Source organism: Dromiciops gliroides, chromosome 2, assembly GCF_019393635.1.
Source record: "Dromiciops gliroides isolate mDroGli1 chromosome 2, mDroGli1.pri, whole genome shotgun sequence".
Classification (NCBI taxonomy): Eukaryota; Metazoa; Chordata; class Mammalia; order Microbiotheria; family Microbiotheriidae; genus Dromiciops; species Dromiciops gliroides.
In genome coordinates this window covers 276,159,540-276,220,487 of record NC_057862.1, presented here as the reverse complement: position 1 = coordinate 276,220,487, position 60,948 = coordinate 276,159,540, and the positions used below count along the sequence as shown (strand labels likewise).

General features: G+C 38.4%; 1 protein-coding gene and 1 pseudogene across 1 annotated transcript; one reads left to right on the top strand and one right to left on the bottom strand.

Moving 5' to 3' along the window:
- Positions 1–12,757: 12,757 nt before the first annotated feature.
- On the bottom strand, positions 12,758–13,537 carry LOC122738721 (annotated as a pseudogene).
- Positions 13,538–40,748: 27,211 nt separating this feature from the next.
- On the top strand, positions 40,749–41,861 carry LOC122738759 (neuropeptide Y receptor type 6-like). Its single transcript, XM_043980684.1, has one exon. The coding sequence runs from the start codon at positions 40,749–40,751 to the stop codon at positions 41,859–41,861; it is 1,113 nt and encodes a 370-aa protein (XP_043836619.1).
- The last annotated feature ends 19,087 nt before the right edge of the window (positions 41,862–60,948 follow it).

Sequence of the window (60,948 nt, the reverse complement as noted above, 5' to 3'; positions counted from 1 at the left end):
TTCCCCATACCATATATCCAGGAATGGTTATAGATACAATAAGGTGGTTTTTTGTTTGTTTTTTCATTCAATCATTCATTCATTCATCCAGCCATCCAGCCATTTATTTATTTATCCACCCAATCATTTATTTGTTTGAAATCATAAAAGTATTTTATTATTTCCAGTTACGTGTAAAGATAGTTTTCAACATTTGTCTCCATAAGATTTCTAGTTTCAAACCTTGCTCTCTCCCTCCCCTCCAAAATAGAAAGCAATCTGATATAAGTTATATATGTACAATCACGTTAAACATATATCTGCATTAGTCATGCTGTGAAAGAAGAATCAGAACAAAAGGGAAAAACCTCCAAAAAAAAAAAAAGTAGAAACAGCATGGTCCAACCTACATTCAGATTCCACAGTTCTTTTTTCTGGATGTGGAGAGCACTTTCCATCATGAGTCCTCTGGAACTATCTTGGATCATTGTATTGCTGAGAAGAGTTAAATCTATCACAGTTGATCACCACACAATGCTATACAATAAGTTTTAAAGAAGTAAACTGCACACTTTTTGAAAAAGATGACCAAAGCTTAATTCTGCCATCTTGAGATTAAAACACATTTTTGAGTGAAATTGCTGCAATAGAAGCAAACATAATTTTTTTAAAAAATGTAAGCAGTCTCTAACACAATTGCAATATATCTTGTTCTGCTAAGAGTTATCTTGAGAAGAACAAAAAATGTCATAGGGTTGGAGAGGTAAATTTATTTTTTAAGTATGTATCCTTATAAAGAGAGTTATATGTGATCTTTTTTTTTTTTTTTTAGTGAGGCAGTTGGGGTTAAGTGACTTGCCCAGGGTCACACAGCTAGTAAGTGTTAAGTGTCTGAGGCCGGATTTGAACTCAGGTACTCCTGATTCCAGGGCCAGTGCTTTATCCACTGTGCCACCTAGCTGCCCCTATATGTGACCTTTTAATGTATAAACCAATATGCCTTTTATCAGAATAAATTTTGTGGAAACTCAGTTCCTGGTATGTACAAGAAAGATTTGGGAAACTAGTTCTTGCCTGATATAAGGGGAGTGCTTCAGTTAAGAATTAGTAATTGTGAGAAAGTAATTATTAATATCGGATTTCTTGGGGGGACCCAGAGATCAGATTCAGCCCTTTCTTCTCTCCTCTCCACTCCAGAAAGTTCAGCTCTTGTCTGGGACAAGCCCAAGGGAACAAAAGAAATGGAGATTGATTCTTTTGTCTAGCTCAGGATCTGTTCTGCTCTGATTGATCTGATTTGATCATGAACTGATGGGACCACACTAGGTACTGGACTTCACCTTTGCCCTTCAGAGAGGGTCTTTTACATAAGGTCTTTCCTTATGTCATCAGTAGAGTTCATTTTAATTTAGACCACCCTCAAGTCATGTGAACCAATGGAATTGAATGGCACTAACCAATTAGCTTTGATCAATATATAATGACTGTCTCTATCAAAAGAGGATAAAACTCTTGGCCTCACCAGGGTCACCCTTTATCTGCTCTCTTGGCTCTGAATGGTTTCTCTTGGTGCATGCTCTTCCTCTTACAACAATGTAGGCCTGAAGATCTGAGACCATGAGAAATTAGGGAGACTCAGGTCAATACTTTACTGATATAAAATATTAATTAATAATAAATGCTTACTGCCAAAACTAGTATAATAGCCATTACTATATAAATGGCAATAACAACAATTAATTTATAAAATGCAGTAGTAGCAAATAATTTTAAACAACACATAATGGAACCAAGAAGAGCCTCATTGTACCTTTTCAACTTAGTGACACAACCAGTTCAGGTTGTGATTCTCCTGTGTTCTCCTTAGCCCTGCAAGCATCCATTCTGTCAGTTCGCTCAGGGAATTCAGATTATAGAAGACTCATAAAAGATGCACTATTAAATAAGAATTCCAATTCCATAGTCTATACTCAGAACTATAATTTCCAGATAGACTATACATAGCACTCATATAAAGATTTCCATAATGGATGGAAAAAAATCACTGAACTAGGCTCTAGAAGACCTGGGTTCAATTAATAGCAGTTCCTATGGCTCCTCCCCTCCCCCAACACACACACATTATTTCACAGAAAAAAATTGAGACTATTTACTGAGAAATCTCTGTTCCTTCCTCTTCAAGAATCTGAATGAATTTAATGTTTTTATCAATGCCCTGGATAAAGGTATAAATGGCATGCTAATCAGATTATCTGACACAAAGCTGGGAGCTGTAAATAACTCACTGAATGATTGTTAGTGTTCTATCCTCCACATCACCTAGCTTCACAACCTTTGGGCCATTTAAGATTTTTATTTGTTTTTTCACCCCACATATACAGTCAGTTGCCTAATCTTATTGTTTCTACCTCTACAACATTTATCTTATATGTTCCCTTTTCTTAACTCATGTAGTTACCTCCCTACTCCAGGACGTCACCTCACCTGAAAATTGCAATGATTCTAGTTGTCTCCTTGCCTTGTCTTTTCCCACTACAATCTATCCTCCAGAAATTGTTAAAGTGATATTTCTTAAAAGGCAGAACTGATCATTTTTACCTCCCCTAATAAATTCTAATGCGTCACTTTTGCTCTATCCCTAGAACCAATATAAACTCTTCTTTGCCATTTAATGCTATTTATAGATGGTGAAGAGAAGTCAGAAAGTGGCCTGAGCTCTCTCAAATTTCTCTCAGGTACAACATTAAATTAAGCTACAGAACCTACAAAAAAATGGAGTAAAACAATCTTCCAGCTTAAGATAACCAATATAAAGAATTAATTGTTATTTGAGGTTTTTATGCCTTGGTGCGCACTGGCCTGGGGCTCCACAAACCGTATGGTGCTCCACCCACTGGTTGTAGCCATTGCCATGGCGCTGGCATCTCACATCATCACCACTTGCTGACACCTACCTGGGCCTGGCAAAATTATAATGATTGGAAGCCCAGTGAGGGCAGTCATGTGACTGTCAGAGCGGCCAGCCAATTGGCTGGGGGCTGTGTGGAGTTTTCTGGGAATGGGGAGATGAATTTGCCATTCTAGCTGGAAGCTGAAAGGCGACAGGAGCTCTGCTGTGTACTCTCAGCTGGTTCCTGGGCTGTGGTATTTTTTCAGGTTGTATAATTTCCCTTTCCCCATTTTATTTCCTTTCCCTTGATCCTACTGATCCTGTTTGTGTTTTTTTTTTTTTTAAGTTCATTCTTGTTAAAATAAATCCTGTTCTGTTTTGAGGGAAGCTACCGGTCTTCTTCCTTGCCCCAATATTGTGGCAAGCTGCTTAGCTAACACTCCCCAATTCAAAATTGGTCCCGACACCTATAAGGTCTTCAGGAAAGGTCTATCTCATGTGGGTAAAAGTGGAGCTCAGCTCAGCACAGGGGATGTCTGGGCAAGCCAGAAGAAGGCTCTTAGCCACAACACAGAGCAGCAGCTGAGGACCCTTGTTCCCAGATCAGCAAGTTAGTGGCACAGAAGGCTAGTTGTGAGGCCCTCAGCTTCAGTGCAGAAGGCAATCTGCCAACTTGGGTCTCTGCTACACAACAGGGACAACCCCAGTGTAATGAGCAAGCTGCAAGCTGCAAGCTGCAAGCTGCAAGCTGCTGAGACCACAGAGCAGAAAGTCAGTGACTGGGCCCCTGGCCCCCAGCAAAAGAAGCTTGGGAACGCTGTACCCCAGGAGCAGAGCTTAACTTTAAATGTCATGAAATAGACTAAAATGTGAATAAAATATGAACCCTCACCATAGAAAATTACTATGGTAACAGGGAGGACCAAAACATAAACTCAGAGGAGGACAACAATGTCAAAATGCCTCTATGTGAAGCCTTAAAGGGGAAGAGAAATTGGTCTCACAACCAAAAAGCCCTCTGGGAAGAGCTCAAAAAGGATCTTATAAACCAAATAAGAGAGGTAGAAGAAAATTTGGTAAAAGAAATGAGAGTTATGCAAGAGATAGTCAATAGCTTGGACAAATAAAATAACTCCTTAATAATATAGTTAGACAAATGGAAAAGGAGGTGCAAAAGCTGTCTGGGCAAAATAATTCTTTAAGAATCAGAATTGGGCAGTTGGAAGCTAATGACTCAATGAGACAACAATAAGTAAAGCAGAATCAAAAGAATATAAAAGTAGAAAAGCAAAATACATCTTCAGAAAAACAACAGACATAGAAAATAAATTGAGGAGGGACAATTAAAGAATAATTGGACTACCTGAGGGCTATGATCAAAAAAAGAGCTTGGACAGCATATTTCATGACATTGTCAAGGAGAACTGCCCCAGCGTTTTAGAGTCAGAGGAAAAAATAGTCCTTGAAAGAATCCACCAATAACCATATAAAAGAGACTCCAAAAGGAAAATTCCAAGGAATATTATAACCAAATTCTAGAATTATTAGGTAAAGGAGAGAATACTGAGAACAGCCACAAAGAAACAATTTAAATATCAAGGAGCAACAATCAAGATTACACAGGACCTGGCAACCTCAACATTATAAGATCTGAGGGCTTGGAATATATTCCAGAGGGCAAAGGAACTTGGATTGCAACCCAGAATGTACTACCCCACAAAATTAAGCATAATCTTTCAGGGGAAATGATGGACATACAAAGAAATAGAGGGCTTTAAAACTTTCCTAATGAAAAGCCCAGAACTGAACAGAAAATTCAATCTACAAGAGAAGTATAAAATGGTAAAATGGGGGTAAAAAACCAAAATATGTTATTCGATAAGATTAAAATGTTTACATCCATACATGGGAAGAAGATACTTATAACTCTTGAGAACTGTATCTCTATTAAGGCTTATAGGAGGAGTACAAATGGACAGAATGTGCGAGTATAAGTTGATTTTTTTTTTGGTGGGGCAATGGGGGTTAAGTGACTTGCCCAGGGTCACACAGCTAGTAAGTGTCAAGTGTCTGAGGCTGGATTTGAACTCAGGTCCTCCTGAATCCAGGGCCAGCGCTTTAACCACTGTGCCAGATTTTGATATGATGATATACAAAAAACCTTAAGGGGTGACAAAAAAAAGATTATACTGGAAGAAGAGGAAAAGGAAGGCAGAACTCTTATCAGCAATACAATGATTCAAAAGACTCTTTTGGGGGGGGGGCAATGAAGTTTAAGTGACTTGCTCAGGGTCACACAGCTAGTAAGTGTCAAGTGTCTGAGGCCGGATTTGAACTCAGGTACTCCTGAATCCAAGGTCAGTGCTTTACCCACTGTGCCACCTAGCTGCCCCCAATTCAAAAGACTCTTGATGGAAAATGTTCTCCACATGTAGAAAAAAAATTATGGAGTTTGAATGCAGATTGAAGCATACTATTTTCACTTTTGTTGTTGTTTCTTCTTTCTTGTGTTTTTTTTCTTTTGTTCTGATTCTTTTCTCACAATATGACTAATGTGGAAATAAGTTTAACATGATTGTAATGGATAACCTATATCAAATTGCTTGCTGGTTTTGGGAGGGGGAAGGAAAGGGAGGGTGGGAGAAAAATTTGGAACTCAAAATCTTACAAAAATGAATGTTAAAAACTATTTTTATATGTGATTGGAAAAAATAAAATACTTCAAAAACTAAAAAGATGTTCTTTATAACCTGGTCCCTTCTTACCTTTACAGTAATCTTACACATTACTCCCTTTTACATACTTACTTCTGCACACAGCCATACCAGCCTACTTGCTATTCTTCATAAATGATGCTTTATCTCCCATCTCTATAACTTTGAACTGACTATGCCCTATTCTCAGAATGCTCTCTTTCATCACTTTTGCCTCTAAGAAGCCTTGGGAACTTTCCTTAATATAGTAAAGAATATCTATCTAAAAACAAGAGCAACTACTGTATATTATTGAAAAAAGCTAGCAGCCTTTCAAGTAAAATCAGGAGTGAGGATGTCCATTGTCACCATTTCTATTTAACAACATTCTAGAAATGCTCATTGTGGCAATTAAGCAAGAAAGAGTAATTAAGGGAATAAGCATAGGAAAAACAGAAATGAAATTATTGTTTTTTTGTGGATGACATGAAGATAACCCTAAAGAGTCAACCAAACATTAATTGAAACAAATTCAGCAGTTACAGGATATAAAATAAATCTACATAAATCCTCAGCATTCCTATGTTGTCAACAAAACTCAGCAGGAAGAGCTAGAAAGAGAAATTCCATTTATGATAATAAGAGAAAATATTAAATCTTGGGAATGTATCTGACAAGAATGCAGGAACTATATGAATCCAAATATAAAACACTGTAGAAACAAAGCCAGAAGTTTGGCATGATAATGTATGCCTATAATCATAGCTACTGGAGAGGATGAAGCTGGCAGATTTCTTGAGCTTGATAGTTCTGAGTTGAAGTGGGCTCTGCAGGATGGGTGTCTATACTTTTTGACATCAATATGATGAGCCCCTGGCAACAGAGGTGCCAAGGTTGCTTAAGGAGTAGTGAACTGACTCAAGTTGGAAATGGTAATTAAGGTAGGATGAGACCTGTAAGTGGCTCCTGCACTTCTAGCCTGGGCAAGATGGGGAAACTTAGTCTTTTTTTTAAGCATATAATAAATGTTACTTTCAAAAACTACTTTGTTTATCTGTGATTCCCTTTGAACTTCCTCATTTTCTATGTATTAAAAATGTTTTGATAGCACTCTTTTTTTTCTTTTCTTCCTTTTTTTGGTCATTACTACTGCAAACCTACCTTTTACTTGTTTTCAATGTATGGAACCATATTAAAAAATCTTTTTTTTTTGGTTCAACCCCAAATATTAAGTACATTGAAATAATATTTTGTTGAAGGAAGCTGGAGTATAACACACAAATGTGCTGACTGAATATAATATAAAATTCACATTACCCAATTACAACTAAGACCTAACTGCATTAAGACAATTCTTTTATTACTCCTAATCTGGTTCCCTATCTTATTTCCCAGAGAAGCTATTCTAAAATTTCTCTTCTCAAGAGAAACCATTACAAACCATTTCTTTTCTCTATACCTTCCCTTCCCTCAGTCCTCAAAGCTAAGGACCTCCTACTTTACTGAATTAAGCAAACAAATAATATTTTCTTCTTTCCACACTTTTTCCTTTCAGAAATTGGGTAGAACAAAAACTAAAGCCTTTCTTAAGGACATTTCTTAAAGATAATAATCAAACAATTTTTATTTAGATAATTGCCTCCCTACCCACCTACAGGCAATGTTATCATTTGTACTTAAAAACCTTATAATATTGAACTCAGGGTGGATACTCTTTTAAGTTATTATGAGGAGTGATCCAGGAAGGGAAAAAATGGTAACCCTAAACTATATTTTAATATTTTATGCTCTTTACCTTTTTCAAGATTCCTATGTTACCTAAAATTTTCTTGGGAGAGAGATATCTCAAAGAGCTTTAGGGAATTATATCAGTTCAGAGAGCCCTATCTCCAACCTAGAATTGGTTTGGATATAGAATAATTTTAAATTAAATATCATTTATTTCAGATGTGTCTAAAATGAAGAGTATATTAATATATTTTCTTTAACAATTGTTTTTATAGCAGACACTTTATATATATTTTTTAATCTTTTGATGTTTTCTAACAATATTTTCTCCTTGACCTGGGAGCTCTGGAATTTGGCTATAATATTCCTGGAGGTTTCCCTTTTGGGATCTCTTTCAGGAGGTGATTGGTAGATTCTTTCAATTTCTATTTTACCTTCTGCTTCTAGAATATCAGTGCAATTTTCCCTGACAATCTATTGGAAGATGATGTCTAAACTCTTATTTTATTTTGATCATGGTTTTCAGGTAGTCCAGTGATTTTCAAATTATCTCTCCTGGATCTATTTTCCAGGTCAACTGTTTTTCCAAGGAGATATTTCATATTACCCTCTTTTTAAAAATTCATTTGGATTTGCTTTACTGTGTCTTGGTTTCTCATAAAATGACTAGCTTCCATTTGCTCAATCCTAATTCTTAGGCAATGCATTTTTTCTGAGAGCTTTTGTATCTCCTTTTCCAATTGGCTTTCAAGCTGTTGACTTTTTTCTCATGAATCTCCTGTATCACTCTCATTTCTCTTTTCATGCTTTCCTCCACCTCTCTAAATCTTCCTTCTATCTCTCCTACTTTCTCTTCAAAGTGTGGCATTTAAAATTAAATGTGGTTGCCTTATTTCCATTCCAAGTTTAGGGAAAATCAGCTGGGGTTTCTAATATATTTGCTACTTATAAATTAGAAGCTTTAGCACCAGTTTTGGGCATTAAGCATTTATTAAAGCATATTAAGTATTAGTAAAGATAGAGCACATGGCCCTGAAAGTTAGGAAAGCCTAGCTAGGATAGAGGAGGAAAGAGAAAAAGGTACCGCCACCTACGAGTCTTACTTCAAAAAAGGAAGACCCTCTGTCTCTGTGAGTGGAAGCTTCCTGCGGGTCCAGACGAGAGGCAGTCCCTACACACTGCTCTAAGCTAATTGGCCAGCATCACCCACATCCATTGGTTCACTCGACTTGAAGGCAGTCCATGAGCAGAATGTGCTGAGGTCAGAGCTCAGAGAACACACCCTCTCAGGGCCAGGCCCTCAGGTAGGTGTGGTTTCAACCAAGTCAACTTCAAGTGAATTAATCAGGCAGAGTCAAACCAATCAATCTCAATATTATCCTCTTGAACAGGGGCCTCTGGGCATCCCCAAACCCATTATTTTCTCACAAAAGTCCATTTTGAGCACTTCCATGGCCTGAGACCAATTCATATTTTTCTTGGAAGCTTTGGATGTAGGGTCCCTGAGGTTGTTATCCTCTTCTGAGGGTGCACCTCGATCTTCCTTGTTGCTAAAGAAACTTTCTATAATTCTCAACTTTCTTTGCTTGCTCATCTTGCTATCTTTTACTTGACTTTTAACTCCCTCTTACAGTGGGGCCCTACTTCCAAGATACACTGTCCCAAACTTCAGAGGATCCCAGGTGTTTTGGTTTAAGGGACGGAAGGTTTTTCTCTTGCCTAGCCTATTCTCTAGTCTGAAGATAACCTCAAACCAACGTGCTGATTAACCAGCCAGCAAAACTGTGTGCTGTGGTTCTTAGCTCTGACGAGTCTGCATCCCTCCCCAACCTGGGCCTCCTGCTGCTCAAGATTTCTTCCTGGTTCCCTACTGGGGTGGGATAGCTTAATTCCTCCTTAGGTCCCATGGACACCCCTATATTTTCCCCCCAGCCAGCCATTCAGCCCTCTTACCCGATTGTAAGCTTAGTTCCAGAAGACACTGGTGCTGCAGCTGATTCGGGGGCTCCGGAGCAAGTTTCTCTGGCTCAGCCTTCCTGGGGACTGTGTTGGCATGATTGTGGGGCTGGATTCTTCTTACAGCCCAGCTTGTCCCCCTCTAAGCTGTCTTTGGCTGGAAAATAATCTCAGCCCATCTTTTTGTGGGTTTTGCTGCTTCAGGGGTTGGGTTTTTTTGTTGTTGTTTTGTTTTTGCAGGGCAATGAGGGTTAAATGACTTGCTCAGGGTTACATAGCTAGTAAGTATCAAGTGTCTGGTGCTGGATTTGAACTCAGGTACTCCTGAATCTAGGGCTGGTGATTTATCCACTGCACCACCTACCTGCCCCTACAGGGGTTGTTTTATGGCTGTTTTGGGAGTAATTGTGTCAGGACATTAAGTCTTTCCTCCACCATCTTGGCTCTGCCCCCCACCAGTCTATTCTCTTTTTCTAGGTTGTATTTTGTGGTATCTTTGGATCTATAATATTTTAAAATATATTTGTAATATCTTTTGTTTTTACTTAGACTAGATTTCTCCTTGTATCCCTTTCCTCTCTACCCTCCCCCACTCTAAAACTATTCCTTATAACAGAATTCTATAATAATACTTTATAGTGGTCAGTATCTTCTTCTAGTTACTCAAATCTCCAGCCTTTGTTGCTTAATTCCTGTTCCTGACTTTGTGTCAGAAATAGGCTCCCCACCCTGCTGCACTCACTTGCTCTCTACCTATATCATACAGATTCTTGTATGGATTCCATCTCCCTGAACGTCTTAGGTTATGCCATTAGGCTTTAGGATCCACTGGATTGTTGTTGTTCCGATAATTGATCTTCTGTTCCTTATGAAAGGTATGGAACTAAAAATTGTCCTAATCTGAGCTCTGTTGTTCCCAGTAGCTTCCAAAATCTGTTCTATGAAAGCTCTGTCTGGAGCTTTCTTGTGATCCTGTGCTCTTATTGCCTTTGGAAATAGAGCCATGTAGGGTATCTCTGGGATGTTTATCTATAGAGCTGTTGGGAAGCTTTAGTTTTGTTGGACAATACTGGTGCCAGCTTTTCCAGAAGGTCCTCTTTCCTATTTTTAACCACTGAGCATGTAGTTGACTTTTTTTGCAGTTCTGGTATGGAAGAAGATACTTTCTGGGTTGTTTTTATTGGATTTCTTGATCATTAATCTACTTGGTGCTATTTTTAGTTTTTAGTGTTTTGTGGGTTTTTTGTTTTCCTGTAATCTATCTGGTGCTACTTTTAGGTTTGTGGGTTGTTTTTTTTTTTTTTTGGTGGTGGTTGTTGTTGTTGTTGTTGTTTTTTAGCTTTTTTAGATTTAGGAAGAAGTATATGGGATCCAAGCTACCTGCTTCTGTTCATCCTAGCCAGAAGTCCATCCAGCTTCTATTTGAAGATTGTAATGCGAGAGAACACCTCACCACCCCACCACCGAGGCAGCCCATTCCATTTTCTGACAACTCTATCAAGCCTAAATTTGTCTGTATACAAATTCCATCTGTTGCTCCTGCCCTTTAGGGCCAAATGGTGACATGAAAAGGAACAGGCAATTATCAAGTACCTGCTGTGCTCCAGGCATCATGCTAAGTGCTTTGTAATTATTCTCTCATTTGATCCTGTGAAAAATGATCCATTTGGACTTCTCTATTCCAGTCAGTATTAATCAGTTTGATATTTTCCATAAATCATATAGGGATAATTAGATGATAGGTTCTTATAGTAGGCCTTTTTATGGTAGGCCTCAAACTTTAATGTAATATTCACTACTTGTTTACCAGTTATGAAGTTTACTTGTACAACCACAAGAATGCTCAAATTCCCTGTCCAAGTCTAGCATGGGTGGGATGCCTTGATTCTTTGGAAAGTCCTTCAACTTATTTTTGTACTTCTGGACCACCTTTTCTTGCCCAGCATAAGGAGGGAACCATTTTATGCCCATATTTCGTCCGCTTGGTCACTGAAATTGACGTTCTCTTTTTTTTTTTTTTTTTTTTGCGGGGCAATGAGGGTTAAGTGACTTGCCCAGGGTCACACAGCTAGTAAGTGTCAAGTATCTGAGGCCAGATTTGAATTCAGGTCCTCCTGAATCCAGGGATGGTGCTGCCCCTGAAGTTGACTCTTGCTTCTCAAGAGCAAGGTCTATTATCTAATGAAATTCTATGTTTTACCATGCCTATTTTGCATTTTGGGGTATCAAACTTCATAAAAAGTAAGGTCTTGGGGACCAGGGACATCCCAGATCATGAGGAAGATCTACTTCATTAGAGGGGATCATGTACTCTTCAATAAAGTGCCATTGGCTTAGAACTGTGCCTGTTTCTTTTATTGTAAGTTGGACAATTTTAACCTCCATAATTCTGACAACTCTGTGAGCTAGGTGCCATAATTACACAGCTGGAAGTTGGATTTGAACTCAGTTTTCCTGACTGGAGGCCCAGCATACTATCAACTGATCCACTTACCTACTAAACAGAACAAGTCAACCCTATTTCATCAGGACAGCCCTTCAAATACTTGAATACAATTAACAAGCCCTCTAGGAGTCTCTCTTTTCCAGGCTAAGCATCCCCAATTAATTTAAATGATCTTCAAGTGACACTTTCTTAAAGAGCCTTCACTAAACTGGCTGCCCTTCTCTGAATTCTCTCCAGCCTATCAATGTCTTTCTTAAACTGTGGCATCCATAACTGAATACAATATGTAGATGTGGTCTGGCTAGGGCAGAATACAGAAGGATTATAATTTCCTATTCCTAGGAACTCTGCCACACTTAAGGTAGTAGAAGATATGTTAGGGTTTTTTGGTTAACTCATAATGAACTTTCAGTCAAAGAGAATCCCTAGATATTTTTCATGCAAACTGCTATCTAATCACACCTCTCCCATTTTGTACTTCTTTGTACTTTTAAAACTGGATTTTTAAATCCAAGTGTAAGACATTTATCTTTACTGAAAATTTCATCTTCTTAAATTCAGCCCAGTGTTTCAGATCTTTTGGGATCTTGATTCTCTCATCCAGTGATACTCTCCTTACCAGCTTTGGGGTCATATGCAATTTTTTTTTGCTTTAAAATTTATTTTTCACTTACTAGCTGTGTGACCCTGGGCAAGTCAATTAACCCCAACTGCCTCACCAAAAAAAAATTATTTTTGAGGTTAATTTAGTATTTTATTTTTTCCTAATTACATGTAAAAACAAATTTTAACTTTCATTTTTAAAACTTTGAGTTTCAAATTCTCTCCTTTCCTTCCCGCTCCCTCCACCCCCGCATTGAGAAGGCAAGCAATTTGATATAGGTTATACATATGTAGTCATGCAAAACATTTCCATATTAGTCATGTTGTAAAAGAAAACACACCCAAAAAAAAGCTCAAGAAAAATAAAGTAAAAAAAAAAGATTATGCATCAATATGTATTCAGACACCATCAGCTCTTTCTCTGCCTGGTTGGTGGGTCCCCTGGGCATCTGCCAAATTCCATTATTTTATCACAGAAATAAATAGGATGCATTCCAGGAACATATAGTCCTGTGATTCTCATTCGCTGCTTTCTCACCCACAAAGTGCCTAGGCTCCAGGTATGGGTGTTCTTCTATAAGATGAGAACTGCCCCAGATGAAGGGCAAAAACTGGAAGTCATCTAGACCCCACACTCCTTAGCTTCCTGCTGGCTCCATCCTGTAGGTTTTCTGAAGTTTCCTCATAACCTCAAGGTACCAGTTAAATACTTTGAAGACAATGGTCATTTGGTCATTTACCCTGAGGACCCCAATCTTTCAGAGACAGCAAAGGCTGCTTTGTGAGCTGTGCCATAATCAATTCAGGGAGGGTTTCCCACTGATTCCTTTAAGTAAAGGGCCACCTCAGGTATAGCAGCTGCCAGATGGCTGGGGACCACTGTGGCCACGAGGTTTTCTGATTCCTTGTCAAGTTTAGCATACCAAGTCCTGAATGCTTTGTTCCCAAATCTGGAGGGCTGGTCCATGGGAGGGGTCTCATCAATCCATCCGTCTAATGTGTTCAGGTGAGCAACAAGCTTATTAATAGGTTCAGAAACTTTGTAATCACAGGTTAACTTCTTTCCCTTAACCCCTTCATTTAAGGTGAGGATAAAGCCAATCTAATCTGCATATACCTGAGACCATTTCCACTTTCCCATGTCAGGAACTGTATCTCCTTCTTTGGAATCATGAAGTTATGAGTAGTAGTAGGGGTCTCCTCCAAAGTGTCTGAAGACGGCTGCTGATTGCTCTCTGCCATCAAGATCTTCCCCGAGCTGGTCAGTCTACTCACCCGTTGCTGTCACCTCTCACCTTTCCCCTTTGCCTTCCCTGCTGGCTCCACTCTGGCCTTTTGACTCTTTTTTTCATGGTTTTCTTGCATCACTCTCATTTCTCTTCTTAATTTCCCCTCTACCTTTCTTCCTTGATTTTCAAAATCCTTTTTGAGCTCTTTCATGAGCTGATACTAATTCTTTTTTTTCTTGGAGGTTTTGGATGTAGGAGCTTTGCCATTTTTATTGTCTTCTGAACGCATGTGTTTTGATCTTCCTTGTCACCATTGTAACGTTCTATGGTAAGAATTTTTTTTTCTGTTTGTTCATTTCTCTAGCCTACTTCTTGACTTTTCATTTCTTTGTTAAAGTATGGCTCTGATTCCAGGGTGGAGGGCACACTGTCCCAAGCTTTAGGGATTTTGTGCAGCTGTTTTCAGATATACTTCTAGGGACCTGTAAGTTTTCAGTTCTTCCAAGGTGGTATGATCTAAGGATAGGTGTGTTTACTACCCTTGTGGTCTATGCTCTGGTCTGTGAGAGACTGCAATCTCTCTTTTCTGCCCTGGAACTGTGAGGTGGGTCTCTGCTCCACTGTGGCTTCAAGCTCTGGTGTGCTGGTGCTCCTTCCCACCCTAGGACTGCTGCCCAGGACTGCAACCTGGAACCAAGTATGGGCAAAGCGATAGAGTCCTGCCTCAGTGGTAGTAAAGATACCCTTGTAATTACCTTCTGACCAGTTTCCTTATTGTCTGTGGGCTGAGAACTGGAGAAGCAGCCATTGTTGCTGCTGATCAGTGCCTCCCAATGCCTGACCCTGGTTTGCTGGGACTTCATCTGCACTGGCATGGCCTGTGCTATACTAGGCTCCACTCTCATGCAAGTACAATAGACCCTTCTTCCCCACATTCTAAGTTGTCTATGGCTAGAAAATTATTTCTCCCTGTGCTTTTGTGGGTTCTGCTGCTCTAGGAATTACCTTATGACATTATTTAAAGATATTTGGAAGGATTTGGAGGAGAGCTCAGGTGAATCACTGCCTTTCCTCCACCATCTTGGCTCCACCCATAAAATTTATTTATTCTTGTTACCAAATAGCTTACACTGAGCAATTCTCTAGAAAGAGGAATAGCCTACAATTGTTTCCTGTGGACCATATACACAATTCCATTATTCAATATATGTCCTTTATAATTTCAGTAACTTAAGTAATAATTGAAATATATCCAGATAGCAAGTCAATTAAAACATCAGACAATCTCTGGTATGCTCATCCTGATTAGCTACATTCACTATATTTCAATATATGTTTTTTTTAAACAAACATATTTCTTACTTGTCTTATACTCATATATGCATTGAATCATATTAGACCTCTAAAGCTATCACCTTTAACTGTAATACTTTCACTTTAAGGGGAAAAAAAGGTTAGAGTTTAATTTTTTTGGGGGGTGAGGCAATTGGGGTTAAGTGACTTGCCCCGGGTCACACAGCCAGTAAGTGTCAAATGTCTGAGGCCGTATTTGAACTCAGGTCCTCCTGAATCCAGGACAGGTGCTCTATCCACTGCGCCACCAAGCTGCCCCTAAAGTTTAATTTTTTAAGTTGCAAAGAGATACCTAGTCTAAAAGAAAAGTTATAGTTGTTAACCTATAACTTAGGACTCTCAAAGCTTCCTGATTAAATGTTTGTTACAGCATTTTTGTGCATAGGACACTGAAAACTTTCCTTACCATATAAATTCAAAAGACTTTAGAATGGAAGTTTCTATCTTTTAATGAAGACATTATATATCATTTGGAATATACAATTTATATATTTTTTTATTTTGGCAAATGTATTTTATTTTTCATATATATTTTATTCCCCCCAATTACATGTTAAAACAAATAACATTTTAAAAAAAGTTTTGAGTTCCAAATTCTATTCCTCCTTCCTTCCCTTCTCTTCCCCCTCCCTGAGATGGTAAGCAATCAGATATAGGTTATACAAGTACAATTATGTGAAACATTTCCATATTAGTCATTTTGTACAAGAAGACTCAAATAAAAGAAAAAGAATGAAAGAAAGAAAGTGAAAAATAGCATGCTTGAGTATTTATTCAATCAATATCAGTTCTTTCTTTGGAGATGGATAGTATGTTTCATCAAAAGTCCTTTGGGATTGTCTTAGATCATTATATTGCTGGGAATAGCTAAGTCATTCACAGTTCTTCATTGTACAATATTGCTGTTACTGTGTACAATGTTCTCCAGGTTCTGTTCACTTCACTATTAATCAGTTCATATGCCTTTCCAGGTTTTTCTGAAATCATACTGCTTGTCATTTCTTATAGCATAATAATATTCCATTATAATCCTGTACCACAGCTTGTCTAGCTATTCCCCAATTGATATACATCCCTTTCATTTCCAATTCTTAATCACCACAAAAAGAGCAGCTGGAAATATTTTTGTATGAATAGGTCTTTAGGAATATATTATTTATAAAAGAAAACCAATTTTAAAAATCCAAGATAACATCAATTATATCTATTGGGGAGGCAGAGCTACTGTATTAAAACTGAGTATTTTGGTGCAATGTCCTCAGACATAAGAATAAAGTATATATATATATAGAGAGAGAGAGAGTGTATATATGCATATATATACACACATACATTACATATATATTGCACTTCTATATGCAATCACTTTTGAGATATTATAATAGATTTCAACTTATGGTTTCTCCATAATTTAAAAAACCACAGGTCTTCCATCCATGGGATAGTTTATTTATTCACTTTACCAATATATGCTTTGGAAGAATTCAGAGTAAACATGATCATAGACAAATCTATCATTTAATTTGTTGGGCAGACTTCTCCATGTGGCTCCACCAGTTGTAATGTTTACACTAATTGTTTCTTTACTTTTATACTTATATACTTGATAACTCCACTAGGGTCAATTATGAAGAAACTTCTTAATGCAAGAACAGGTCCTTCTAGCAGGACACTATAGTCTCAGGAAATTTGTTTGTTTAAATCTGATAGGAGTTCAATGGCCATATGACCTAAATCACTATTCTTCCTTGTACTTCTAGAAGTAAGATGGCTAAACTGGGAATCCATTGTAGTAGCAATCACTTCACAATTCACATCTGTTAGCTTTGTCACCAAAAACAATTATTTCCGGTAAATATATAAAAGCGAAAGCCAACAAAAATTTTTTTAAAAGGACTTAACAACCGTAATGTAACATTCAATTACTATGTTAAACTCATGTCTGATGAGGTAGTTTTTTTTTAAGTCCAATATTAAAGCAATTGTGCCCTTGGATGTATAGTTAAGAAGTTTCTTGTGATAATGTGCCTAGTGAGAGAACAAAAAACTCTCAAATAATGGAACTGGAGCTTATGATCATAGCCTTACACTAGGAAAATTCACTCTTATTTGGCTCATAGAACTGTCCCTTTCTATCATACTGTGAAAAAAGCAGGAAACACAAGGGCAGGGTGAACCTTAGGTGTATATAAGAAATAAGGTTAATTGTCAAAAAGAAGATACAATTAAAAACAGGTGTCAGTTCCACCCAGTTGAAGGAGAAGGCCTTCAATATAACCAAGTTCTTCCTGTCTAATCTGTCAGCATTTCAGCTACCAGAGCCAGGGTCTGTGAATAAAACAACAACAACAAATAAAAAAAACTAAGCACAGTCATATACTTCTCTTTTTGTCCATTTAAAGGCCACTCTCCTGTGGAGGCTTAGTGTTTAAGATAGCATCTGTAGATATCTCTGCCTCTGAGCATCATTGTTGCACTGCTGCTCCATGTGTGGGGGAAAAGACCACATGACTCCCCTCTTCTCTCCTTGTCCCCCCCTTTTTAAATGAACTCATCTTTATTTATTCCTTTCTTTCTTTTCTTTTTTTTCCAGACCTATAAACTGTAAGGCAGTGAAAGAACCACATGGTTATGGGTTTTTTTTTCCCCAATTTTAAAAACATTTTAATTCCAAATTCTATCCCTCCCTCCCCTCTCCACTCCCTGCAGTGATAAGCAATCAGATATAGGTCATACATGTGCAATTATGTAAAACATTACCCTATTGGTCATTTTGTATAAGAATACTCAAATAAAAGGAAAAAAAGTGAAAGAAATTAAAAAAGAGCATGCTTCAGTCTGTATTCAGTTTACAATTCTTCATTGAACAATATTGCTGTTACTGTGTACAGTGCTTTCCTAGTTCTGTTCACTTCACTAAGCATCACTTCACGTAAGTCTTTACAAGTTTTTCTGAAATTATCCTGCTTGTCATTTCTTATAGCACAATAGTTTCCACTACATTCATATACCACAACTTGTTTAGCCATTCCCCAATTGATGGACATGCCCTCAATTTCTACTTCTTTGCTACCATAAAAAGAGATTCTACAAATATTTTTGTACATATAGGTCCTTTTCCCCTTTTTTTATGATCTTTTGGGATACAGACCTAGTAGTAGTATTGCTGGGACAAAGGGTATGCAGTTTTATAGCCCTTTGGGCATATTTCCAAATTGCTCTCCAGAATGGTTGAATCAGTTCATAACTCCACCAACAACCCATTATTGTCCCAGTTTTCCCACATCCTCTCCCACATCCAACATTTTCCTTTTTTGTCACATTAACCAATCTGATAGGTATAAAGTGTACCTCAGTTATTTTAATTTGTATTTCTCTCATCAATGGAGCATTTTTTTTTATATGACCATAGATAACTTTAATTTTATTGTCTGAAAACTGCCTGTTCATATCCTTTGTCCTTGTCCTCTTAAGAGACTCTCAAAATCCATATTGTATCTTTCAGTACTGCTCTGGAGTTTGTCTCCTTTTCCCCCCAAATGATAAAAAATATAATTCCCAGTATCTTTGTGGCCAGTCCAAGCCCTGCTGGAGGGCTCTACTATTCTTATTACCTCTTTACACTAATGGGACATAAGACCAAGGAACCAGAATAGTCATGTTGGCCAATTAGAGCATTCTCCTTTCTTTATTGTGCTGAAGACACATTGACATATTCTTACTTATGCCTTTCCTTTTCTAGAATCCATGTAGGTTACTAATGTTTCTGTTACATTACTTCAATTATGATCTGACATTATAATTAAAGAAGTCATAACTTGTCAAATTAGTTCTGTCTCAGTACTTTGTAACTTCTTTCTTATTTTCATACTCTCCTCTATATTATATTTACTTGTGTACATATATATTTCCCTTATCACATAATATGCTCCATTAGGGATCCTGGCTTATTTATTCTGAATCTTTCAAGCACTTAGTACAATAACATGCAGACAGACTGCCAATAGACATTACTATTCCAGAGACACTACTAGTATATAGATGAGAAGTCCAGATACTACCACCCTTTAAAATTAACAAGGGCCTCCTTTGGTAAAGGAAAAGAGGGAAGGAGACAAAGGCTTTACTCCTCTTCCCTGAATCCCCTAACCCCTAGGGATTCTCTCTCAAGGGCATGGTTAGAACTGATCACTGTTCTAAGATGCCAGATATTCAAATGCCCCATCCTGAGGTAGCTTGCTAATTTATACAAAATCCACAGCCATGGCTGGGCATACATTAGCTTAATGTCTTTGATTGACTGATTCATAAAGATATTCTCACCTGATAAAGGATTAGATCATTTTGTTAGTTTTTGTAAAAAGGGGGTGTGGTGATTGATTGATTCAATTGACCCCCACCATTTTATTTTTAATATATATATTAATGATCCTCAAATCAGATACCATCCCATTCTTTTGAAAGCAAGGTGATGAGAATACAGAATATCGCCTCACATATCACTGAAAAAATTGAGGGCATTGAGAGCTCCCTCTTCTCTCCTCTACATATCACATCTATCTCAGATGTCTTTTGCCACTGTTTCCTCCTTCATCCCTGTCTCCCATGAGGAGATGACCCTTCTCCTTGCCAAGGCAAACCCCTCTACATATACAAATGATCCCACTTTTTCCCATCTCCTCTCACGGATTGCCCTTCTTTCATCGCCACTCTGTCATTTATCTTTTTTTTTTTTTTTTGCGGGGCAATGAGGGTTAAATGACTTGCCCAGGGTCACACAGCTAGTGTCAAGTATCTGAGGCCGGATTTGAACTCAGATCTTCCTGAATCCAGGACTGGTTCTGTCATTTATCTTTAATCTCTCCCTGTCTACTGGCTGCTTCTCTACTGCTCACAAACATGCCCATGTCAGCCCAATCCTCAAAAAATCCTTATTTGATCTATCCATCCATACTTGTATCATATTTCTCTTTTCTTCTTTGGCTAAACTCCATGAGGAAAGTGACTGTCAACAACTAGTGCCTCTACTTCCTTTCCCCTCACTCTACTCTTAACTTTGTGCAGTTTGACTTCAGACCTCATCATAAAACTGAAATTGCTCCCAGAAGTTACCAATGATCTCAATCCAAAGGCCTTTTCTCACTCCTCCCCCTTCTTGATGTTTCTGCAGTCTTTGATCCTGTTGAACACCTTCTTCTGGATACTCTCTTCTCTCTAGGTTTTTGTGACACTGATCTCTCCTGCTTCTCCTCTTACCAGGTCCTGGCTGGCTGTTTCTTCTCAGTCTCCTTTGCTGGATTTTCATATAGGTATTCTCTAAGACTGTGTCCTGGTCCCTTTTTTCTTCTCCCTCTGTACTCTTTTGCTTTTATTAGTTCCCAAGGATTCACTTATCTCTATGATGATGATTCTCAGATTTACTTATTCAGTGCTAGTCTGTCTCCTGACCTCCACACACATCTCCAAATGCCTTTTGGATATCTTAAACTGGAGGTCTTGTAAACATCTTAAATTTAACATTTCCAAAACTGAACTCATTATTTCCCCCCAAAAAACCCTTTCCTCTTCTGAACTTCTTTTTATTATTGAGGGCACCACCATTCTCCCAGTTACCCACATTCGAAATCTAGGTATCATTTTTGACTACTCACTTTCTTTCAATCCCGTATCTGATGTATTACCAAGTCCCATTGGTTTTACCCTCATAACATCTCTTGACCACTCCCCCTCCTCTCCTCTGACACTGCTATCACCCTGGTATAAACTCTCACCATCTCATCCCTGGACTTCTGCTGGTTGGTCTCCCTGATTCACATTTTCCCCCAATTTAGTCCATCCTCCATTTAGCTGTCTATTGGATCTTCCTAAACTACAGATCTGATCATGTCACCAGTGACTCCCCATTGTATCCAATATCAAATATAAAATCCTCTGTTTGGCTTTTAGTTCTGAAGTTCCCTAGTGATATGATGATTATGAGTGACATTTTTAGCACTTTAAGATTTGCAAGTGACTTGATATACTTTATTTTATTTGATTCTTATCCTGGGAAGTATGTGACAAGTAAAACTATATGTGGTGGCCCTATTACTGTCCCAAGTGTAGGAAAAATTAACTGGGGTTTCTAATATATTTGTTACTTAGAAATTAGAGGCTACTGCACCAGTTTGGGGGCATTAAGCATTTATTAAAGTATATTAAATATTAGTAAAGAAAGCGCACATGGCTCTAAAAGATAGGAAAACCTAGCTAGGAAATAGATGAGAGAGAAGAGAGAAAATGGGGAACCCTAGAGGTCTGTGACTTCTCTCACCCAATTCCCCCGCCAAAGAGAGCGAGTGTCTCTGCAAGCTTCCTGAGGGCAGGAGCAGAGCCCCGCCATAAACATTGTTCAAAGCTAATTGGCTAGCATCACTCAAATCTATTGGTTCACTGGATGCACAGTCATGCTGAGGTCAGAGAACAGATCCTCTGGTGGGAACAAGGCTTTCAGGTAGGTGTGGTTTTGAGTGAGGTAACTTCCTGACTCTGGGCTGACCTTAAAAAAGGTCAAGCCCGGGCCAGCTAGATGGTGCAGTGGATAGAGTACCAGCCCTGGATTCAGGAGGACCTGAGTTCAAATTCGGCCTCAGACACTTAACAATTACTAGCTGTGCAAGTCACTTAACCCCAATTGCCTCACACAAAAAAAGAAAAAAAAAAGGTCAGGCCCGGCTCTCTCAGCAGCCTCTGGGGAGTACCAAAACCCCATTATTTTCTCACAGGTAGGTGGCAACTATAGGTTTATTATCTCCATAATGAGTTCCTAATATCCTTATAATGAGTCATTTTACAAACAGGCTTAATGATTGGTGCTCAGAATGGTTAGGTGATTTGCCTATGGTTCTGTGGCAGATTCAGAATGCAGATCTCTTCTGACTCAAAGTCCAATATCCTTTCTACACATGGCCTCTTTACTACTCTTCTATGTTCTAGGATACCAAAAATCTTCATAACAATCCAAAAGTGGAATGTCTGGGAGGAGGGTGAGTTCCATCACTGGGGATCTTCAGTAGAAAGTTAAATGACCATTAAAAGAATCTGAAATCCCTTCCAAACCTGAGATCCCTTGATGGTCTTCAGTAGTGATTTTGTTATCCACAAAGTTAGCTAAACTTTCCTTCAACACCATTGATTGGGGGGAAAAAAAGCAGAGGGATGGGTCTCTTTGTTCCTATTTGATAACCATTTTTTCATTTTCCTAGCTAGGAAGGAAAAGCAACTCAAATCCAGAAGGAAAACATTTTACTTAAAATAAAGTGCCATTTTTTTTTGTCTAAAGAAATAAGGCTGACTCATGTCTTAACCTCAGATGCCTCCACTGACTCTCACTTTATTTTAGTCTCCAAAAATGACTCTTCTGGGTTTTAAATTATCCACGAATATTGGAGCTTAAAAAAATCAAAAAGTCTCATTACAATGAGCTTCAAACTTTGAGATATTTATTAGTTGTATAACTCTGGACAAATCACTTTATCTCTCTCAATCTGTTTCATTTTCTGTAAAATGTTCTGTTTATCTAGCTATCTATGTATGTGTCTATGTATTTAGCTGTGTATCTATGGTGTGACTGTTCTGGTGGATTTCATTTAAGCTGAGGAGATGGGGGCAGCTAGGTGGCGAAGGGATAAAACACTGGCCCTGGATTCAGGAGGACCTGAGTTCAAATCTGGTTTCAGACACTTGACACTTACTAGCTGTGTGACCCTGGGCAAGTCACTTAACCCTCATTGCCCTGCAAAAACAACAAAACAGAAAAAACAAAAAAATCAAGCTGAGGAGATTGAGGAATGGAGATAACTAGGTACTAAAAGGATCATCGCTGTAGACATGAAAGGCCCTGAGAATGGTGGAGAAAGGGTGGAGTGGAAGAATATGTTACTTGGAAAAACTCATAGGAAAAGTGGGAAAACATCCAGGTTATTAGATGATGACATTAAAAAACAGGAGAAGATAGTCTAATTGGTTAGTTATGGTATTAAAATTAGAAAGTTAAGTATGGATCATTCATACTCTTAACTCAAGTCAAAAAATAGATACTTATCCATTTACATGTAGGTTTTTGTATTTCAGTTCTGTACAAAATGTGAATATTGTAAGAATACTTATAAGGACCTCTCCTTTTTACTGATATGGAGACTCCCTCTACCCATATAGACTATGACTGTCCACACTTTGGCAAACAATCTACAAACAAGTTATTAAGACCCAAAAAGAAATCATTATTAGGTAGGTTAGTTCTGGTTAATCAATCAATCAACAAATATTCACTATGTGACAGGTACTAAACTGAGTGCAACCCGCCCCCCCCAACAACAACAACAATGGCAAAATCAAAACAGTCCCTGTGCCCAAAGATATTATACTCTTCTGGGAGCTACAACTTATAACAATAATAGTTAAGTTTATCTAGCTCTCTAAGGTTCGTGATACACCTTACATACATTATTTCATTTGTTCTTCACAGCAACCCTATGAGCTATCATCTCCATTTTAGAAACGAAAAAAACAAAACAAAACTGAGGCCCAGTAGTGTGATAGCAGCAGTACTATTAAGCAGAGTTCCCTACCATGGAGTCTGGGTACCTTATCTTTTTCCTTCTTTATTTAAAAAAAATTTTATTTTATTTTATTTTCGGTTCCAAATTCTTTTCCTCCTCCATCCCTCCCCCACCCATTGAGAAGGCAAAAAACACAAACTCCATTGCAAATATGAAGTCACACAAAACAAATTTCTGAAATAGCCATGTTCCCAAAAAAAGTCAAGAAAAAGAAAGAAAAAAAACATGCTTCAATATATATTCTTTTTTTTTTTTTTTTTAGGCAATGGGGGTTAGGTGACTTGCCCATGGTCACATAGCTAGTAAGTGTCAAGTGTCTGAGGCCGAATTTGAACTCAGGTACTCCTGAATCCAGGGCCGGTGCTTTAACCACTGCACCATCTAGCTGCCCCTTTCAATATATATTCTATGTTCTTCAGTTCTTTATTGGGAGGTGGATTGTATTTTTCATCATGATTGCTTTGGAGTTGCTGGACATTGTTGATCAGAGATACTAAGTCTTTCACAATTGATTATCTTTGAAATATTGCTGTTACTAAATAATTTGTTCCCCTGATTCAACTTGCTTCACTTTGTATCAATTTATAGAAGTCTTCCCAAGTTTTTCTGAAATCATCCCCTTCATCATTTCTTATAGCACAATAACATTTTATCACATTCATATACCACAACTTGTTCAGCCATTCCCCAATTGATGGCATCCTCTCAATTTCCAATTCTTTACAACCACAAAAAGAGCTGCCACAAATATTTTTGTACATATAGATCCTTTTCTTATTTCTTTGATTTCTTTGAGGGTAGACCTAGTAACAGGTGGGGACTTCAGATTTGGTGAATATCTCAAGGGTGCCTAGGTCACTATACATCTTTCCCTGCTGACCAGACATGTTTTTGTTTTTGTTTTTTTGTGAGGCAATTGGGGTTAAGTGACTTGCCCAGGGTCACACAGCCAGTAAGTGTTAAGTGTCTGAGGCCGGATTTGAACTCAGGTACTCCTGACTCCAGGGCTGGTGCTCTATCCACTGCACCATCTAGCTGCCCCTGACCAGACATGTTTATGTCTGTATAGAGGGACAAGGAAAGGAGGGAAGTATACTAGAACAGAGTGCCATATCCTTTCTAAATTATATTTAGTAACCCCCCCCCTGCTTTTTTTTAGTTAATTGTTGAATGGACTAAGATTCTCTCATTTCCAATATCATATCTAAACTTTCAGGAGACCAGCCCAAGTCAGGGTCTTCTTACAACACAAAGGTTAAGTGACTTGCCACTGAACTATGCTGTCTCTCTATACGTGTAATTTACCAGTTTAGTACCTGAAGTCTTACTTCTTTGAAAGGACCTGCCAAAACTTGTGCTTCACTGGTACAGCCTTTGAGAACCCAGGATATTTTTCACACCAGGATAGTAATTTAGAGGAAGATTAGAAAAATGAGTAGAAATTTGCCTTACAAACAGTAATTTTTAGAGATTAATTTAGGACCAGTGATAGATCACACCTCTTAGGTAAGCAGGAAAAGGCATAACAGAATTATTTCTTAACTACAATGTAAAAAGTTGATCTTGAAGCTTACCTATTTACCACATTGGAAAGACCAACATATATAAGATTTGGCCTCTGTACCCATGTGCAAAGCCATAACTAAAATGGGGTGACTGAAGTTCTGACCCAGGATATCAACATTTTAGAGGGTTCTAAATTATTTTTATTCCTTCACCTCCTAGAAATAACTGACTATGCCCCAAATGAGTTCTTATGAGATTCAATTCATTCTGTCGCCACCAGTGGTAACTGTCAATAAATCCCAGGGTCTCTTTCCCTCGTGTGGTCTTGTATCTCAGGACCTCTCTACAACCTTCTCTGAATTTTTCTTAAAAACGCAATTTAAGGATAGATTTTTGTGCTGTTTTCCACAGGTAACAAAATTGCTATGGCTTTGCTTACACATTATGATTTGAGGACCCCCATGAAGATTTAAGACTCTCCTCTCTTAAAACAAAACAAAAAACCCACTTGCCTGTCTGTCCCACCAGCATAAAGCTAATACCCTAAAATGCCAAATGTTTTTGGTTAATATGACTGAAATGTAAATATTTCTGAAACATTTGGTTTTCTATTTACTTGGATAAATTATTGTTAACAGGTTATCATTAACATTCTAGTGTGAATTAGGTTCATTTTTGAACCCTGAAAACTAATTGGCTTTGGGGAATAAGTAAGAGAAGAAGTAATTTATGCTTGGGGGATTGCAGAGAGATAGATCAAGGACTTGTAGTTCCCAACCTGGCCTGCAATCAAAAGAGTGTGGCTGGGAGGAAGGTTTGTGGGAGGCAGGGGCAAGACAAAGGCACTAGCTATTGAAGGAGGTATGGGGGACACCAAGAAAGGGAGAGGGGTCCTGATTGAGCTGCTGTGTAAATCTGTCCAGAATGCTTCCACTCCAGGTATTGTTCTTATTATGTCGTGAAACCCCACTCCAGACCAATCTGTCAGACAGTGAGATGGAAGAAAAAAGTGAAATGACACAGATATCTTCTTGGATTGGATAAATAAATATAAATAAAAGACCATCTAGGAAACCACTTAAATGTAACAAAAAGATACCAATTTGCCCAAGTGAGTCAGCAACAGCAGCTCTCTCCTCTGTAGCTTTTGTAAAAATGTGTAACATCATAATAGAGCTGTCAAAGCAGAAAGGACCCTGGAGTCCCAGGAATAAGGGAAGCTGCAGGTCTGGGGAGCTCTAGATATTGCAGAAACAGGTGTACTTTGTTTACTAAGCCTCTGCTAAAATCAATATTTTGTAGCCAATGTGATGGTGGGGACTTAGTAAACAAAGAACAGGATACTTCAGGGCACAGTTTATCTTTTTCAAGAATCTATATGTTCTTGCTTCTTTCAAAGATGTGGTGGTAGGTTGAGAAAATCAGTTAATATTACAGGTAAACCTTATCAGTATCTGTCTTGTAATATGCTTATCAGATTGCAGATATGATCAAATGTGTTTCCTAATAAAAATACAATATTTCTTAGTTCTAGTTATCTAGTTCCCTGATAACGAAGGTTATTAGACTGTAATCTCTATTTTGCAATTAAAATTGAAGGGAATATTAACGGGAGACAAACATAATTCTGCTTCTCATTAAACCATAGTACAAACATGGACTGGAGAGAGGACAGGAGGTTTATAAACCTCTCATTTAGGGAAGTATGTGTACCAAGTCAAGCTGGAGATGACCCCAGATGAAAACATTCATTTAGAATCCTTCCTTGGCCAGACCTTTAATCCACAGATATAGACAATTTCAAGATTTGGAGGAAAACAGTACACCCAGGAAGAATCCTACATATCATTGGTGTTGAGGAAGTGTTCTTGTTGAAGAAGGAATAAAAGATGCCAATTCATGGAATGGACTCAGATTGACACTAACCCAGGTCCTTAACATTAAAAAATCACTCCTTGCTCCCCTTTCTCAGTTTTCCACTCAGGTTTTCTGGTTCTCTTTGGGACTAGAAGCAGAGGATGCTAAATAAATGAGTGTTCCTGATTCAGATAGTGTTCTTTCCCTTCTGAAAGCCTTTGCAGCCTTCACCAATATCATAGATAAGTAATAACTCTTCAGCACCCAGTAGGCCAGTGGCCACATATTAGGTCAGATATTGCAGTCTCTGCATAACATAGAAAAGATAACTTTTCATCAAAAGCCTGTTTCATGCCATTTCCAAACAACAGATTTGAATAAATTTGGATTCAAAACGTGATCTCTGAATCTTCCAAGGTTGGCCATCAGCCTCCAAGACTTCGATGGTTCTCTGTGATTGTTGTCTATGCCCTCCTATAAATCCTCCATAAATGAAGCTATGCGCTGCATTGGAGGCTTTTCTTTAGGTCACTATGTGACGGGCCATCATACATATTCTGGATAATATCTTTTACATCATTTCTTATGCATGAGTCATTTTCTTTTTAAAATTATTTTTATTCATTTTAAACAAATAAAGAAAAAAGAACCTTTCCTTATACACAGCAGAACATAAGAGAGGATTCAATATGAAACAATACATTTCCATTTCACGAAAACCTATGTAATAAACCCTACATGTTTTCAAAGCAACCCAGCTTTTCTGTGTTTCCTTCTAGGTTTCCTTTTGTTCTCCACTGTGCACTTTTTATTCTCCTCCCTCCCCCTATTCCCCAAAGGTTACGATTAAATATGAATATATATATAGAGAGAAATGTACATGCATATCCATAAACATATACATGTATACATACACACATGCATATATCTCTAAAACCATACTATGAATATTTCTATTTGTTAGTTCTTTCTCTGGAGGTGGATAACATCTTTCCTTCATAGGTCCAAGTCTTTCTTTGTTTCATAAATCAATCAACTCATCATTTCATTTCTTTCTTTTTTTTTTTGTGAGGCAATTGGGATTAAGTGACTTGCCTAAGGTCACACAGCTAGTAAGTATTAATTGTCTGAGGCCGGATTTGAACTCAGTTCCTCCTGACTCCAGGGCCAGTGCTCTATCCACTGTGCCACCTAGCTGCCCCTACTCATCATTTCTTATATCACAATCATATAACAAAACTTATTTAGTCATTCCTCAATTGAAGAGTATCTACCATTTTAGCCAATCTGATAGGCATAAGATGATATCTCTAAGTTATTTTAAGGCATTTTTCTAATCAATAATGATTTAAAGCATTTTGTCACGTAATCATATATAGTCTTGTTTTCTTCACCAAAAAACTGACTGCTCATCTCCTTTGACCATTCATTAATTGGGGTAAGACTCGTATTCGTATAAATTTGACAAAGTTCTTCATACATTTGAGAAATGAGACCCCTATCTGAGAGATTGTTTATGGAAGTTTTTTCCCAGTTTTCAACTTTCCTTCTAATCTTGGGATACATTAGCTTTATTTATATGAAAACTTTTAAATTTAAAATAATTGAAATTATTTATTTTACACTTCAACAATATTCTCTCTTATTTCTTCACATATTATTCTCCTATCCGTGAGTCTGATATGTTTCATGTTCTTCTAATTTTCTTTTGATGGGGGCAGCTAGGTGGTGCAGTGGATAAAGCACTGGCCCTGGATTCAGGAGGACCTGAGTTCAAATCTAGTCTCAGACACTTGATACTTACTAGCTGTATGATCCTGGGCAAGTCACTTCATTGCCCTGCAAAAAAAATAATAATCAAAAAATTAAATTAATTTTCTTGTGATATCTCCCTTTCTATCTAGGTTATACATCCATTTTGACCTATAAGTCACTGCTAATAATTTCTTATAGATGACTTAACACCCACTGTGGGTCCCTTTCTGATTCCATACATATTTCTGAAGTCAGGGACTCAGATTTCTCTCATATCATCCATAATATTTGGCATAGTCTGGGCACATGATAGACATCCAATAATTTTTAAACGTTGGACCCTGTAGGGGCCAAATTTTAATTGGGGAGTGTTAATTAGGTGTCTTGCCACAATATTGGGGCAAGGAAGGAGATTAACAGCCTGTTTGAAAAACAGAACAGGGTTTATTAACAAGAATGAACTTAAAACACAAGTAAGATTAGTAGAATTAAGGACAAGGGCAAAAAAGGGAATGGGGAAAGGAAAATTATACAACCTGCTATCACACCACCACCTGGGGCTCAGCAGAACGCACAGCTGCATCCCATCTCTCTACAGCTCATATGCCAGAATGGCGAATCTCCTCCCTTCTTCCCAGAAAACCCTGGGTTGTCTACACACAGCCCCAAGCTAATTGGCTGACAGTCCTGATTGACAGTCACATGACTGCCCACACTAGGCTTCCAGTCATTATAATTTTGCCAGGCCTATGTAGGTGTCAGAGCCATGGTGACAGCTACAGCCAGTGAATGGAGCACCATGCCGGTGTGGAGGCATGGCGCCTGAGCCCCGGCCAGTGTGCTCACTGGGGCTTTTTTAATTCTAGCCAAAAGATGGGGTCATAAAAACCTCAAATCACAATTAATTCTTTACAAACCTTAGGTCATAATCCTCTTGTCCCTGCCAAATAGAACTGCTATGGGCCCTCCATGCAGAGTTCATTTCTTGCCTGCCTTTCATATCTTTACTATTCACTCTATCATGCCCAGAAAATACCTATCCACCAGAAATCCTAGCATGACTCCTTCCTCCAAGCTCCACCCAGAGCATCACAGAAATCTGCCCAGACTTTTATTTATTTATTTAAAATTCATTTTTGTGAGACAATTGGAGTTAAGTGACTTGCCCAGGGTCACATAGCTAGTACGAGTCAAATAGCCAGATTTGAAATCAGGTCCTCCTGACTCCAAGGCTGGTGCTCTATCCACTGTGCCACCTAGCTGACCCTATCTCCCCAGCCTTTTTAGTGAAAGTTATCCTACTCTGAGCAGAGAAATCATAGAATCTCAGGGTTTTAGAGCTGGAAGGGACTTCAGTAGCCATCTATTCCAACCCACAGAATTCACAGAATTATTGGGCAAGAAGGATTTTAAAAAGTTATATGACTGGGCAGCTAGGTGGCGCAGTGGATAGAGCACCGGCCCTGGAGTCAGGAGTACCTGGGTTCAAATCCGGCCTCAGACACTTACCACTTTCTAGCTGTGTGACCCTGGGCAAGTCACTTAACCCCGATTGCCTCACTTAAAAAAAAAAAAGAAAAAAAAAGTTATATGACTTGTCCCTGTTCTCTGATCTCCAGGCATGTGTAAGTCTATCCTATTTTAGGGAGGGGGGTTGCAGGAATGCAGTTGGATTGGAGTCTTTCCAATAGAACTGGGCACGTATGCTCTAGCTTCTCAGGGAGGAGCATTTGGTTTATGTACACTCTTAGCAAGAGGCCAGAGTAAAAGTATACCTCTCCTCAAAGTCAAAGCTCCTATGCTCAGCTTCTATGCTGCAATACAACCGTATCCCCTCCCAGCTATATTCTTTTTTTTTTTTTTTTTTAGTGAGGCAATTGGGGTTAAGTGACCTGCCCAAGGTCACACAGCCAGTGTTAAGTGTCTGAGGCCGGATTTGAACTCAGGTACTCCTGACTCCAGGGCCGGTGCTCTATCCACTGCCACCTAGCTGCCCCTCCCAGCTATATTCTTAAAGTTTTCCTTGGATGAAAATTCTTTAACCTCCTCTAGCTTCTGTTGGTGTACAATCGTTTTCATTCCTCTTATCTTTATTTTCATCTAAATCTTTTTTGCTGTAAATTTAGGTGTATAGGGCCTCTCGTTCAGTCCCCTATGGCAGGGAACAAGATGGTTTTTACGTTAAATTCTCACTTATTGTGATCAGCTCAGTTCTCAATGTTATGATTTGCCATGTTAATAACACTTTGTATATATGGCCCATACTCTGCAAAGGAACATTAAAAACGTTTTATTGATTTTTTTATTTTTTACAACAGTCTTTCCCCAACAACCACTCTCTTCCCCTTACCCCTACAGTAGAACCCTTCCTCATAACAAAGAAAAAGTTAAAGAAATCATCACAGCAACTGTATTTGACAACATATGTAAAATTCCATACCTACATTTTACCACTTCAGTGTTTCATCATTGGTTCCTCTGGAACTTAAATTGCTCATTAGGATTGATCTGAGTTCTGATGTCTTTTAGTGTAGCTTTCATTTATCTTTTTTTTTTTTTTAGTGAGGCAATTAGGGTTAAGTGACTTTTCCCAGGGTCACACAGCTAGTACCCGTTAAGTGTCTGAGGCCGTATTTGAACTCAGGTCTTCCTGAATCCAGGGCCAGTACTCTATCCACTGTACCACCTAGCTGCCCCTTCAATTTGCATTATTATTGTGGTTTTTGTATTTTTTCTCTCAATTCCTTGCTTTGTATCAGTTTATATGTCTTCCTATATTTCTCTGATTTCCTCACGTTTATTGTTTTTTATTGAGTAAAAATACTCTGTAGGGGGCAACTAGGTGGCACAGTGGATAAAGCACTGGCCCTGGATTCAGGAGGACCTAAATTCAAATCTGGTCTCAGACACTTGACACTAGCTATGTGACCCTGGGCAAGTCACTTAACCCTCATTGCTCTGCCCCCTCTAAAAATAATCTGTTACATTCATAGACCTCAATCTATGGGCATAAACTTTGTTTCTAGTTTTTTGTTAGTACGAAAAAAAGGATTCCATTAATGTTTTAGTATATAATTTATCTTTTAAAAATTTATTGAGATTTGCTTTATGCCCATTTTATGGGAGTAGGGAAACTTCAGAAATGATAACTAGCAAATGTTCCAGGAAAATTAGCAATAAAATCCACGTCTTCTGATTTTCAATCAGCACTCTTAATGACATCCATTGGCATTAGTAATGCTTTACCTGAGTATTCTAGTTTATTTTTTATTTTACAGTAAAGTTAATTTTTAAAGGTAAATATATTTGCATGCCTGAAAACAATAGCAGATTGTCCAGATAATACTTTAACTATCAATTACAAAAGATAGTTGAAAATGAAATGTTTGAGTAATATTTTTTTAACCACAGCTAAAGCTAACATCCTTGCCCCTGAGGTTTCTGACTCCTCCTCTAGCTGCTATTTGTTTGTTCACAGCCTCTAGAATTCCAAAGCTTCTTTCTTTATTCCCAGATGTTTCTCCTGGTGCATTTGGTATATTTGAACCAACACAGCAACAGCCTCAGAACAAAACTACAGATCGTTAGCTGGAAAAGCAAGCCAGGGATCAAGAAAGATCATGAGTTGGAAAGGGGTTTAAAATGTCATCCAGTGCTAAAGAAAGGTACTAAGAGAAGGAAAGGAGGAAAAAACTTATATTGAAGGCACAAGGGAATGACCTCTGAACTCCTATGTTCCAACAGGTAAGTCAGAGAATACAAACTGCAAGTGTCTGCAGGAAAAATCTTGGAAATATGTTTTTTCAAATATACATTTTATTTAAAAAATCTTTTCTAGCTTAAAAATATGTCAAAAACATTAGATGCCAGAATTGTAGTGCTGTAAACCATGGCTTGTTTTTATGTAGTCACAGAAAAGACAATCTAAACTTTAATATCATACATAAACTAACTGTGGAATGAAATAATGATATTGTTGATTGATGCAGATGAACAGAGAAAACATCCCTGACTAAGGCTGGTGTTCTGTTCTTTACCTTACAGTTTCTTTATGACTAGGTGGCATGTTTGTCAGAGCAATGATTATTAAATCTCTGTTTTGATACCTGTAATATGGTGAACTAAAAAAAAAAAAAGATCCGGGAATCTCATCATGCCTCAGATAAGAATTCCTGTTCCTATACTCCATATGAAAATGGGATCTACAGGAAGAATTCAGACCACTAGCTTTAATTGACATTGAAAATCTGGCCTCTATGTAATGAAATCTGTAATCTTCCAGGAATGCTCTGTTTGGGGCAGAGGATTCATAAATGAGGGGGAAATAAGCAAACTCTACAGCAAAATTTATCAAAGCACAGAGCACAAAAATAAGAAGGCTCAGCTAGAGATCAGTCCCTTCCATGAAATTCAAGTGGCTCCTTATTGCCTGCCTTTAGGAGAAAATACAGAGGCCTTAACATGACATTGAAGGAGTTCCACAATCTGATTCCAATCTGCTTTTCCTGCCTTATTTTATACCAATCCCACATATATTTCCTACATTTCAGCCAGACTGAACTATTAGGTGTCTCTTAGTCTCACAGTGGGCTCTCCTGTATGATAATGATGGTCCTCCCAGTACTCAGAATATACTTCCTCCACACATTTCCATGCTCTTTATTTTCCTCTAAGATCTAGTTCAGGTGCCATCTCCTCCAGGAAGTCTTCCCTAATTCTTCCCTTCCTTTACTCTCTTTGCTGAGCTCTTCCCCCCACCAACTTGAAAGTGCTCACTCTGCTCAGATTTTTCTTACTGTGCCTTGTCTGGTCCTCTTCTTTACCTTTGCCACATTCTATCTTGTATCATATCATATTTATTTGCGTTCCTGTTAAATTTCCCTTTATGTTATAAGCACCTCAAGGTCTGGGACTATATAAATGTTTTCTCTTTGTATTCTCAGTGCCTAGAACAATACCATGCACATAATAGGCTCTTTTCTTTCTTTCTTTCTTTCTTTCTTTCTTTCTTTCTTTCTTTCTTTCTTTCTTTCTTTCTTTCTTTCTTTCTTTCTTTCTTTCTTTCTTTCTTTCTTTCTTTCTTTCTTTCTTTCTTTCTTTCTTTTGCAGGGCAATGAGGGTTAAGTGACTTGCCCAGAGTCACACAGCTAGTAAGTATCAAGTGTCTGAGGGCAGATTTGAACTCAGGTACTCCTGAATCCAGGGCCAGTGCTCTATCCACTGCGCCACCTAGCTGCCCCTCATAATAGGTTCTTAATAAATGTTTGTTGAATTTGAATTTGTATATTTTTAGGTCACTACTAATTCATCTGTTTTGACTAAATTCAAATGACTGGTATAATTGATTTTTTCTTTCTTTTTTTTCTTTTTCTTTTTCTTTTTTCAGGGCAATGAGGGTTAAGTGACTTGCCCAGGGACACACAGCTAGTAAGTGTCAAATGTCTGAGGTCGCATTTGAACTCAGGTCCTCCTGAATCCAGGGCCGGTGCTCTATCCACTGGGCCACCTAGCTGCCCCCATGATTGATTTTTTCTGAATTATCAGTTGTTTATTACATTTTAAAATGTATGTATTTATTTATTTATTTTTAGTTGTTTATTAGATTAATCAGATTAACAGGAAATGTTGACTGTTTGGCATAGTGTGGAAAGACGATTGCATTCTCTACTCAGTTCTGCCCTATGGTATCTGTGTAGCCTTGGGCAGGTCAATTAACCTTTCTGAAACTTCAGGTTCTTTATCTGTATGTTAAAAAATTGATTACATATAAAACAGGGATTAAAATATCCTCTCACAGCTAGTAAGTGTTAAGTGTCTAAGGCCGGATTTGAACTCAGGTACTCCTGACTCCAGGGCTGGTGCTCTATCCACTGCGCCACCTAGCTGCCCCCTATCTCACATTTTTTTTTTTTAATTAAGATCAAATGTGAGAGACTAATCCCTATTTTGGTGTCTTTTAGAATACTGCTGTTAAAGACTAAGATTTTTGATGTTTTACTTTTATATTACTTTAATTTCTTTTAAAACCTTCATTTTTAACATGATCACTCCTTCTCCCCCCCTCCCCCCCAACAAGTGAGCCATGGTTTATATCAAAGAATTAAAAAAAAAAAAGCAATTCAGGGGGGCAGCTAGGTGGCACAGTGGATAAAGCACCAGCCTTGGATTCAGAAGGACCTGAGTTCAAATCCGACCTCAGACACTTGACACTTACTAGCTGCGTGACCCTGGGCAAGTAACTTAACCCCAATTGCCCCACAAAACAAACAAACAAAAACCCCGAAATAATTGAAGGAACATTACATTGTGTTTACAGCAGAAAAGCAGAGAAAATCATGACTCTTATTTATTTATTTGTTTATTTATTTATTTGGTCAGGCAATTGAGGTTAAGTGACTTGCCCAGGGTCACACAGCTAGTAAGTGTCAATTGTCTGAGGCCAGATTTGAACTCAGGTACTCTTGACTCCGGGGCTGGTGCTCTATCCATTGCGCCACCTAGCTGCCCTGAAATCATGACTTTTAAAAACCCCAACTTTAGAAAAAACAAACTCTTACAATCTATTGCTTGCAAGAAGCACATTTAAAAACATACACAATAAAACTGAGGGGATGTATACAGAGAAGCATGGGAAGTCTCTATGAATTGATGGGGCTACAAAGGGTACTGATGGACTTCCTTCCTCTGCAAAGAGGTGAGATGGATTATCTTCTCATATCAGTTCTTTCAAACCATGGTTATTCTTTGTAATTTTGCAACATTCACTTTAAAAAAATGTTTTATTAATACTCTGCTTCTTATATCACCATAGTATCTTTTTTTTTTCTTTTTTTGCGGGGCAATGGGGATTAAGTGACTTGCCCAGGGTCACACAGCTAGTGTCAAGTGAGGCTGGATTTGAACTCAGATACTCCTGAATCCAGGGCCAGTGCTTTATCCACTGTGCCACCTAGCTGCCCCTCACCATAGTATCATACTGATATTTTCCTCTTCTTTTTGTCTTTTTTTTGTCTTAAAATTATTTGCCCCTTTTCTGACCTCATTCTTCAGATCTCCACTTCCCCCAGTCAACCCTGTGAATGCTCTATGACTTTTCCTCTCTTTCCCTTATTTGGAGGGGGAATAAGGGAGTGACACAGAGAGGTGGAGGGAGAGCTGCACTAGAAGATCTTAAGGCCTCTCCAACCTCTACTGTATGATCCAATGTTATGGGAATTTTTGGTTTCCTTTTTTTATTTGGGGCTCAGGGCCATTCTTCCTGCAAATTTTGGTTAATTAAAAATCTGTCTTAATATCAATCTCACTTGATCAAAACCTGTCAAATAGGAGGGTAGAAATTTACTTAGAGCCTTAAACATTGTCAGCCAGCCTACTTGTGAACCTTCTAAAATTAGTTTAATCTGTAATCTTAGTTTACCTATAAAGTTTGAAAAGGTTTGTTTCATTAGATGTATGAGATTATGACTCTAAGTTTGTTCAACTATTATGACATTGAAGGAAGTATGGGATTATGGATCTATCTTCTTGTTTATAATTTAAGAGGAATGTACAAGATTGCTAAATATAAAAGAACTATTTCTCTGTCACTGACATAATTTTGCATTTTAGAAGCCTTGTCGGAATCTTCATGATGGTTTGGGTTTTCTCTGAGACCTAAACCTATGTTTGAGCATAATAACAAAACCTAGGTTTTTGCCTCTATAATTTCTGCGTTGAGGTAAATATATATTTGTGCCCACCAAATGAACTTAGAGAGGAGATATTTCTCTCATAATACAACCAATAATTGTGACCCAGGAAGAAGTGGGGGAGCTTCATGTGACCACACTTTATTTACCTCATTATAAAAGTTGCATTCATTGAGTGATTCAGCTTACCTTTTTTTTTCAGTCTCTTTACTATTATTACCAGTTCCTATTTATCTGTGGGATTCTCTGGTAACGTGAATTTATGTATGACAGAGTGACAATCCAATAGATCCATATTATTATCAGCCATTCCATTTTTTGTTTGTTTGTTTGTTTTGCAGGGCAATGGGGGTTAAGTGACTTGCGCAGGGTCACACAGCTAGTAAGTGTCAAGTGTCTGAGGCTGAATTTGAACTCAGGTACTCCTGAATTCAGGGCCGGTGCTTTATCCACTGCACTACCTAGCTGCCGTGATCCATGTTATTATCAAAACAATATTTTTTATTTTTCAAATTTTAATTAATTTTTTTCAATTAACAAAAATCTATTTCTTCTCCCTCCTTTGAAACAAATATACTTAGTCAAGCAAAACAAATCCCCACATTGGCCATGTCTAAAAAATATATCTCATTCTGTATCCTATTTCTGTCAGGAGGTGAGGGGCATGCTTATCACTGGTCCTCTAGAATGGTACTCAGCCATTGCATTGGTCAGAGTTCTGAAGCCTTTCAAAGTCTTTACAAGGTTCTGCTCACTTCATTTTTCATTAGTTCATTGTTATGGGAATATTTGATTTCCTTTTATTCCTCCTGCAATTTTTGGGTAATAGTAACCTCACCTAACCAAAACCTGTCTCATGGGATGTGAAAATTTACTTAGAATGCTAAACATTCCTCAGATTAGAAGCCAGAGGAAGAATGTCAACTGTCCCTAACTCCTTGGTGACATGTAAATGATCCTCCTCAATCAGCATATAAGAGTAGTTTAATCTGTAACCTGACAATTTATCTATAAATCTTGAAAAAAGGTTTCCTTGGATGTCTGAGATTATGATTCTGTTTTAAGATTGTTCAGATTCTATGACATTAAAGGAAGTATGGGATTATGAATCTATCTTCCCTTTACCTTTAGTGGCTTAACAGGAATATGCGAGATTAAAAGAATTATTTCTCTGTCACTGACATAATTTTGCCTATTAGAGGACTTTCGAGAGTCCTAACTGAGATTTCTGAGGCCTGAATTTATGCCTGAGCATAATAATAAAACCTAGGTTGTTATCTCTAAAATTTCTACATTTTGGTTAATAATATAATTGGCAGGGGGCAGCTAGATGGCACAGTGGATAGAGCATGGGCCCTGGATTCAGGAGGACCTGAGTTCAGATCCAGCCTCAGACACTTAACACTTACTAGCTGTGTGACCTTGGGCAAGTCACTTAAGCCCAATTGCCTCAAAAAAAGATAATATAATTGGCAGTAGTTACCTACCAACCACATGAACTCAGAAAAGATATATTTCTCCCATACATCATGTAAATTCTCCTAAGTTTTTCTGAAACTGTCCCTTTCATCATTTCTTATGGCATAATAGTATTCCATCACATTCCTATACCATAATTTATTCTTCTACTCCTTAATTTATAAGAACCCTTTAGTTTCTAGTTTTTTGCCACTATAAAAAGAGCTGCGATAAATCTTTTTGTACCTATGGGTCCTTTCCCTCTTCTATCTCTTCGGAGAACAGGCCTACTAGATGTATTGTTGGGTCAAAGGGTATGCACAATTTAGCAAATTGTTCTCAATAAAGTAGTTCTTTTTCAACAGAAGCCTATTCATCCTTTGAACCTGGAGGAGCTTGTCAAAGCAAAGATGAGTAATTTCAAATAATATTTAAGATTTTATTCCCTTTTTTAAAAATGGCTTTTCTTGTCAATGCCTTCTTCCCTGCTCAGAACACAGTATAGATCTGCACAAGGCAGAGTTTCTTGTTTTGAATAGAGCCTGTCATGATGTTTTCCCCACTTTCTAAAGAACAGCCCAACCTGAGAGAGATGTTTGATTTTCTGCTCCCCTTCTCCCCCACTTTAAACTATTTTGATGTATAATTCTAGTCCTAATTGAAGTCTCTAGGGAAAGGGGAAAAGAATGCACCTAGCATTGGGGTAAGTGTTTTGCAAATATTTTCTTATTTATCTCTCAATCCCTTCAAGGATCAGTTCAGGTTCTATCTTCTTAAAGAGGCCCTTTCTTTTTCTCCCAGTTGTTAGAGCTCCTTTTCCTTCCTGAAATTATCTCATATAATAAATTATATAATATATACCTATTATTTTTATAAAATACATAATATTACATATGTAATAAATTATGTAACATACTTATTTTAAAATAAAATGCATTACACTATGTATGTAATAAATTATATAACATACTTATTGTTATTCTATAAAATACACAACTATATTACATATGTAATAAATTATACAACATATATTTATTGTTATGAAATGCATAGCTACATTATGTATGTAATAAATTATATAACATATACTTACCATTATTTTATAAAATACCTAATTACATTACATATATAATAAATTATATAACATATACTTATTATAAAATGCACAATTGTATTACATAAATTATACAATACATACTTATTATTTTATAAAATACCTAATTACATTGCATATGTAATAAATTATATAGCATGTCTTATTATAATAAATGCATAATTGTATTGCATATGTAATGAATTATATAACCTATACCTGTTATTTTTATAAACACATAATTACATTACATATAATAAATTATATCACATATACTTAGAAAATGCATGATTATATTACATATGTGATAAATTATATAACATAGACTTATTATAAAATGTATGATTATATTACACATGCGCATTCCTATTACATGCACTATATTTACTCCTTATTTGTATTCATATTGGGTCCTCTCAGCAGAATGTTAGCTCCCTAAGGTCAGGGACTGTCTTGCTATTGTACTTGTATTCTTAGTTCCTAGCACCATAACTGCCTGTTGATTGATTGACTAACTTTATTTCTTTCTTTGATTGGGTTGCTCTACAGCAGTGGTGTCAAACTGAAATCGAAAAGGGGGCCATTAAACTGTACATAAGGGCATCCACAAGTCACATAGTGACTTAGAGAAGTATATATTATCTAAGTTTTATTGGGGTTTTATTTATTTTGTTTAATATTTTCCCAATTCCATTTTCATCTGTTTCAGGCTGCACTTGGGAGTATTGTGGATTGTAGGTTTGATCCCTCCAGTCTAGCAGATAGGTGCAGAGTGGTTGATGTTTCTGGTCCTTAGTTCCATGCTATTCACAATGTCGTCAATGATTTAGATGAAGGTATAAATGATACACTTCAAATCTGAAAGCTAAAAGAATTAGCTAGGGGCGGCTAGGTGGCGCAGTGAATAAAGCACTGGCCCTGGAGTCAGGAGTACCTGAGTTCAAATCCGGCCTCAGACACTTAACACTTACTAGCTGTATGACCCTGGGCAAGTCACTTAACCACAATTGCCTCACTAAAAAAAAAAAAAAAAGAATTAGCTAGCAGGTTGGATGACAGAATCAGGATCTGAAAAGCCAGAATGGTGACATAAATCTATTGAGGTTAAATGTAATCGGGATAAATATAAAATCCTTTTCTTTGGTTTAAAAAAAAATTCACTGCATGAATATAAGATGTGGGAGGTGTAGCTAGATAATAGTTTGTGTGAAAAGGCATCTGCCCAATCCCAGAAAAGTTAATGCTATCCTCAGTTTATTATTATTATTATTATTATTATTATATTAAGCATAGCGTCCAGAAAGAGGAAGCAATAGTTCTGCTATATTCTGCATTGCTCAGACCACATCTGGAATACTGTGTTCAGTTCTGAGAGCCACATTTTAGAAAAGATAAGCTAGAGACCATGAAGAGAAAGTCATAATAGTGAGGCCTGTGGACCATGCCTAATGGGGAAAAGCTGAGGGATCAAGGGATACTTAGTCTAAAAAAAAAAAAAAACTTATAGAAAACATAACTATCTAAGAATTTGAAATTCTGTGATGTGAAATAGGGAGTAATGAGTAGAAGATGCAGGTTTCAGATTTAGGTTCAGAGTAAAGAAACATATAACAATGAGTGTTATCCAAAAGTAAAAGGGGGAATTTCCCTTAACTGGAAATCTCCACGTACAAATGAGATAATCCTCTTGGGTCCCCATTGGAATCTGTAGATTTTCTAAGTCTTCAATAATACTTAACATTGATTATTTTTCCCCCTTTCATGGCTTCAGGAAAGTGCTCATTACGTTCAAATGTTTCCATCATTGGACCAAGGAAGACTGAAGACTACTGAACACAACCTGGAAGCATCTACACAGAGGCCTAAAACTCCACCTTGGAAAATAGCACTGGTCTTTCCTCTAGTCCTGATAGAATGGATCACTCTGAGCATGCTCTAAACCATACAGTTCCTAACCAAACCACAGTAAAAACCAACTCCTCTATGTCTTTGTACTTTGAGTCCTGTCAGCTGACTTCTCCAGCTTTATTTATTTTACTCACTGCCTACATCATAGTCATATTCGTAGGCCTTTTTGGAAACCTCTCACTCATCATCATCATTATCAAAAAGCAGAGAGAAGCTAAAAATGTCACCAACATCCTAATTGCCAACCTCTCCTTGTCTGACATCCTGATGTGTATCATGTGCATCCCTTTTACAGTTGTCTATACACTGATGGATTACTGGATATTTGGAAACGTCATGTGTAAACTGACTTCCTATGCACAGAGTGTCTCCATCACTGTTTCCATATTTTCATTGGTCTTAATTGCTGTTGAAAGGTACCAGTTAATTGTGAACCCCCGTGGCTGGAAACCCAACATGTCTCATGCCTATTGGGCCATCCTAGTGATTTGGCTGTTTTCACTCCTGCTGTCGGTTCCCTTCTTCCTGTCCTACCACCTCACTGATGAACCCTTTCTCAATCTCTCCCTCCCCAATGACCTCCACATCCACCAGATGGCCTGTGTGGAAGGCTGGTCCTCTAAAGTGAACCAGCTCCTCTTCACCACTTCCCTGCTCATGCTCCAGTACTGCATCCCCCTAGGTTTCATCTTCATCTGCTATCTGAGGATCCTCATATGCCTCCGTCGTCGGAGGAATGGGAAGGTGGAAAGGATGAGAGAGCATGAAAGTAAGAGGATAAACATCGTGTTGATCTCCATTGTGGTGACCTTCGGGGCCTGCTGGCTACCCCTAAACATCTTCAATGCCATCTTTGATTGGTACCATGAAGCCCTGATGAGCTGCCACCACAACCTGGTATTTGTGGTCTGCCACCTGGTTGCCATGACCTCCACATGTGTCAACCCTCTTTTTTATGGCTTCCTCAACAAGAATTTCCAGAAAGATCTGTTAGTGTTCATCCACCACTGCCGATGCTTTGCACCTCGAGAGAAATACAAAAATATTGCCATTTCTACCATGTACACAGATGAATCCAAAGAATTTTTAAAATTAGCTCCTATCCCAGCAGCAGTCTAAAAACATGTGGGGTACCACCTCATACCTATCAGATTGGCTAATATGACAAAAAAGAAAAATGACAAGTGTTTGAGAAGATATGGGAAAATTGGAACACTAATGCCTTGTTGGTGGCATTGTGAACTGATTCAACCATTCTGGAGAGCAATTTGGAACTATGCCCAAAGGGCTATAAAACTGCATACCTTTTGACCCAGAAATACCACTACTAGGTCGGTATCCCAAAGAGATCATAAAAAATGGAAAAGGACCCACATGTACAAAAATATTTATAGCAGTTCTTTTTCTGATGGCAAGGAATTGAAAATTGAGGGGATGCTTATGAATTTGGGAATAGCTGAAGAAGGTGTATGTTATATGAATGTAATGGAATGCTATTGTGCTATAAGAAGTGATGAGCAGGCAGATTTCAGAAAAACCTAGAAAGACTTACATGAACAAAAGCTGTGTGAAAAGAGGAGAACCAAGAAAATAGTGTACACAGTAACAGCAACATTGTGCAATGATCATCTGTGATAAACTTGGCTCTTCTTAGCAATTAGGCAATGCCAAAAGTCTTATGATGGAGAATACTATCCACATCCAGAGAAAGAACTATGGAATCTGAATGCAGATCTAGGCATACTATTTTGACTTTTTGTTGTTGTTTTTTGTTTTTTTCTTTCTTGTGGTTTTTCACTTTTGTTCTTACTTTTCTTTCATAACATGGTTAATGTGGAAATATGTTTAATATGATTGTAATGTATAACCTACATTGCTTGCTGGCTTTGGGAGTGGGGAGGGAATGGAGGGGAGGGAAATGGAGGGAAGGAGAAAAATTTGGAACTCAAAACCTTACAAAAATGAATGTTGAAAACTATCTTTACATGTAATTGGGAAAAAATAAAATACTATTAAATGGGGGAAATTTTTTTTTAATGTGCTGCTTTAGTGTTTTCCATTTCTCTGATACTGGCTGTAGTTCTTCGCACATGTAGCTTATTTGTCTGAATAAGGTCATTTCCTTGGAGATAAGAATTCAGCCCTCCCCCCCCCAAAAAAAAAGCTAGTCAGGAGTTATTCCCATTTGGGAATAACTTTGTTTCAGAAAGATGACCCCTTAAAAATAAAAATATCAGAATCCATCTAAGACAACAACATATCCCCCTTAAAATGATCATCCTCACTTGACTTCTCCATTACATCACTAACTACCAGATAGACAAAGCCCTCATTAATCATAAATCTTCCTGATCTTGGGAGTTTTCAAGTGCTATCTGTAACAATTAAGTATATCCAGAAACTGAAGGCAGGTCTTGGTTTTATGCTGCCCTTATAAAGAATTTTAAAGTCAGTGAAGTTCTTTCATATCCTTAGCTTCCTAGGCCGTGGTAGCTGGGTACCGCTCTTTCCTGTCAAAACTTTCATCTCAGAAAATGACAGAGAAAACTCATCCATACTAAGGAGTTTACACTGCCATGCATAGATGAGGTATTGTTGATTTTACTAATTTATTCCTCACCACATGAAATATGGTGGGCCCAGTCTTTAGAGCATGTGGTACATGCCTTACATACTATCAATGCACAGCTTCTGGAAATATGTGATGGAGGCACCCTTTCCCTCACTACTTCAGAGAAAGCACAGGTTCTAATTCTTTCTTGTCACTTCCTGCATAGAGCTGAAAAGCCTTTTTAATTGGCTGCTGGGTCAGAATTGAGGGTGTATACAGAGACTCAAGCAGATGAACTCTCTCTTTCTTGGTGACTTTTGAGTGAGAAGGAAGAATACAAGCTGTGATTTTCAGGGGAGGGAAGGAGGAAAGGAGATCCCTTGGTTGCATGAAGCCTCATCCTTCTCCCCCCCATTCTTTTACTCTTTTCTAATATCTCTCTCTCTCTCTCTCTCTCTCTCTCTCTCTCTCTCTCTCTCTCTCTCTCTCTCTCTCGGTTGAGGCAGGTGGGGTTAAGTGACTTGCCCAGAGTCACACAGCTAGTAAGTGTCAAGTGTCTGAGGCCGGATTTGAACTCAGGTCCTCCTGAATCCAAGGCTGGTGCTCTATCTACTGCGCCACCTAGCTGCCCCACTCTTTCCTAATTTTAATTGAATGAGGATCAAAAATAATGAAGACCAGGTTACAACCTCATAAGCTTCAAACAGCTGGACAGCAGCAAGAGTCTGGTGAGGTGCTGACCCTGAGGAATGACCTGCTTGATCCAATACAGGTTTGAATTGACTTAAAAGCCATGACAGGAACAAAACTTGTCATTGCTTATGCCATACTTAGAAATTAACTTGAGGAGAACATTTTGTAGCAACCTCTTTAAATTTGAGTCTACTCTTCCTAGGGACTAAGGTGGTATTCAATTTGTGATGTATAAAAAGCTTGAGAGACATAATTTCTGGGTAATTAATCATTTTATTAATTATTCTAGCAGATAATTAATAAAAAGGGCAGTGGCATTTTTTAATACCAGAGATCCTTGATGGAACCCATTCAATGCTTATATGCCCTTTCAAGAGTGGGTGTTCCTAAGGGTAGAAATCAACTCTGATTGGGGAAACAGTAATGAGAAAAAGGATATTATAATAAGAGGTGGGCCTATTCTAATGAGGGGTTGGGGGACTTGACTTTCATCTCCTTTACTCCTAGACGTGCCCCACCCCCCAGCCTTGGTCAATCTAGACAAAGGATCTACCACCTCCCAAGCCTGAGTGGAGCACAGCTTCCCCACTTGGCTGGAGTCTGAGCAAGATTGAGAAGAAAGTTAATCCAGTCTCATTATCAGCAATGTCCTTCAGATGCTAACTTGACCTAGTAGAGAATGGGGAAAGGCAACTAGGTGGCACAGTGAATAAAGCACCGGCTTTGGATTCAGGAGGACCTGAGTTCAAATCCAGCTTCAGACACTTGACACTCACTAGCTGTGTGATCCTAGGCAAGTCACTCAACCCCCATTGCCTCACCAAAAAAAAAAAAAAAGTAGAGAATGGGGAAATAGGAAGGGGAAAAAACCCAATAATTAGTTATTTAATAATCATTTCTGTTAAATAATTCTTGCTATACCCTCTGAGCAAATAACATTAAGCTATTTGATGTTTCTTTTTTTTTTCTTTTTTTTTTTAGTGAGGCAATTGGGGTTAAGTGACTTGCCCGGGGTCACACAGCTAGTAAGTGTTAAGTGTCTGAGGCAGGATTTGAACTCAGGTACTCCTGACTCCAGGACCAGTGCTCTATCCATGGAGCCACCTAGCTGCCCCTAAAGCTATTTGATGTTAATTGGTTAAATGGTATTAGGGAGATATTAAGTGGCAACTGATATTGGGAACACAGTAGATGGGGGTATATGAGTGGCAATAGCAAAGAAACAACCTGACAACCCTTCAGGATTACTCCTAGAACCTTGAGGAGAGAAGTAGTAGCTAAGATCTGTAGATTGGACCTGCTAGTCTGAGTGTGGGTTGGGAAAATGAGCCCAGAGTTTGTGCAACACCCACATAATATAAAGAAGGAAATTGAGGCCCAGAGATGGGAAAGAACTTGAACAAGGTCCTATTTAGTGGGAGAGCAAAGACTAGAACTCAGGTTTGTTGTTCTCTCTACTCTAGCCTAACTTGCAAGAATGAGGATTTCTGATTATTGCTCAGGATTGCTTCTAGTCTATGACTCAACATGTAGAAAATCTCCCTCTGGACTATTGGTCTATTAGCAATTAGTTCAGTTAGGTTTGTTTGATCACAGCAAGCGATACCCTTTTGCATTTGTAAAACCTGCTGCTTCCCTTTATGTTAAACATCTAAGTGTATTCTATGCCTTTGAACAAAAGATTTTACTCTTAATACTTAATTGAAGAGAATTCTAATGTTTCTTTTATGTTTGTTTTGTTCAATAACAAAAGTTCTAAAAGAACCCATGTGGTGTTGCTGGCTGTCCTCATCTGTCTCATATTTAAAAATCCAACTTCAACTGAAAATCTTGTAAGATAGCAGACTGCAGACACCAACCAGATGGTAAACTCCTTCTCTCCTCCCCTCCTTACTCCCTGTGTTTCTTTGATACCTTTTCCTACAAGGGTCCTGCTGCCAGCTTTAAAAAGGGAAGACAATAGAGGATTTAATGATTTAAAATCAGTGAAATAGGATGAAGGACTTAAGAATCAGGAATTACTGAGTTCAAATTTTGCCCATCCAGTCACTATTTTGCTCTAGCAAGACACTCAGTATCTCTGATCCTCAGTTTCCTCATCTGTAAAGTGAGGAAGTTGGTCTCGGTGACCTCTAAGATTCAAAATGACTACTGCCAAAATTTGTTAAATCAGGGGGCAATGTCATGGACACTGATTCTAAGGGTCTGCACAACTGGAAGGAAGGGGTTTTTTTTTGTTTCTTTTTGTTTCTTTTTTGGGGCAATGAGGGTTAAGTGACTTGTCCAGGGTCACACAGCTATTAAGTGTCAAGTGTCTGAGGCAGAATTTGAACTCAGGTCCTCCTGAATCCAGGGACGGTGCTTTATCCACTGTGTCACCTAGCTGCCCCTGGAAGGAAGTATTTTTTTATTCTCTTTTGTCCTCATATTGGTACTCTGACCAAGAAGTCAGGAAATTAATGAGATCAGAAAGACTTCTGAGAATGATTTAGCAGGAGCACAAGGGAGCCTACCATTTCTTATCCACCGCAGCCCCTCAAAATAATAAAAAGTTTTAATTGCCATAAATCCTCTCAAAATATTAAATATCACCCAAAACAATGAATAAACCAAAAAAGCATTGAAATAATGAAAAAAATGGAATAAATGAAATCCCCAAAGACACAACAAAAGAAACAAAGACACATTCAAGGATAATGTATTAGAACCATAAGATCATAGAGTTAGAGCTGGAAAGGAACTTCAGAGGTAGCATCTAATGCAAAGTCCTTATTTTATAGATAAAGAAACTGAAGCTCCCCCACAGGGAGAGGTTCCTCCAGAGGGAAGTGTTATAAAGTAGGTTGGCATATGCTTGTGCTACTTAAAAAATGGCATCACTCATGAGAGATACTGTTTTGGAAGATAGGAGATCTGGCAATTTTGTGAACGCTCCACTGGCCTATCAGTGGTTGGGAGTGGCCATTTTCCATTGGCTGAGTAGCCAGAACTATTGGCTCTTGTCCTTAAAACTATCTGTCCTTGCACAGTCTGTCTCTTTTGGGTAAATATCCAAATCTAAGACCAGAGGACACTCACAGCAGCCAATACTGTGCAGGAAAAGGCAGGGGGCGTGAGGTCCACCTTCCCTTCCCTTTAGGACAATGGCTCTGGGGTTTTGGTCTGTTTCATTTGCTCATTTCAGTTCTAAGTGGATGAAGTGGAAACCCAAATCTGGGAGCCTTCGGCATAGGGATTTGGGAGTCCAGGAATCCAAGCCACAGTTTCAGGCAGCCCGGAATTAAAGTCCTGGAATGCAGGACCAATGGGTTTTTAGACTTGAACTTGGCGGGATTGTCTATGTTGAAAAAGGGTTAAACTATGAAACTAACCTCCCTCTCCTTCAGACAAAGGAGGTGAAGGGGGAAATTATGCTCCTAGTAGTGGGGAAATGTTTATATGTTTGTTCTTGCTGTCATGGGGTGCAGAGCACCCCAGAAGTTCTCTGGGGCACATCAAGGAATCTTCTCCTTGAGAAACTAAACCAGAGGACAGATAACGCCTAGAGATATAAGCGGAACCAAATCGGACTGAGCTACTTTTGGATTCCTACCCTTCATTCTGGTCTCTCTTACCCTGGGGAGATAAATTTGGGTGTGGCTGCGGCCTTTGCGTTCTGAAGAGGGATCTGTAGCCACCCCTCACCCAATTCCCTCAGCTACCACCAGTGGGGGATGGCCCACCCTCACTAAAGGAACTTTCCACAGGCAGATGGTCCACCCCCATCAGGCCTCTATAAAAGTACCTTCCAGTCTCCTGTTCGAGGAGATTTGGTACCTCTGAGCCATGTGCTTTATGCCAATCTCCCCATGAAAAGTCCAAGGATTTCTTTCATGGTTTCCCTCCCCCCACCCTTCCCTTCCCTTGCTCCTAAATAAACTATCACCTTATTCTAACTACTTTTTGTGTGCAAGAGGGTGTAATTCTTTAAAGAGGAATTCCTAAGAACCCCAACCCCTAACCCAAACCATACCCCATTTCCCACCATATCATTGCTATACCTTTTGTGTTAATTAAATTATTGTGGGACTAGGCTGTGTTTTCTAAAATATTGCTACTTATAAATTAATGGCTATTGCACCAGTTTGGCAGTAAGCATTTATTATTAATTAATATCACATATTAATAAAGTATTGACTGCGTGTCTCCCTGGCTTCCCACTAGTCACATGCTTACAGGCCTAAACAATTACATACCCAGAGTGAAGAGTAAAAGAGACCAAGGAAGAAGAGCCAAGAGCCAAGAGCCAAGAGAGAGACTGTGCCCAGGGATTTTATCCCTTTTTTGGTAGAGGTGGGTCACCAAACATTGATCTAATTGGCTCCATTGATTGACATGACTTGGGGGTGGTCTAGAAATCAAATTCTAGGAGTGCTTCTTCCTCTAGCTAATCAGAAAGATTAATCTGCATTCCTTTTGTTAAATTGAAGGCTTATCCCAGTCTGGTTGGTGAGGGGGAGAGAGCAGCTAACACTAACACATTGGATTTCCCCTAGAAATTCATTATTAATAAATATTTTCTCACACTTTGAAGTAAATATTCCTTTGTAAAAGCTAATCTTGTGTTAGGTGGTTAATGAAACTTAGGTAGCCCCTAAAAATGGGGGAACACAATTGGAGGAGGCTCAAACCAACGACAGAATTTAGACTTTCCTAATCCCTTCAAACTATTGTAGAATCCTGGGGGTGTGGGGGATGTTACTGTTCTGACCCTCAGAATGAAGTCAGAGACAATCCATGTTCCATAGGATTCCTCAGAGAGGTTAAATAGATTTCCTAAAGGCACACAGAACAGGTGGCAGGGCTGGAATCCCAACCAGGAGAAGGATTTGAAACAAGATTCTCAAACCCGGAATCCAGGGACAAAGAAACTGATTCATGGCCCTCTCATCCACCCCCTCCCCCATTCTTCATTTAAACAGACAAAATGTAATCCCAGGACTTGACCCCAAGAGCATAATTTTCTCTCTTGGTTCATTTTCCTCACTTGGAGTTGCTTCAGGAAAATCTCCAAATATACTTAAAATATAATTCATGTCTAGGTTTTCCCAAAGTCTCTAGTTCCTGTAAAAGCACTCAACGTAATAAATGTAAATTAGGCATTGTTCAAATTTTATTTCACCCTACAGAAAATATAAAAGTTACAAACTACTTATAGGAGCCCACAAACAGATAAAAAACAATAGATGGGTCCCCTTGGAAGAGATCTAACCTGAGGCTGCCATTAGGACAAACCTTTGGCATTTGGTGGATCTCTTGGCTCTACACAACGTTTCCTGGGCTCAAGATGTCACCCTTTGGTTTGGATTTACATTGCTGAACAAGCAATGCTCTTCCCAACAGATCTGCACTATCTGAATACTTAACAGGCTTTGTTTTCCAGGTAGGACACTGTTCAGAAACTATGTGAGTAGGTCTCTTTATTGTAAAATTATTCTGCATCAGGTAATCTTCTGTCTTTACAAAGACAGAATTATTATTATCTGAATTATTATTATCTGAATTATTATTTTTTTAAATAAACATTTTTATACTTGACACTTACTAGCTATGTGACCCTGGGCAAGTCACTTAACCCTTATTGCCCCACAAATAAAATAAAATAAACATTTTTATTTAAAATTTTTAGTTTCAAATTCTCTCCTTCTTTCCCTCCCTCTACTTCCCCCTCCCTGAAGTAGTAAGCAATCAGATACGGGTTATACATGTGAAATTATATAAAACATTACCATATCAATTTTGCATAAGAAGACTCGAATAAAAGGGGGAAAATGAAAGAAAGTGAAAAATAGCATGTTCAGTCTGTGTTCAATCAATATCAGTTCTTTCTCCCGAGACAGAGTATGTATGCTTCATCATTGGTCCTTTGGGATTGTCTTAGATCATTGTATTGCTGAGAATAGTTGTCATTTACAATTCTTCATCAAATAGTATTGCTTTCACTGTGTACAACATTCTCTTGGTTCTGCTCACTTCATTGTATATCAGTTCATCAGTCTTTCCAGGCCTTTCTGAAATCATCCTGCTTGTCCTTTCTTCTCATTCTCTTTACTTCCTTTCTGTTTGCTCTAAACTTTTATCCATCAGGATCATAAACCACAGCTTGTTTGGCCATTCCTCAACTAATGGGCATCTCTTTGATTTCCAATTGTTAGCCATCACAAAAAGAGCTGCTATACATATTTTTGTACAAATAGGTCTTTTTCTCTTTCTTGGGATGTCTTTGGAATATAAACATAACAGTGACATTGCTGGATACAAGGGTATGAACAGTTTTATAGCCTTTTGGACACAGTTCCAAATTGCTCTTCAGAATGGTTTGGTCTTTTCACAATTCCACCAACCTTGGATTAGCATCCCAGTTTTCCCACATCCCCTCCAACATCTAACATTTTCCTTTTTTGTTATATCAGGCACTCTGATAGGTGTGAGGTGGTACCTTAGAGTTGTGTTTAACTTGTATTTCTCTGATCATTAGTGATTCACAGTCTCTGAATTCTTTGGTAATTTTATTTCCACCCCTTATCTTCTCCCATCGCTCTCCTCCTGATGCTTTTGCCTTTGATGGCAGTTCCCCTGAGGACCAGACTCTCAAGCCTTTTCATCATCCTCCCATACTGGAGAATCGGCTTTCCTCTGGCCACAGCCTCCGTTCCTTCTCCAAGTGACTTTGGAATGGTAGACATCCAACATCCACTAGATGGCAGTGTCCTTCAGACCCTGTAGAGCCCACCACACACACCAGTGCCCTGCCCCAGTTCCTCTGACTGCAAGAGCACAGCATCAGTGCTGCCACCGGAGGCAGAGAACAATTACTCCTTTCTTTCCTCCACCTCCTCCGGGAGGGGTGGGTGTGGTTAGATGGGGTGTCACCGCATTGAGGTCTCTGCTTGTTGCTAAAAAGTCATGGAGGGTCGGGGGCAAGATTTTCTTTCAGAAACTAAAGCAAATAGCAAAGAAATTTCTGAGTATAAACCAGAGCTGTGATCAGCACAGACCTAAACCATGAGTGTAGTGGGGCTGGAGAGAGAGGACGATGCTGAGTGTGTTGGAGATTAAGGATTACCTTTCTCTGTTTTTAATTCAAAAGGTTGTTACCTCCTTAGGGTTCTTGGTGTCTTTGTAGAAACCTTTGCAATTAGTTTACGTCACACAAAATTCTAATATTAAATTTTTTGAGGGTTTAGGAAAATCTGAGACAATGTCTGGTCTTTTTTGTTGGTCCTGTGATACAGAAAACTATAACTAGAATTTCTAACACTGTATCGAATAGTAGTAGTGATAACAGGCGACCTTGATTTCTGATCTTACTGGAAAGAACTTGTTTATCCCCATATAATGCTGGGTTTTTATGTCTCACTTCCCCTATTAAGAAAAGGTCTATATTAAATAAAAAGGCCCATAATAAATATTCCTAGGTTTTTAAGAGTTTTTAAGTTAGCGTATAAAGAGTTTTAGGTGTGCACAACATTTTACATACACTAGTTCTTATTTGATCCTCAGAGCAAGCAAGGGAAGTACTATTACTATTACTTTACAGATGAGGAAACTGAGGTACAAAGACTTAAGTGACTTATTCTGAGTTATGTGGCTATTAATTGCCTGAGGCAGGATTCAAGGTCAGATCTATGTGACTCAAATCCCAACACTACTGTACCACCTTGATGCCTTGAATGGGGACTGTATTGTGTCAAAAGCCTTTTCTGCATCTACTGATATAATAACACAATTTTTGGTTGTTTTTATTATTAATATGGTCTAATGTGATGATAATTTCCCTGATATTGAGCTGGCTCTGAACTCATGGTATAACTCCAATTTGGTTATAGTATATCATCTTTGTGATGTGACTATCCCATTAATATTTTTATTTCACATTTTTGCATTAGTGTTCAATGGGACATTTGGTTATACTTTCTTTATGCTTTTCTCACTGATTTATGTACCAAGATTATATTTTTTTCAAAGGAGGAATTTGGTAGGATCCTTTCTTTTCCTATGTTTGCAACAGTTTACATAATACAGGAATTGGTATTGAATGTTTGATAAAATTTGCTTGTAAATCCATCTGGTCCCAGGGTGTTTTTCTTGGGTAACTCATTTATGGCTTGTCCAGTTTCTTTTTCTTTTTTTCTGAAATTGTGTTGTTTGAATTATCTCTTTTGTGTTCTTTCTGGGCATTTAATATTTTTGAAATACTTATCCATTTCCCTAAAGTCATTGGTTTTATTGGTACATAATTTTATACACACATATACATATAGGCATATAATTATATATAGCAAAATAATTTCTAATAATTTCTCTTTAGAGCTAATATCTGAATTAAAGCTTGGGTCTTAGGTTTTTCTATTAACTCCTTTTTTGCCTCCTACATCAGGGTGATACCTAAGCATTCCTTGCTACCATCTCTGGCTTCCCTGGAGCATCTCTGAGGTTAGCCTGACCTCTACAGTAAGCTCTGGGTCGGACAATTTCTAAACACATAAAGCTAAGTTTAAACAGTATTAATAAAGATAAAGTATTTTCCTCACAGAGGAGCTGGCAGTTTCTGTCATATCCCTATCTCCAGTCTGCTACTTCAGAGACTTTCTGGGAGTTTCACTTGGGCTGAGAGCCAACTCCAGATTGTGGTAAGTTGCCTCACTCCCAATGGGAGAGAGCTCCTTTACTTAGTATTGTCTGGTATATATTCTCCTATGTATACCTACCTACTTTCTCTGGTTCTTGTTTTGCTACAATTTAGATAAACAAGTGTCTTTGCTGTTTGCTATGTGAGTTCACTGTGAGACTTGTGTTTGGTGGGAAAGGGTTCAAGCTTTGGATATAGACTTGGGAATCCATCTAGACCCTCCACCCCCCACCCAGGACAAAATAATCAGAATTTAGCTTGAACCAGTCATATCCCCTAGCTGAAAATATTTAAGGGAGTAGGTAGATGTATTTCTAGCATGGTACTGTTATGGGCTGGGGTACCTCATTTGAATGGGCCGGGGTACCCCAGAAGTTTTCTGGGGAAATCAAAAGAACCTTCTCATTGAGAAACTAAACCAAAGGACAGACACACCTAAAGAGGTAAGTGGCACAGGATGGGGACTGAGTTAACTCCAGGACCACCACCCTTCATTCCAGTCTCCCCCACCCCTGGGGAGATAAGATTAGGTGTGGCTGCTGCCTTTGTGGTGTGAGGAGGAGAGAGATGGCTTGAGAGATCTGCAGCCATCCCTCACCCAACTCCCCCAACCACCACCAGTGGTGAGAAACCCCATTTAAAAATTTCTGGGACTCAGTGTTGGAGAAGTATCAAAGGTCTTTATTTACATCCTCATGAGAATGGGCCAGTTCCCTAGTGGAATGGTGAAAAAATGGCAGTTCCTCAGCTTTTTTATTCCTTAACTCGACTGGCCCCTCCCTTCTTCAGTTACAATCTACTCACCAAAGACTGGCACCAAAAACTAGCCAACTGGAATGCAGTATAGTCAATGGGGAAGGCGACGAAGGGACAGCCCCCTAAACTCCTCCCCCACATGACCAGCCTTGGGTGTCCCTCATCAAGTGATCCTGTTTGCTGGGGAGGGGAAGGAGAGGCAGCCCCTTCTTAGACTGGGAGGAGCATTTTAAGCACCCACTTCCATTCTCTCAGCTGAATCTGAATTCATCTCCCAGACATTAATTGTTCCCCAGACAACTTCAATCAGTTTTTGAGAGGGGGCACATTTCCTACACCCAATAAGGGAACTTTCCACCATGGTCCTATATAAAAGTATCTGCCTGTCTCCTACTCAAAGAGATAGGTATCTCAGAGCCATGCCTATGTGCCATGCCTTCTCCCCATGAGAAGTCCAAGGATTTCTCTCTTGGTTTCCTTTCCCTAGAATCCTAAATAAACTATTATTTTATTCTAATTGGATTTGTGTGCAAGAGGGTGTAATTCTTTAAAGAGGAATTCTTAAGAACCCCTATCCCAAACTCACATGATTTTCCCCATAACAAATAGTGTTGGTTTTTGTCTTGCCACTGGACTTGCATGATTCTGGAAGAGAATGTGAGAAAATGGGTAGTTGTCTCCTCTCAATGAGGATATAAGTCAATCATACTCCTCCGGACTTGTTTTTAGGACAAAGGTCTCAGATCCCCTCCTCCCCCTCTGGCTAACAAAATCACATGGTTCAAGGAGCCCTGGTCTCAATAAGGTCCACTCCTGAGTTGTGTCCATATAAGGAAGAATAAGGTCCACTCCTGAGTTATGCCTATATAAGAAAGAGGGATGGGAATACTGCATTCCAATTAGCTAGTTTTTGTTCGTAGATTGTAACCCTTGAGTAATCGGACCAATGATGAAAAAGGGGACGGTCCATTCACGTTAGGGACTAGGGTTTAAAACAGGGCCTTCGAGCCTCCTTTCTTTGCACCCACTAGCTGCACACTAGGGTGCCTCTTCTCAGGAGAAGGAAATAAAAGAGACTTTGTCACATCACTGCTGAGTTTCTGAGAATTATTGAGAAGAGGATTGTTTTCCCTCACAGAGAGAAAGGCTGAAAAACATTGCTCAACTCTGCCTCACTTAAATCCAATCTACAGCAAATCTAGACCTGACCCATATCAAGATATCATTTGTCCTCTTAAAAATGGACAAACTACAGGTCAGTTCATAGGACTATAATTTTTGGTTGTTTCTTTTTGCAAGATAATGGGCTTTGGGGGGACTAGGTTGTTTTTATTATTATTATTATTTTCTTCCTAAAATCTGGGATAATTTTCTTAGTCCTGGGCTTATTCATTCAATATATTTTTTTCTGCATTTCAAATGGGGCTACTGGACTATACCTTTAAGCCCAAATAACCTTAGGCTTTTATCCAATGTCTATTAAAGCCACCCCACCACCACTTCAACCTTTTGAGAGTCCAGTATAGGTTTTGAAGGCTTAGGATGAATGTAAATAGGAATTGTTGTCTTATCAAATTAGCTTAAAATGTTCATTTATAAGCTAACAATTTTCCCTCCCAGACTTATTTTTCTGTTTGGCCATCTTTTTGTCTCAATTCTTTTCTAGCCCTTAAGTGACTGAATGGGAGTTGCCTGAGGCTAGGGAAACATCTTTGATTTAGAAAAAAATTTTTTTTGCTTTTCCCTATGGCCAGGTTTATTTCTAAAGTAGGATTTTGTCTTCCCATTCTGAGAAAAAACATTGTTTGCATTTTTCTCTCCTTGGGATGTAGTCTTTTTGTTTAGAGTGACTATTCAGTTACATCCTAGAATTGTAGTACATCTGGCAGAAGTGATGGTAAAAATTGAGAATATGGATTGCAATGGTGGATAGTAGATCAAGTGACCAATGTTATGGGAGTATTATGGGCCCGATTACCCCAGAAGTTTCTGGGGAGGTCAAGGAACTTTTTTCCTTGAAACCCCAGGAAATTTCCCTTCAGATCAAGGAACCTTCTCCTTGAAAGTAAACCATAGGACAGACACACCCCAAAAGATAAGCAGCCCTGAGTCTGACTTAGTTAGCTCCAGGACCACCACCCTGCATTCCAGTCCTCCTCACCCCCTCAATAAGGTAATCCTATTAGGCGTGGCTCCACCAGGAGAGGACAAAGAAACCATCCACCAGGAGACTGCTTGCTTGCTACCCACCAGGACTGAGTAACCACCCATCACCAGACTAACCCTGACCCATTAACAGACTACCCCCAACCAACCCACTGATGTGGGCAGAATTTGGGGTCAAATTGATTGTGAGTCGTCCCAAAAGAATTCCAAGACTCAGTGACTCAGTTTCCCAAGTTTTATTGCAATACTGTAGCACAAGACCATTCCACTACAATCATATAGCACAGCTTCTTCCATCATTCCTCAACTGATGGACATTCCCTTGATTCTCAATTCTTAGCCTCCACCAACAGTTGCTATAAATATTCTTTGTACAATTTTTCCCCCTTTTCTCTTTTTCATGATTACTATTTTTAACTGTTTCCCTTCCATCCTATTCCCTTCCCAAAAGAAAAACTCCTAGGAATATTATAGCCAAATTCCAGAGCTCTCAGGTCTAGAAGAAAATATTGCAAGCTGCCAAAAAGAAAGAATTCAAGTACTCTGGAGCCCCAGTCAGGATAGCACAGGATCTAGCAGCTTCTACATTAAAGGACCAGAGGGCATGGAATATGATATTCTGAAGGGCAAAGGAAATGGGATTACAACCAAGAATCACCTATCTAGAAAAACATCATAATCTTTCAGTGGAAAAAATGGGACTTTAATGAAAAAGAAGACTTTCAAATATTTGTGATGAACAGACCTAAACTAAATGGCAAATTTGACTTTCAAATACAAGACCCTAGAGAACCATAAAAAAAAATTGGAGCTGGGGGACATACCTGGGGTTGTACAGTGGGTGACTATCTTGTGTCTGAGGCTGGGTTATGGCTGGGATCCCCCTGGGTCCAGGGGTGATGCTTTGTCCACTGTGTCACCTAGCTAGGTGATGACATCTTTAGGGTTAAATTGAGGGGTGAAGGAAATGCACTGGGGGAGGGGGAAGGGCAGAGGTGAAATCCTACATGAAAGAAACAGGAAAAGGCTTATGGAGTGGGGGAAGAGATGGGAGAGAAGCAGGGCAGTAAATGAATTTTACACTCATCAGAAAAGGCTCAAAGACCTTAAACACATCAGAGCTGCCTGAAGGAGGGACTAACACACAAACACACCCCCAACTGGGTGGAGTAATCTATTTAATCTGGGCAATAAATGAGCCTAACACTCATCAGAATTGGCTCAAAGACCTCAATCTCATTAGAATTGGCTCAAGGAGGGAATAATGTACACATTCAATTGGGTGGAATAATCTCTCTAACCCTGCAGGAAAATAGGAGGGGAAGGAGATAAAGAAAGAGGGTCAAAAGAAGGAAGGGCAGAGTGGGTGAGGGGACAGACAGAAGCAAATCCCTTTTGAGGAGTGATAGGATTAAAAAAAGATGGATAATAGAATAAATTTGTATACATTTATGATAAATTTTAGAGGGGATGCAGGGAAAATTGGGACACTAATGCACTGTTGGTAGAGTTGTGAACTGATCCAACCACTCTGGAGAACAATTTGGAACTATGCCCAAAGGGTGTATAAAACCAGCAATACCACTACTTGGTCTGCATCCCAAAGTGATCAAAGAAAAATGGAAAGGACCTATATATACAAAAATATTTATAGTAGCTCTTTTTGTGATGGCAAAGAATTGGAAATTGAGGGAATGCTCATCAACTGGAGAATGAATGAACAAGTTGTATATGATTGTGATGGAATATTATTGTGATTGTGATGGAATATTGTTGTGCTATAAGAAATGATGACCAGGATGGTTTTAGAAAAGCCTGAAAAGACTTATATGAACAGATGCAAAGTGAAGTGAGCAAAACCAAGATTATACTGTACATAGTAATAGCAATATTGTAAGAGGATCAACTGTGAATGACTGCTATTTTCAGCAATATGATGACCCAAGACAATTCCAGTGAAACATGCTATCCATCTCCAGAGAAAGAACTGGTGGAATCTGAATGTAGACTAAAGCATACTTATTAGACTCTATTTTGTGTGTGTGAGTGTGTGTGTTTCTTTTGCAACATATAGGGAACAACAGGGAAATGTTTTTCATGACTGCACATGTATAATCTACAGCAAATTGCTTGCCTTCTTAAGAAGGGAAGGAGAGAGGAAGAACATTTAGAACTCAAATTCTTAAAAAAAGAATGTTAAAATGTTACATGTTTTTACATATAACTGAGAAAAAATTTAAAAAAAAGAATTATGATATAATTGGACCTCAAGCCAAAGCTTTTTTTAATACTTAATCTATATATTCACTTATGTTTTATGAAGCAATACTGCTTTGCATTGTTTTATATGAGCTTGTATTATAAAATGCTGTTGCACATGGCAGATCATATGTTTGCTGGCTTCTGTTGACTTTCTTCATGGGGATTGCTTTACATTGGTTGAATTATTGATTGTGGGAATTACTGATAAACAAGGTTACTTTCTTTGCTATTTTTCCATTTTTCACTTTCTAACCTTTGTAATGCTGTCGACTAAGGACCAGCTTAGCAAATTTCAAAGAGACTCTTCATTATCAAACTGGCTATAGGGTGTTGCATTTTGTAGCCACAGGAACAATCTAGGAAACCAATTATATGTTTGAAAAAGTTAGCTTTTAGCTGTTACAAATGTACATAATGGTGGTGGGAGTGAAAAATATATAACATAAAATATATCAAAGAAATGCATGGCTAGAAAAGGTGAGTTGGTTCTGTAGGGGGTAATTAATAGACAATCTGTGAATTGACAACTATGCAATGTAAAGAAATATAGACTAGCTGTGTGACACTGGGCAAGTCACTTAACCCTCATTGCAGGGATTTGGGGGGGGGGAAGAAATATGGAGAAAGGGCCCTAGAAAACTGGTTAAGTCCCTTGTGGAAAATCTAGAGGAGGGTATGATAGGGTTCATGAAGGACAAGGTCTTTAGTCTTTATTCTAATTTATTCTTTACCCTAACTAATCAATTTTATAACTGCACACAGTTAACTGACTGTGACACCCATATCAGTAACCAATCCTTTTTTATCTATCAAGGAGTTTTATTGTTTTAAAAATGTTGTTTGCTTGAGGTATCACCTCAAGCACCTATCAAGAGTGGCAAATATAACAAAAAAGGAAAATGTTGGATGTTGGAGGGGATGTGGGAAAGCTGGGACCCTAATCCACTGTTGGAGTTGTGAAAAGATCCAGCCACTTTGGAGAACAATTTGGAACTATGTCCAAAGGGCTATGGAACTGTGCATACCCTTTGATCCAGCAATACCATGCTAGGTTTATATCCCAAAGACATCTCTCAAAAGAGAAAAAGACATATATGACAAAAATATTTATAGCAGCTTTTTTTTGTGGTAGCTAAGAATTGGAAATCAAAGGAATGCCCTTCAATTGGGGAATGGCTAAACAAGCTGTGATATGATGGTGGTGGAATATTATTTTGCTATAAGAAATGACAAGCAGGATGATTTCAGAAAGACCTGGAAAGACTCACCTAATTTCCCTGGGCCTCAGTTCCTTAACTGTAAGATGAGAGGGGAATGACTAGATGTTATAATCCTATAACTCAGATTCAAATCCTGGCTCTTAGTGACACTACTTACATGACCTTAGGTAAGTCACTCTTCCAGTGACTCTCTTTTTTTGGGGGAACAATGAGGGTTAAGTGACTTGCCCAGGGACACACAGCTAGTAGTGTCACTAAGAGCCATTCTCCAATGATAACTGGTCAAAATATATGAAAAGGCAGTTTTCTAAGGAAGAAATTCCGGCTGTTTTGCCTGTCAAAAATTAAATAGTTTTCATGCCTATCCTCCTACAAATTGAACAAAACCAGAAACTCACATAAACAGATCAGAGAAGGCCATTCCCACCTCTCCTACAGATTTATTTCATCTCAATAACTAGCAAGCATGATTCATGTTGAGAACCTCTTCCAAAGAAGGAGCTTGAAGACTCCCTCTTTCTGAGGGTATATAAGGTTTGTTTGTTTGTTCGTTCACTGGTTACAGGGTGTTGGTTTCATTAGCATGATACAAATCAACACAAAAGCAAATACTGTAACAAGAATGGATATAATGCAAAGCAGTTTTAACAATATCAGTTATAACAAGTATGTAGGAAATACAGAAAAACTATGATAAGATTACATGATTCCAAAAAAGAGTTTGGTAAGGATGAGGACAACTAGATGTCCCCATGAGATAGGGACTTACTATCCTGGGGAAAGAAGTCACTAGATAAGGACTTAACTGCTAGCTATCTAGGTTCAGTTTGGAGTTCAGTTGAAGGACATTTTGCTCCTATTAACCCTATTAATCTAGGGTTTCATAAAACTCCCTTGGATAATAAGGAAACTCCATCAAATCTAGGTGATTTAATACTCGTTAACCATCTAGAGTATTAAATTTGGCATAACAAGCCATATGAAAAAAATGCTTCAAATCACAAACAGAAATGCAAATTGTGGTAACTCTGAGGTTCAACCTTACATTCAACAGATTGACAAAGTTGACAAAAAAGAAAATGACAGATGTTGGAGGGACTGTGGGAAAACAAGTACACTGATGGACTGTTGTGGAATCTGAATTAATCCAGTCATTCTGGAAAGGAATTCACAACTATCCCTCAAAAGTTACTTTGACCCAGTGTTATCATTATTTGTCCAACATCCTAAAGAGGAAAAGGTATTATATGTACAAAAATATCTCTGGCAGCTTTTTTTTTAGTATCAAAACAACCAAAGCAAACATGGAAGGGTCGATAATCACAAGCAATAAAACCTCTGAGTTTGTAAGGGGGACTGTGAAGAGGGATTTGGAAGGAAGCCTGGAGGGAGGGAAAGAAGGAAGTGAGAGATGAGAGGAAAAGGAAGGGAGAATTTGTGATAAGGAGGGGGGGAGGATAGAAATGAGATGAATAAGATAAGTTAAATTAAATACAGTAACCTAAAGCCTAAAGTTTTGTTCAAAAGTATCCTTGAATAAGGTACTGATCATTTAAATTTTGTGTCATTTATATCATGGAGGGATCCAAAGAACATACTTTTATCTGTAAAGAATCTAAAGAATATCCCTAAAAAGCCTAACTCAGCAATAAAGTTTAGTCAACTTATTTTATGTTCACTGCACAACTCTTAGCATAATCCTTATTTTCAGAATACTCTATGATACAAATACACAACATTTTTACAAAAGGGGTTTAACTTTCAAAAATTCCTGTGAAACAACACGATTATAATTACAGAGTTGGAAATATTTCCTGTAGGCAACACATTGTTGGGGCTTATCTTCTTATCCATTCTGTAACCTATTTCCTCTACACAGGGGAAGTC

Excerpts from the sequence above, each read along its gene's own strand:
- LOC122738759 (XM_043980684.1), top strand. The coding sequence starts at position 40,749 with ATGGATCACTCTGAGCATGCTCTAAACCATACAGTTCCTAACCAAACC.